The following is a 72,089-nucleotide window of genomic DNA, read 5'->3' as shown; positions in this document are numbered from 1 at the left end:
ATCTCTTTACACATGTTAAGAGAAGGTAATAAATCAATAAAGGTGTTCAACGAGATAAAAAGAAGACCAGGACATCTGCTCTATCCAGGTGGTTGAAATCAGCGTATTTCCTGAGGAAGTCACCCCCAAAGTCTGCTGCTCTAACCATTACATGGGGTTTAATGATAAAAACATGTCTTGCACGGGAGTCCTCTGTCTGATGTGGAGCCCAGCCTGTGCCTCTGCTTCCAGTCATGGGTGTGAGACACTGGGTACTCTGGTAGCCAGCAACGACGGGAAGTGTTAGGATACACAGAATTAGATCTTCCTATGCTGCCACACATAGCCCCGGCCTTAGGACTTTCCTTCCTTTGAGATGATAGAATTTTAAGCCTATGATAACGCCTTGGCCATTTCTATCATGGAACCTAAGCATGCAGAGGCTTCAGAGGATGGGTTGATCCTGTAGCAGCACACCACTGGATGGTCTACTTGTTAACCAGAAGAAATGGAAGGCAAGGGACCTATGGTGGCAGATTACAACGTTGGGAGGAATACCTTCCTCCTATCTAGGAGTCTTCCACCCTTACGCCTCGTTGTAGTTCCCTGCGAACAGGGAACTCAGGTAGAGAAACCTTCTGGTAAGCATCCTAACTGGAGAATCTACTTAGCAAAGATGTGTCCATCAATAAACATTATACAGTATGATAAAAGGACTAAGTTGTCCCCATGTAGACAACTTTCTAGGTCATGAAGTATTTTCATTCAAACGAATTATCTTCGTTATTTTTAAATTATGTATATGGCTGTGTATCTGTGTGTTAGTATGTGCATTTGAGTGCAGGGCCCTCAAAGGCCAGAAGAGGGGATTACATAACCTAGAGCTGGAGTTACAGGTGGCTGCGAGCTATGTAAAGTGAGTTCTGGCATCTTAAACTGGGTCCTCTGCAAGAGCAGGAAGAGCTCTTACCCATGAAGCCACCTCTCCAGACTCTAAGCTTCAACTCTTATACTCTATTTTTAGCAGAGCTGTTTAAAATGTGTTGTTGGTGCTGGAGAGATGGCCCAGTACCTGTCAGGACCTTGGTTCAGCTCCCAGCACCTACACAGACGTCTTTAATTCCAGGGGATCTGATGCTTTCTTCTGAACTCTGCAGGTACAAGGGATGAATGTAACAGACATACACACACAGAAGCAAAATGCTTATAAACTCAAAATAAAGCAAATAAATCCAAAAATGAATTCAAATGCTACCATGTTATTTCATTTGTTAATAGGACCTAGTGGAACACCATCTTTGACCCAAGGCTTGGAGACTGTGTGATGGACAGCTGTATCCTACAAACCCAGTGAACACAGGTTCCCAATGGCTGATGGCTGCAGAGCTGTGGGGATCCTTAGCTCTACCTTGCATTACTTTCCTTTTTCTAGTCAGTTGTCATCACTTGTTGCCCTTGAGTTTTCTCTTCAATGTGCGGGCTCTAACCACTTTGATTTGTTTCCTGGAAAAATGGAAATCCACAATGCTGCCTGTTCTGGGGGGGGGGGTTTGGCCATGCACCCAGAGAACGGTACATAACACCCTCCTGTGCCTAGTGTGGGTGGAGGATGGAGAAGCCACACAGGGCCCTGCCATGAAGAAGCCCACATCTGAGGCTGATGGCTGGGCACAGGCACCCAGGGGTTCACCACTGGAGCAAGATGGAGGTGACGTGTGAGATTTACATGTTCCTGAGGGCGTGTTACTTCTGAAGGCAGGTGGAAGGGTGCGTGGGTCTCTTCTAGCATCTCCTTCCCTTCTCTGTGTCCTGCCTTGGGGCCACCTGTTCCCTGTCTACTACAGTCAAAGGACTGGGGACCAAATCCGTGAATCTGCTGCTCCGTCAGGAACTGCTTGTCTCATAGTAAGGCCCTGAATGTTTCGAATTTAGCAATATACTGTTTTTGAATAGCTAATGCTAACATTTTCCGGGGGTGGGTGAGGGGGTGGATTGAGTGGATATGGTAGGGATCTGACCTTGGGCTTTGCATATGCTAGGCATACGTTCTACTCCTTTAGCCGCCCCCCCCACTTTTAATTTATTTTTTGAGACAGAGCTGTCCCTGAACTTACTCTGTAGTCAAGACTGGGCTTGAATTTCAGATTTTTTTTTCTGCCCCAGCTTCCCAAGTGGCCAAGACTACAGGCCTGCACCATTAAGGCGCTGATAAAATATCAATTTTTTTTTTTGCCTCAGTTGCCCAGACCACTTTGCCTGGAAGGCATCTGTAAGAAGGGACAGCTGTGTCCTAGAGACTCCACGATGACCGAGATGTATAAGCAGGCAAATGTCTACGTGAGCTACTTCAGGAATTAGAACACACAAGCAAATGTAATCGTGGATTCTTGATTCTCCAGTGTTAGGGCAAGAGATTAGTTATTTTGTACATTTTCAGCTTAGAATACAGCTTGGGGCTGTTCCCTTTCTCTTTTCAAGCAGTAGAATACCTTTTATTCTTTGACAGTTTTATCCAAGTAAATAATATATCTTGATCATATCCACCCCAACTCCCCCCCTCTCTCCCCTCAGGCACTCCCAACTTGTTGCCTTCTTTCCTATTTTATTTCTGTAACCCACTGAGTTCAATTAGTGCTGCCTGTTGGAATATTGACTGATCTCATCAGCTTGATCCTGTGCAGGTAACCATGGCGGCTGGGGACTCGTGAGTGCACTAGGCACAACATGTCCAGAATGCGGCATTTCACAGCAGCCCTTCCTATGCTCAGGCTCCTAGATTCTCTCCACCCCTTCCCATGACATTCAACTTCAGTACGCCTCTCTTCCTCCCCTCCTCCCTCCCCTCCCCTCCCTCCTTCCTTTCCTTCTTTTGAGACAGGTCTCACTATATAGCTCTAGCTATCCTGGTACTCACTATGTAGACCAGGCTAGCCTTGAATTTATAGATTAAACACATGCCTCTGCATCCCAAGTGATAGGATTAAAGACGTGTGCCACAAGGCCTGGCAACATTTCCATTTCTGTTCAGAGAGACCTGACTCGCATGACTCGCATTGTATTCTACTGTATGGAATAACATTTACACACATGTATACAATACACTATACATTTATACAGGCATCATATATATTTAGCAAGGACCATCTGAGTTGCCCAAATATGATTTTTTTTTTTATATACAAAGCCTGTGAAGGATCCCCCTGTTGGTCATCATGGTAAGAACTTCCTTTTTGGTGGTGGGGAGGGTCTCTAGTCATAGAAGGCTGGCCAGGGCTGGAGAGATGGCTCAGTGGTTAAGAGCACTTGAGATCTCCTAAAGGGCCTGGTTTTGGTTCCCAGCACCCACAGGCAGCTCACAACTACCTGTAACTCCAGTTCCAGGAGATACAATTCCCTCTTCTGGCCTCTGCAGGCACCCTAACACACATTGTGTACCCAGGTACACACTATCTTGTCTTTGACTTTCTCAGAAACCCAAACCAAAAAAAAAAAAAAAAAAAAAAAAAAAACTTTTTTAAAAAAAGAAGTCTGGCCTCAGCCCTTAGAGAGCCATTAAGGTAGCTGTGCCTGAGAGCATCCCTGTGGGACAGTGTCCGTCTTGGCGGAAGCATCTGAGAGGTGACCAAGAAGAAGGAGCTGGTGTTGCTCTATAGAGAGGAACAGTGGGCCCTGGTGAGCCTCCAGTCCCCGGGGACACCTCCTAGATGGCCCTGGATCACGATCACGGAAAGTATTAAGTATTAAGATCTGAAGTCTGCGTGGGAGTGGGGTGGCTTAGGGCAAACTCTCTTATTGATAAAATTCCGTCCTTGTGAAGTATAGGATGGAATCTGGAATTTTCCCCACCCACACTTACAGGCTGGCGAGGCCTTTCTTTCTGTCTGGCGGCTGTTTGTCATCGGCCATTGACATTTTTGTGATTGTCCAATGAGGTGGAGCCCAGGGGAGTCATGGGCAGAGGAGGCGTGTGGAGCATAACTGTTGGTTCTTTGTCCCCAAGAGTAGGCTCAGGATGTGAGATGAATGCATCATGGAGGTCAGTCAACATGGAGGGCATCTGAAACAGATGAGTTGGGAGGAGTTGGCATAGTCAGGGAAGGCTCCGGGTTTTCTGCATCACACTGGCCTGGCCGAGGTCTAAAATAGCAGGATAGCTAAGCCTTTGAGTAAGTGACAACCTCTGTGTGACCCACCTTCTCATCTATCCAGTAGGGACACAAGCAGGATGCTAAGGAAGGACGTGAACCCTGTACAGTAAGCCATGCAAGACCTCCTTGCATTATTCCTCCTCCTTGCTTACAAAGACGAAGCTCAGATATGTTCAATTGTCTTCTTGTGTGTGAAGAAGAAAAAAGCTTTGTAATTGTGCAGCTGGAGTGTCAGCAAGGAATCCCTGAAAGCCCCTGCAGTCTGTCAGTCGGGTGTGTGCATATGTATGTACGTACATACATACGCACGCAGGAAAAGCTTGAGCGGAGAATGGTTTGGCTCCCTTAATTCTACCACAGGCTTTCTCTAGGTGCCAGTTCTTACTCATCCCTTTTCTATTTCAAATGATTTATTTTAAGGCCAACTATAAAAGCAAGTCAATGCTTAATTGTCTCTCCATAAAATACACAAAGTATTGCACTATCGGGGCTCATTAGCTAAAACAGAACCACCGCTTAGAAATCCATAAGGTGATACCTGTTAATGAGTGATGCAAATGATTCTCCTAACTGCTCAAAGAGTAATAATAGACAGCTCGAACAAACAAGTTTCCAGTCCTCAGGGGGCATGGAGACACTGGATAATAATTAGACGGAGGGGCAGAGCAACCGTTTGTATTTGTGTGGGTCTGTGCTTCCCTTTGTATCCAGGTCTATAGAAATAGGGAAAACTTCTTCCTCTTATTTTGGGGACGGATCCTTCCCTGCCTGGTGGAAGTAATCTCTGGGTGATCCCAAGAGTCCAGGTTCTGTCCCCCTACACAGATAGCATTCGGGCAGACTGATGGTGCTGTCAACAGCTCCCCTGAGAACAGGGCTTAGATTCATTATTTTTATCCATTGCATAGCTCTGGCAGAGCAGAGATTAGGTGCTGTGTGTGAGAGGTGTTTTCTGTCACTGCTGTGTAAAACCCACCCTGATTCTTGGAATGGCACTTCTTTGAAGAATTAAATATGGGATGACTGCTGGGCAGAGCAATTCATTCCTGGAAATGCATCCCCCTGACCACTGAAACAAACTTGAAGTAGAGACTTGAGCAGACACCCATGCACTCCTGCTTAAAGCAGGGCCATGCGCACTAGCTAACAGGTAAAGACAGCCCGGATGTCCAGTGAATGGACAAAGAAAACGCGCTACGTTAAACAAAGAGTGGGAGGAGTATCACCTGAAAGCAATAGTTAGCCTGAAAGAAAGAAAGGTCAGACACACGCAATGTAGATGAAGCTTGCCAGCACTATGACAAATGCACTGTGGTTACATGTGAGGGCTTACGTGATCCAAGAGATTTAAAAGAAAAAAAAAAATGTCAAGAAGGACATTCCTTCCTTCCTCCCATGTTTCAGAGGAAAGAAATCAAACGTATCCATATAGATGTTTGTATACAGGAGGAAGAAAATATGAGGGTGGAAAAAAATGTTCTTTTTCAGAGATGCTGAGACGTGGGAGGGTGAATGAAAATTGTGTGTCTATGCATGCGTTCACGTGTGTGCGTGTGCACCTCTGTGTGTGTGTGTGTGTGTGTGTGTGTGTGTATCTGTGTGCAGGTATGTGTATATAGGCCTCAAGTATCTTACCCTGGAATTCACTAAATAGAGAGGCTGGGTGATCAGAGAGTTTGAGGATCTTCATGTCTGCCTCACCAGAGCTGGACTTAACAACTGTGCACCAGCACCCTCAGATCTGGGGAATTCATTCTCCTATTCTTCAAACGAACTTAAAATAATAGCACATACTACCCTATCGTTTCTTTAACCGCCTGTATTATTTAATTAAGTTCTTCCTCTGGGCCATGGTGGAAGGTTGGGTGACAGATAGGGGACATTTACCCCCTTTTAAGGCTGACAGAATGGAGGCTCAGCAAGATGAAGTCGATTGCCCTGCCCCTAGGGATCCCTGGTGGCAGGATGGAAACTCAGTGGGTGGTCATTTCCTCCAGTATGTATGTGCATCCTCAAATCCACAATCACAAACACTGAGTACCCGTTTCACACAAGGTTTCACCGAATTCTCACCATGGTCCTCTGAAGTAGGTACCACCCTGGTTTTTACAGAGGTGGGGCATGGATGCTCAGAGGGCTGAAGTGATGGATCAGAATCCTGCAGCCAAAAAATAAATAAATAAACAAACAAACAAAAAGAGCAGAGTTAGGATTTCAAATCAGGTCCCCTTGAGACCTTGTGCTGTATGCTCTCAGTCCAGGTCTAGGTGGGGGACATCCAGAGTAGAGCAAGAGACAAATAATGCTGAGATGTGCCAAAACTACGAATAGAAAATCTGGAGACTACTGGGGGAAGGGCCGTAGAGATGCCATCACCAGGACCGGATGATGCTGCTGTCATCGGAGTGTGGGTTTGTGCTGAGCTCTGGGAAACTCTTTGTAGAGGTGGGCTTGGGAGGGGACCCCCCCCCCTACACCAGGTTTGATTGTGATCTCAGAAACTTGGGTTCGAGACCCTCACCAGCATTTAAAGGATTTATCTGCAGCTCCCAGGCTCCTCTCTCAGAGGAGTGACTGTGGCCAGACTGCTCGTGTTCATAGTTTTGGCAAGGCAGCTCGATCATGAGTTGGATATAAAAATATTCAGGGGAAGACAGTGACTCATAAGTCAGAGAGGAATACACTCATTGTAATGTGGTTTTAGCACAAAATTCAGAGTGGCTGCTCTGACCCTCAGAGGAAAAGGCAGAGGGAGGAAGGGAAGATTGGTTCATTTAAATGACTTGTAGAAATCATTTGGATTCTTGTGTGGATTAAAATACATATGATGTCAGATTCCTAGGGAGCCCGTGTACGTGTACGTGTGTGTGTGTGTGTGTGTGTGTGTGTGTGTGTGTCTGTGTGTGTCTTTGTGTGTCTTTGTGTGTGTCTGTATGTAGGCTAGATGTCAACATCATGTATCTTTCTCAAGTATTCTCCACTTTAAATTTTGAGACAGTCTCTCATTAAACCTGGCACTGACTGGTCAGCGAGCCCTCATGTCTCTGCCTCTCCATAGCAGGGGTATATTTGGCTTTATTTTATTTTATGATTTTATTTTCTATGCACGTTTGGGCTCAAACATAGGTACTCACCCTTGCATGGCTAGCACTTTACCATCAGAGGAATCTCCCGAGGCCATGGCTCTTAGTCCATGCTGGTTGGAGCTGAAGGCAGTTGGTGCCCACCGCCCACATGCCGATCGCAGCATCTGAGGCCAGGGAAGTCCTGTGGGTACTGACTCCTAACCCAGTGATCTTCACTACAAATTCACTGTCCTCAACTCCCTGTTGTGATCATAACCCCCACAATCTTCTCCTGCATTACCCAAGCTGTTTCCATTATAGATGTGCTCCTCACCCCAGGTCTATGTCCCTTAAACACCCTTACTATAACTCATAGTAAGAAGAATAGTTTACAGTATGACCCAGAAGACATGCATCTATCTACCCATAACCCCAAACTCACACGCTTGCATCATAATTTGCATGTTGTGCACACAGGCATTCACCCAAGCACAAACACATATATGTTGGCTCAGTAGCGTCCAGGAAACAGGAAGGAAGCAGAATTCTTAGAAATGGCCCGGTATAGGGCTTTCACACAAGGGCCACACAGAGCCAACCGAGCCGGGTGAAGGAGACAGGCAGCAGTTGTGTAGACACTCACGGTCTCACAGTAGTGGTCTTACCATGGTCTTACCGTAGCATAGACGAGATTACAAAGGTTGGAACCCTGATGGGGCCTCTCGGAAGGAACTGCGTGTGGTCTTACGGGTGTAGTCTGTGCCAGAGCTGTTGTCCTCTGGCCAGGAGAAAAAGAAGAAAGTGGCCTCATTATTTCAAACAGGGTTCCCCCCATGGAATCAAACACAGCCAGAAAAAGTAGTCAGTGAGACACCGCTCCGAGGGAGCCAGTCTGTAGCACTCAGAGTAGCCTAGGAGTGGTGGGAACAGGTGGCGATGGGTGTGGGCTAAGCGATCTGACAGTCAGTGGTACAAGTACCTCAGACACTGTTCACCCACGTGCTGGAAGGCTTACAGCACATAGGCTGGGAGCGGTGGATAAAGGCGCACTTTGCTCTGGAATTGTGACTACCATCACAAAGTAGGGCTAGTGAATGATGGTTGGGCTGGATGAGCAGACTGGGATGACACATAAAAGCCAACCTGCCAGCTATTCCCCTCATCTCTGTGCACACTTGCAAGACTGAAAACAAAGAGTCCTAAAGTAATACTTACCCTTGCTTCTTACGTTGATCTAGTTCATTTCCACCCAACTCCACCTCCTCTCATCTCACTCCACTCACCTGGAGAGCCAGGTAGGGAAACCATTCTCCATTACACATCCAGAGGGGAAAGATGGAGTGGTCATCGTGTTTGCCAGGAGTAGACACACAGGGAGAGGGGAGCCGCAAGTAAGATCTGCGGGGGAGTCCAGTGAGGTCCTGAGGTGGGGACAGCTTCTGCTCTCCACCCCAGTCCTTTGGCATATGCGGCTACATACCCCAAAGCTGAATGACCAATCTCATCGCTCGCTCACTCTGGGGTCCAGGGCCTCCTCACAGTCCCTGCCTTCCATTCGGTTCAGCAGCAGTGGGGTCACAGTGGTAGCTGGAACTGTCACCAGCAGCATGGCAGCAGAGGACAACCTGTTATATCTGCTGCACTTTGCCTGGCAGCCTGGTTTTCAGTTCCACCTTAGGACTGCTCTCCTAGAAAGGCATCCCTGGCCATCCTTGTCTGGTTGGTCTGCCAGTGTGCTCAGGCAGGCTCCCCACAGCTCCGAGCTTCCCTAGCTCAGCTTAGGGGACCATTGGATGGTACAGAGAAGATTGGGGGTGGGGCCTGGCTGGTCCATCTCCCCACCCTGACCCCCGGCGGTGAACTGTGATTGTGGTGTGTGCTGACCCCATTCCTGCTGAATGAGTGGAGCGTGAATGTCTTAGATGCAGCTTTCAAACTTGCTGTACTTTGCAGGCATGTGGCGAGCTTATGACCTTTGGAAAAGGCTACTTAGTTAAATGAAAACCAAATGCAAGCCTGGATCAGATCTTGCGCTGGGCTAGTTTTATGTCATCTTGACAGAAGGTAAAGTCATCTGACAGGAGGGAACTTCAATAAAGAAAATACTCGTAGAGTAAGACTGGGCTGAAGGCAAGCCTTGTAAGTCATTTTATTAATTCGCGATTGATGTCAGAGGGCACAGCCTACTGTGGGTGGGGCCACCCCTGATGGTTGTGGGTTATATAAGGAAGCAGGCTGAGCAAGCCATGGGGAGCAAGCCAGCAAGAAGCACCCCTCCATGGCCTTTGAATCACCTCCTGCCTCCTGGTTCTCCCCCTGTCTGAGATCCTGCCCTGACTTCCTTCCATGATGAATGGTGTTATGCAAATGTAAGCCATACAGGGTTGCTTTTAGTCATGGCGTTCATCACTGCAACAGTAACCTTAACTAAGACAGATTGTTCCCACCCCAACTTGTCATTTTGTATCAGAAAACTGGAAGTCATAGAACTTTTAGGGGAGAAGGAAATCACTGTGACTCCCCAGTTTTTATTCTTTGTGCTCTACTTGTGGATTCTTTCTCCTGCACTGATCAGCAAGGTAATGTACACTTAACTGCAAAAACTCAGACAATGTAGAGACAGAAGGATAAGGAAGAGAGCCAAAACTGCCCGTGCACCTCCTCTTGAGAACCTTTGTCATCAGAGTTGAGTGGGCTTTTGCAGTGTGTGTGTGTGTGTGTGTGTGTGTGTGTGTGTGTGTGTGTGTGTGTCTGTGTCTGTGTCTGTGTCTGTGTGCATGCCACAATGGTCAGAGAGCAACCCCAGGTATTGGCCCTTCACTTCTAGCTCATTTGATATGAAGTGTCTAGCTGTTTCTTGTGGTATACACCAGGTTATCTGGCTTTCAAGCTTCCAGGGGCCCTGTCTGCAGCTCCTCTGTCATCCTAGAAATGTTGAGATTACAGATGTTTGCAACTGCGTCTCCTTTATGTGGATTCTGAGAATTCGTACTTAGGCTTCACTCTTGTGCATCACCAAGTGTTTCAGTCACTGAGCCTTATCCTCCAAGCCCTTACTTCCAGAAGTTTCTCAGTACATGCAAAGTTCTGTGCACAGGTGGCTTCACCTTGCAGTCAACTTCTACTGGGTGTGGAAGTTTTCAGAGTTCCCTTTGAAAACAACACAAGTACTTGTTGTGGGAGCAGTTAAGACCAAGCAACATGGCACTCCAAATCTGAGTGGAGTATGTCTTTTCTTTTTAAGAGAGGCTTGACAATGAGACTTGATGTTTTTTCCTTCACTAAATAGACCAATTAGTGTGTAGACAGTGTATTTGCTCCTCGGCAGGGGCTATAGCTAGCTGGATGGGAAGGAAGGAGGGAACCTGGGTGTTTTTCAAGTGCACGAGAGAAAAAAATCTGCCTTCCCTCTCTGTCTGGGTGTCCTGGGAGCAGAGTTTTCCCTGTGGCCATCAAAGCCCATTCTAAGGGCTGTGGCCCTCCCTCTGCCAGTACACAGATGCGTGTTTTACTCTCTGGCATGACAACGTACCAGGGAAATACAGGCAGAAAGCCCCAGAGAGCTCCATAAAACGACATAAACATGCCTATGTCTAAAAGATGCAAGAGATCACCAAGGCCTGAAGCTCTCTTCTCTGCTGCTCCCTTCTTGGAATGGTGTTTGTTTCCAGGAGCAGCTATTGAATGCAAAAGTGTGCACCACCACACAAAGGCAGCCACGTTTGTGAGCTCAGAGAAAAAGCCCGGTGATGTAACTGGATTGTGTCGACAAATTAACCTAATGAGAATACTTCCCCACTAAGAATTCATTAAGCAAAAAATGTGCAAAGATGGTATTTGCTGCCTGTTAACCCTTAATTGGCTCAACACCAAAAACACTTAATTGTGACGTGTGTCACCAAAATCCCTAATGTAGTTAATCACTGTTAGACTTACAAAATTATACATCTTAAATGATGATCTGTAATTAAAAATTATATGGGATTATCTTTAGCCCATGCTTTCAAGTGAGCAGCTTTGGCACACTTGAGAAAATGGTAGCAAAGTCAGCCATGGAAGGAGGTGGCTTCTGTATGTCACCAAATCTGTGCTTATGGGAAACAAGAAAACAAAAGGGAAGTCCTTCTTCAGTAAGTGCCAAACATTTCAAAGCAGTACTGTAGAAAGTACTGAACCAAACCACCGGAGAGGCCCTGCCGTTTACCTGTCGCGTAACTTGGGGTAGGACACTTCTTCCTAAGACCCATGGTCATGGTTGAATTAGGTTGGATTCAGGGAAGTTTTGCATTTATAAATAAGCATATCCCTATGTTTGTTGGCTCTCTCCAAAGACCGGTTTCTCACTCCATGTGTCCATGTATAAATTCACCACAGACTCCAAAATGTGCTAGGGAGCCTAACTCAAATACTAATGGTAAGAAGAAATGTGGGGGGCAATTAGATTTTTCTACTGTCTCCCAACACACCTGCCTTTGGAAAGACTCATGGGCTTCAGCATCTAATTGCCCCCGTCTTCTGTGTGGTGGTCCCACAGGTGGGGAGGAGACTTCATCCTAACTCACAAGCCCCGTAAGAAGAAAAAAAAATGCTTTCTGTAAGTTAAAAAAAAATTACATCCTGGAGTTGTATGAATCTGCTTTCCTCCTTCCACACCCTGTACAATCCATTTCAGAGTTCAACCCGAATCATAGTAGGACGTGGGGCTCCCTAGTGGCCCTTCATCATGTACACAGTTTTAATGATCTATATTCTGAGGCTTGAACAGTGGTCTCCCCATAGAGACCTGGAAGTCTCTGAGGTATGTGTTCAAAAAAACACAGCTGGTGGCAGTCCTGGAAACCCCATTGGGGTTGAGTGGAGAGCTGGAGGAAGGGGAGGAGATTAGCAGAGGACCACATGGACTGCGGCCCACTGGACCGCAAGAAGCTCGTAGGAAAGGCACATTGAGAAGGGCATGAGGCTATATGGAGTGTGGTGACATGGCAGGAATGATGTTCAACCCAGGTGCTCGTCTCTCACAGTGATTCCAGGATCAAAGAGCACCAGGTTTTCTGAGTAGGGTTGCTCTGATGAGGAGTCAAGGGCATGCCCTTCCCTCAGCAGCTACAGATTCATGCCCGAAGGCCATAGAACCTTCCCCTCCTCCTCTTCCCTCCACTCCTGTCTCACACCAAAGGGGCTCTACAAACACCCATGTGAGATGATAACTGGTGGCTGGTGGTGTCACGGAGGCCCCTTCTCCACGAGGCTCCAGGAATGTGCCCCTCCATTGCTTGGATTTTGCCATGTACTGGACTGTCCTCCTAGTCAGCTGGGTGACTCCACAGCTTGACTCTTGAGCTTACACTGTCCTGGGACTGTCCTATTTCCCTTGTCATTGTGTGGTGAGGGACACCCACCTCTACCATTGTTGTTGGCTCATCAGCTCTTGCTGGTTTCATTGCCTGAGCTTCCAGGCTGCTGGGGCGGGATCGTGATGCCCCCTGAGCCACACGCAGTTTGCCCCTGTGCCAGGAACCTGAGAGGAAGCTTATGTGGGAAAGCCAGAGGAAAAACCACTCTTAAATACCAGTTCAACCTCCTTCTTCCCTCTCTGACGAAAAAGCATAGCCAAGAAGAGGTAACAGCTAAACTCAGAGCTCCCGTTCGTTGTTAACGAAAGAAATGGGGGTGTGCAGAGAACACAAAAACATGACCTGTGACTCCATACATGCACGCTTTGTTAACACGCCGGAGCACTAAAAGACCAAGCTAAGACCCACAGGTCCTTGCCAGCCCTTGTAATCATGAACGTGTATGCATCATGTTTTTCACTTGCCATGTAGTGTTACACAGCATGGCGTTCTCCTCCACATTTCGTTGGTCAGTCCCCCACCGATAAACACACAGTTGCTTCCTCCTTCTCGTGGTCAGACACAAAGCTTGCACACGCTTTTCGGGCACACGCAAGGGAGTTTCCCTTCCAAGAAGGAGCCTTCATCCCGATGGCTTAGAAAGCACTCAAGGCACTTGGGTTTGGGTCAGGGAGCAGCCACCTGGGGAAGGTGAAATAGGGTGGTTGGCTCTCACAGGGAAAATGGGCTCACACAGGGCTAGGGAAAGTGAACTAAGGCTTCAAAGAGATGGGAGATTTGGGACAAAGGGACTCTGGAGTGAGTAGGGGCCACTCCTCTAGGGGATACAAGGAGGTTGGTATCTGTTTCCAGGATTTGGTAGGGTGGCTTGAAGGGTGTAGTTGGGAAGAATCTTCCTTTTCTTTGGCTACCAGTAGCACTCAGGGCGGAGTCAACCCAGCGTTACTAGCTTCATGAGGTTGGAGATGGGTGGGATCACTGGGAAGCTCAAGGCCACCTCCGAGGCTCGCAGAAGTGGTTCATCCCAGCTGCCTCTGGGCGATCCTGGTAGGTCCCACTTGACAACTCCGTACCTCACTGTTTCACAGAGATGGCTGTCACTGATCATACCTTTGCTGTGAGCTTGTCAGAGAAGGCCTTCGACGGACTATTCTGAGGTTGTGGGGTATCCTTCTAGATGAGTGTGGGAACCCAGAGCATGGGCTCTAGAGAGATGAAGAGCGATGGGGACTTGGAAGCCAGGGATGGGTGGATAGCTTTAGCGAATACCCCTTATTGTTTTTTATTATTGTATGATGACCTCACTCCCAATGTTATTCTTGCCATGAGTCAGAAGACATCCAGAAGTAGCTCAAATTTTTCCTCCGCTTCCTTTTGTGCCTCAGGTCTGTCTCTCAGAGTGGGCCTGAGAGCTCATGCCTTCCTCTTGGGGACGAGGGGACAGGTGGGAAGGCTCTAACATCTGCCTGCTGCCTGGGGCCTCTCAGCTCACACTCTGTGGTGGTAGAGGCTCAGTGACTGCTGGATGTGGACTAGGGTGCGGAAGAAGGGAAGCAGGTTGGAAAGGAGACCTAGCTGTACTTTGCTGGCTCCGAGTGCTGCTGAGGAACTCCCTCCACTGAGGAGAGAATGGAAAACACAGACGCCAAGCCCCAGCTCAGCAACTGGATCAAGACTTTGTGCCATGGACGGTGCTCAGCTGCTGGGGTGAGTGACAACAAGTAGCACCTCGGGAGGGCGGAGCAGGTAGGAAGGATAAAAGAGGCAGGGGGGATTCCGGAAGGTTCAGTGACTTTGTTGTGAAGACCCACCTGTGTAGTGGGATATTGTCTCCTTGTGGCACTGACCACGCCCATTGGGGGGTGGAGCCAGGGGCGGAAGTGACCTATGGAAGGAGGTCTGAGGAGGAGCCAAGAAAGCTCTCTTGCTAGCTGGACGTGGAGAGGAGTATCCAGGTGGAACTTGCTTATGTTCATCTGTCTAGGTTGTAAGTTATTTCTCCCTGAATAAACATCTATTCGGCCTATTTGTTTATCCTGATCCTTATTTAACCGCAATACACCTGAGGTCCCGGCCCCCTGCCTCCTCCTTTCCTTCAAGAGCCTGGCTAATGAAGGTGACTTTTGTCAGGTGGGTGAGTAATTAAAAGAGCGGAGCATCTAACCTTTTGAGGCCCTTAGGAATCCCAGGTCAAAAATAACACCCTGGTCCTCAGAGACAGCTAATGCCATGGTAACAGTAGAGAAACCTTCAGAAGGGCACCTGTGCAGTGCCTGGCACAGCCTCGAGCCATACCCAAGACTAGCTGTGTGCCCCAGAGCAAGCACCCAAGCTCTCTGAACCTATTTGTTCCTATGTGAAAGGTATGGGCGATGCTAATCTAGATTTCCAGGGCGTGGAAGGGATAGCCATGGGCACAGTGGACAGGGAACCCACACGACACATACTTTGTAAGGATTGTACTCCAAACAGCCTGGTTGAGACATCATCCAAAATTCTTCCTTCTCTAGGTCTGGAGTGTTGGCTCAGCGCTTAAGAGCACGTGTCGTCACTCTTGTAGAGGATCCAGGTTTGAGTCCCAGCAACAACACCGAGGCTCACAACTACCTGTGTCTTCCGACCTTAGTGGGCACCAGGTGTGTATGTGGCGGCAAAACACACATACACATAAAATAGTAAAACAATCTTTAAAAACGTTCTTTCTCGGTGACTCCCCGCAGCCCCACCCGAGGCTCCATTTTCTCTGCGCCACTAACCTCGTAGAGGGCAGGCGTTTACAGTTCGGTAGGACTGTCCATGCTTGGGACCACCCTTTCTTGAAGGGCATCTGGACTCACGGCGGGCGTTTCCTTCCCTTTCCCATCCTTTCAGAATCACTGAAGGTGGGTATCTTTCTAGAACTACGCATGTGAGTCACGAGTTTCCCTAACCACTTTTCCTCCTATATACTAAGAACCAAGCAATGCTCCCCGTCTAACAGTTGACAGAATTTACACAGTGGCTTGGTGGAAAGCATTGCCACGGCAGCGAGCCCCAACAGTTAGTATATGACTCTGAATACAGTGCCTTTGGGTACAGACCTTCCTGCTATGTGGGGTGGTGTTGAGGGTTTCCCTCCCTTGGGGGAGAGGGTGAGGTCAGTGAGCAGCAGAGCCTGCTGTGGACTCCTTTATTAAGAAAGTTAGACCCGCCTTCCCACCGCCTCCCAAGGTCCCATTGGCTCAGGCGGCTGGCCCTGCTGCCTTGTCCTTTACTCATTGGTCCCTCCTTGGCCCAGGGAGGAAGTGCTTGCTGTAAATGTGTGTGCTCATGCAGGCTGGCCTGGGCACCCGTGGCTTGGGTAGGCTGGCCGCAGTTTCTCCTACAGGGTGGGACTTCCCGGCATACATGAGATGAGCCAATGGCCAATATTCAGTTGAGAGTGCTGAGGACCAGGCTGTGTGGTCTGCGGATGGAGAATGTCATGGTCAGGGGACAAGGGAGCCAGTTCCTCACAGTCGGTGGAAACTGTCTGTGAAATGGGCTGGGTGCTAGGAGCTGGCGTGCTCTACTTGGTTGGGGAGAGGAGGACAGCAAGCGCTGTTTCTACTCCTTTTGAAGTGTGGACATTTGCATCTACTCAAGGGCCAGAAGCAGTTCCTGGGACTTCAGAAATGTGTGGGACTTTAATTAATCAATTATTTTTTTTGTGTGTGGAAAACTTTACTTTTTTGCCCATGCACATGGATTTGTATGTCTCGCTGGATTTAAAGTCGTACGGTAATGTGGATGAGCAGAGGGGGCAGGCACCTGTCTTAACAATGCGGATAGAGGTAGTGGGTATGATGTCACAGTGTAAGGGGCAAAGTGGAACGCACTGCCCAAGTCACGGATTTCCAGTGCTCCCAGAGGCAGCTATAGCCCTCCAACTTCCCTTCCTCCCCCCCTTCCTCTTTCCCCTTCTTCCTCCTACTCTTTTCCTTCTTTCTTTTTTCCCCCTCTTCCTCCCCCTTAAAAAAAATAGCACAGAGTTCATTTTATCCGTTATCCTCCAGTGCCTTGGAATGAAACCTGGGAAGGAGCTACTTCCCACTGCCCACGTGAGTAACGCAGTAGATATGAAGAGTGTGCAGGGCAGTCTCCCGTTGTGGGGATTTGGCCATTTGGTCTGATGGCCAGTGGAATGGGATGGGTTGGCTAAGTGGGCGTGGCCTACTCTGAGGATGTGTGACCCTTTCAGAAGTGAGGAAGGAGGGTTGTGCACTCTCTTGGATGTGGAAGGATTCCTGATGCCACGGCTCGGTGACCTGGGGCTTTCCTCGTCCTCCCTCAGGATCAGGTACTAGCCATCACTGCTGTCCCACATTTGGCACCGTTATGTAATCGGAGGTTCCTGTCACACTTACCAGTTCCCTCAATAACCACTCGGAGCCTTAAAATTACTTATAAATGCTTGAATGACGGCTCAGGCTGATTATTAACTACCTCTTACATTTAAATTAACACACACACACACACACACACACACACACACACATATATGCTTTGTCAGGATGGCGTCTCCCAGCCTCTCCCCTTCTTCCCTGTATCTCTGTTTGGACTTCCCACCTGGCTTGCCATAGGCCAAAGCAGCTTAAATTATCAACCAAATCACAGCAACACATATTCACAGCATACAGAAAGGCATCCCAGAGCAGTCTCCCTAATAGGCATGAGTAAACCTGACAGAGGAGATGAGAACTGTAGCTGGAAGTTTCCCTCACACCCACCAGTTCCAGAATAACCACTCAGAGGCTTATAGTAATTGTAAATATTTGGCTAATGGCTCAGGCTTTTACCAATTGGCTCTTACAACATAAATGAACCCATTTCTATTAATCTGTGTACCTCCATGACGCCCATGGCTCTCTGGTGAGTGCTGGTGTTTCCCTGACTCTGCCTTCTTTCTCCCTGTACATCTGTTTGGATTTCCCAGCTGGCTCTACTCTGCCTGACCGTTGGCCAAATCAGCTCTGTATTAACGAATGATAAGAAAGCATATTCACACCATACAGAGGAGCAGCCTGCATCAGAGAACATCCAGACGCTTAACACAGCTGCTAGTGCTTGGGCCTTCCACACCCTATCAGAGTCCCAGCAACAGAAAGAGAGCCCCAGGTGCAAAGCACAGTCTCCAAATCACTGGAGAGGAAATTGGAACTGTCAGGCTCAGGGTCTTAAACTGGGGGAATCTGGAAGGACATGGAGCCCTTCTTTCTCTCTGCAGGAAGGACAGACTGCCTTGCCGGAATTACTGAGCAGAGCAGCCTTTTTGCCACCCGCTAGAAAAGACAGTCGAGGGGGGAACCCCAAGTTACGGCATCATCCGCATCATTTTATTTACTCAGCTTTTATGACTACCATTTTGTTTTTTATATCTATTCAACAATATTTTTCTATCATTTCTTATATTGCTCTCATTCATATGGTCCTCTTTTCCCCATTTCTACCTCATTTTACTGTTTAATTATTAATGCCCTTAGCTCAGAAAACCCACAAGCCACATTTTTACCCCCAATAAATGTCCCACTACCACCATCTCTAACCCTACTGATGAAGTGGGGGGAGTACTTAAGTGTCCTCTACTGCCATTAAAACCAGGGCATCTGTCATATCTTGTTATGGCAGTTGGCTGCCCCTTTAACGGTACTGGGAAACATAAATACAACATTAAGACGACTTGCCAGGAAGACTCATAAAGAAAAAAAAAAAAAAAGAGGAAAAATGGGGGGAAAACTAGAGGATACAACACTTCCAGAAGACATGCAAAACACAACAGAGAAACACAAATACCATGACCAAAAATAAAAATAAAAAAAAATTCCAGAAGGACACTCCACTGTTGCAGAACATTATTTGAAGGTGTATTACTTTTGTTTATGCTCTGGAACATTTGTTTAATGATGCAAAGATGTGTTTGATGAAATAAAATTCACTTGCAGTCTGACAGGAAGCTGTAGGGAGGAGCCAGGTGGAGAAGGTTTATAAGGAGGGGTAAGGAGGGCAGAGCTGGAAGGTAGAGTATAAAGAGGAGGGAAATAAGGAAGAAGGAAATAAGGAGCGAGGCGAGGAGGAGCAGCCATACAGACAGCCAGACATGGAGTAAGGAGGACAGGAAAGGTATACAGGAGTAAAGGAAGATAAAAATCCCCAAGGCCAAAGATAGATGGGGTAATTCAGGTTAAGAAAAGTTGGCAAGCTAAGGCTGGGCACTCTTAACTAAGAACAAGCCTCTGTTTTTATTTGGGTGCTGAGTGGTGGGCATTGTGTAACACTCCACAAGCTCCCTCACATTGAAAACTAAAGGTAATGAGCTGAGATGCTGAGAAAATATTTCAGAGTCCTACTTTTAAAAATGAGTCAACAAATTGTGGGTCAGAGTTTATGTGGCTGGCCTGGGGTCCCAATCCGGCTACTGGAAGTCTTGCCTGGTTACAGGAGATGGCCAGTTCAGGCTCCTTTTCTCCCATTGCTAGAAGTCTTAGCTAGGGGTCACCCTTATAGATTACTGGGAGTTTCCATTGCTCTAGGTTTCCAGTTCATCCCAGAGATGCCCCTGATTCCCTCTGTCTTTCCCAGTACTCTCTCCTCCATCCTCCCCACACCTGATCTCCCGTTTCTATCCCCAGGTGTCTGGTGCAGCAGTTGAAGGGAGGGTGGGCACCAGGACACCAGGGCAACTATGGGATGCTGGAGACTTAGTGATGCTGAGGCCACTTGCTGGCTGTAGATGGGGCAGCTATGAATGCATAAGCTAGGCTGGAAAGAGAGCATTATTTAGCAGTAGGCTGTGTGTGTGTGTGTGTGTGTGTGTGTGTGTGTGTGTGTGTGTGTGTGTGTGTGTGTTTCTGCTTGTATCTTAGGAAATGTAGCAAGTCTACTCTTCTCTTTGGGGAATAAATTACTGTGGCTTTATAGCCCTTACAGGAGTTTCTGGAAACTCCAACTGGATGAATCCCAAAACTAAAATTCTTTTCTGAGCTTCCAACTCCTCCAGATCCCCAATGGGGAGGGGAAAGGGGTCAGCTTCCTTGCCTCTGACAGACTCTCTTCCACCTTCCAGATGGAGCAATCTTAGTATGATCTAGGTATTTTTTCCCTTAATTTTTCTTCTGCACATGACTCCAAGAGCATGGCTTAGCTGTTCCTTCCAGCATCTTCACTACCAAGGTGGAGGGGCTGCTTAGCAGTCATGATACACCCTTGGGCAAGATCCTCGTCCAATCAGAAAAGAGTTGGGACTGATGGAAGCTGCTTTGTTATCGAGTCTCAGGACTCTGTCCATTTCCCTCTGCTAATGTTTGCGCTCCAACATTTGGATGCGTCCACACTACCATCCATACCCGTGGCTTAGGAAGCATTACTGATGTTATTCTGCTTATGAATTGAATGGCTCCCACCTTCCTTGCCTTAGAAAATGTCCTCTGGTGCCAAATGTCTGTCATCTTGGCTCGGCAGTTTCCCTGTGTGTTGTTTATGGCGGATGAGCTGAGATTTATGCCTTCGGAATCTGAGGCATTAACTGTTGTAAATCAGCCTTTGGTGCCCAGAGGTAACAATTACCACTCTCATTAATAGATTTCCCCAGCCTCACTCATAAACCAACCATGGGACATCTCTGGGGACAGGGCAGGGAAGTGTATCCAGGATCGGGAACAGCCAGGAAACCAGGGTGGGTGTGGGGAGCTCGTGCCCTCTCTCCCTAGAGCCTTCCCAGAAGACTTGAAAGCTGCTTCCATGCCTCTACCCCTCAGGGCCATGTCTCCTTGCATGAAGAAGGTGCGAAGGCCAAGAAGAACTCTAGGAGCTCTAAGCAGTGGACTGACTCTGGGCGGAGAAAGGTGGCCTCTTGGGGACATCAGGACTGAGCCAGGTTTTGTGGTAATGGGGGTCTTTAGAATACTTGAAGATATCAGGGTCTTAGGGGCTTCCAAAGGGTCATTCAGCAAGTTGATGGTTGAGATGGAGGACAACAACAGGTTGCCAGACTGTCCCACATCGCTGGTGTCTTTGGGTACATGGTTTCTCTTTGGTTGGGAAATAGCTGAATTTCTAACCCAGACGGTTCTCTAGAGGGTACAGGATTGCAGTTCTGGGGCTACATGGCAGCTGGGTATGGTAGATTATCAGGTCCTATTGTTCTCTCCTCCTTCTGCACCTGACTGCAGTGTGGTGGTGCACAGCTGGCTCTCTCTGTTCTTGGTCCCTCTGAGGGATTATTTTGAGGTGGGGTCCTGTACAGCTCCCGGAACATTAGTTTGTGAAAAGAATCTTTATGATTTGTGTAGAGTTCAGTCTCATCTTCAGGCTTAACTTCATTAGCTAAGAGGCATGCAGGCCTTGGCTATCACAGGGTTTCTCTGTCCTTGTCCGATGACGAAGACACTTGAGTCCCCATGTGACGCGTGGGTGTGTGGGTGGGTGATTCTCCTTACTTCTGCTGTGTGTGCCCAGCAGAGTTCAGCTCAAAGGTAGTGATCTAGCAAATAGTAAATAGTAACTGAAATCCCTTCATCGATTTGGCACAAGATGGGGTGGGGTGCCCTACCCTCCTGGTTCTGTTTAATTCATACCCTCAGTTCTCTCAGATGAGACTAACCAAAGGCCGCCTGACCCTCTAGGGAGAACTTGGCTCACAGAGGCCACTCAGGATGCACGGCAGTGGGCAGGTGGCCAGGTTCCATGGACTCTGAGGCTGCCTTCCCCAATCTTCCTTAGTTTCCAGTGCACAGTATTGGGCCAGGCTTTAGAAGTTAGCATTTGTTTTCCTTTTTATGTGTGTGATAAGATGTACACAAAGTCATTATCCAAACCATTCTTTTTTAAAATAAATTTTTATTTAAATTAAAAACTATCTTATTTTATATACTAATCCCAGTTCCTTCTCCCTCCCATCCTCCCATGCCCCCCACTAAACCCCCATTCCCCGCCCCCGTCCACTCCCCAGGGAGGGTGAGGCCTCCCACAAGGGATCATCAAAGTCTGACACATCATTTGGGTCAGGACCCAGGCCCTCCCCATGTGTGTATCTAGGCTGAGAGAGTATCCCTGCACAGGGAATGGTCTCCCAACGTCCATTCACACACTCAGGACAAATACTGGTTCTACTACCAGAGGCCCCATAGACTGCCCAGGCCTCCTAACTGACGCCCACATTCAGGAGGCTTGGTTTGTTCCTATGCTGGTTCCCCAGCTGTCATACTGGAGTCCGTGAACTTCCACTTGCTCAGGTCAGCTGATTCAAACCATTCTTAAATATACAATTAAGTGATTAAGTGACATTAGATGCTTTCACATCGGTATAACCACCAGCGTGATTATCTCATTTTCCCAAAGAGAAGTTCTACACATTAGTTTCTGTTATGTCTGTAATTTTCTCCATCTAGTCTCATGATGTGAGTAGAATATGTCAGGCATATTCATTCAACATAAAGTCCTTCACGGTTCATCCATGTAGCTTATGTCTGAATGTTTTCATTTAAAAGGTTGAATAGTATTGCACAATGGGTCTGGCCACTGTGGAATCTCCCACTAAGTTAGGGTGCCAGAGACCAAGGCTGAACAGAGAATCAGACCACTGAAGCTAGCATAGGTGTCTCTGAGTGGATCAGCAATGCTTCCACTTTCCCCAGTCCAGTATGCATGCACACACATAATACCCACATACATATACATACATACATACATAATATACACATATCTGTACATATATACATACACACAAATACACACATACCTACACATACATATACACATACAAATACACACATAAAACACACTCATACATACAACATATACATATCTACACATGCAAATACACACATAATACACACACAACATATACACATACACACAAATATACATATACCTACACATACATACATATACACATACAAATACACACCTACAACATATATACATGTACACATATCTACACACATAAATACATATACACATACAAACACACACAAAAGACACACATTCACACATATATACACACATAAATACATATACACATACAAACACACACAAAAGACACACATTCACACATATATACACACATGCACACACAACGTGTATATATAATTTGCCAGCTGCTTTTAAGTTGCAGAGTTTTGTAGTTGTAAGAGTGGATGAGAAGAAGCCTGAGATTTTAACACTCTGGCCCTTTATAGAAATAGTCTTTGTGTATTGTATATAATAGGCTATGGAGTTAACAGCCACAGCTCACATGCTCGCTTGGTTATTATTTAAGTGGCCTTGGGCAAGCGGTATCACGTTTTTATCCTCCTACCTATATAATCCTGTTTATATCACAAGGGATGGTGCGGCTAACGTCCATAGCCAGCAGGGAATGCACACAGCACCGGTAGACCCACATTTTGGTCAGGCGGTGGCTTTAATGTCCAGCTTGTTTCCCCTCCAGTAGGTTCTTGTTGGTATTGAGTGGTCTTGGCAAAGCTTTTATTAGTTTAAGCGTTTAAGCTTCAGCTTCTCTGTCTGTTACCAGTTTTCATGTCCATTTCTGTGTAGGTGGGGCAGAGGGCAACCTTGGGTGTTGTTTTCAGGTAGTTCCCCCCTCCCCTCTTTTTTTTTGGAGACAGGATATTTCATTGCCAGGTAACTCAATAAAGAGGCTAGCCTGGCTGTACAGTGAGCCCCAGATACCTGCCTGACTCAGCTTCCTTAGCACCAGGATTGTAAGACTGTACCACTATGCCTCTCCTCCTCCTCTTCCTTGTCTTTCCTTCCTTCTCCTCCTTCTTCATTGGTTCTGGGGTAGTAGCTCATGAACACACGCTTTCAAGTTAGCATCTATTTTACCAACTAAACTATCTCTCCAGCCCAGGAGGGAATGTTATTTATGAAGGCCATGGCACTGCCTTTAAGATAAGGCAAAGGCTCATAGGAAGTCCACAGGAAATGGAAGTTGCAGGGTTTTGTTCTCAGCTTCCTGTCTGTCATCGTTTGCTATGGCTCCCAAGCATCTCGCAGAATCGAGAGCAAATCAGCACCCGGCTCCATCCGCACCCGCCCTGCAGCAACCCCCAGAAGGGGTAGGCTTTAAAAAGTCTCCTTTCCCATATCTTGGCACCCAGCCTAAACCCTCTGCTAGCTGAAAGGGTGCCAACCTGCCCCGCACGTTTGAATTTGCAAATTGTCTCCTGTTTACTATCAGAGGATCTGCAAAGCTGAAGCTCCTTGTAGGCTTTCTTGCTGTTGTAATGAGTCCTGTCGGGAAGTGGGCGGGCCTTCACAAACCTCAGCCTGTAAGTTAACAGGCTGCTTCATCTGTAGGTGAACGAGTCATAGAAGGGTTATTCAAAGCTTTTTTCCCCTGGACTGAAGTTGAGCATTTGCTGGTTTGGAGGTGGGGACTGGAAACGGCTGAGCCTTTTTGAGAGTGGAAGCCATTGCTTGTTAGGGGACTCTGTCGTATGGCTCAGCTGTGATGACAATCCACCCGAGATACGTAGTATTACAAAAAAAAAAAAAAGTGTGGCGTGAGTCCAGCAGTGGAAATGCAGACGCCCGCATGTATTTATATTCTCGGGGCCTGGGCCATGTGTGCAGTGACACAGCGTGCTAGGAAGTCAAGGAGCTGAAAATAACATATGTCTGTCTCAAGTGCCAGAGGAAATTGTGGTGCTGGTGAGGAGGAGCACAGTGCAGACTCTGCAGACTCTGAAAGGGGAAAGAAACACCTCCTGTGTCGCTGTGGTGTTTATCTCCGGGCCTAGTTTCTCCTCACACATAGCGGGAGCAGCCGCAAAACCAACAGGAAAACAAACTCAGAACCCGGCCCAGGGTCTGCCTCCTGAGCAGGTTGGCTTTACCGAGCTCTGCCTTGGAAATGGGGGTCCTCACAGTATGAATTTTGACCCTGCCACTGGCTCTGGTTGTGGTTTGCTAAGACCCTGGAAGGCTCGTCCATGACTACGAATCTGTGGATGATGCTGAAACTGGGCAGAGAGGCGCTAGCAGGAAAAAAAAAAATGTCTCCTTCATCACAAAACTTCCTGGACTTAAATATGACTCAGGGAGAGGAGGACTGGAGAGATGGCCTGGTAAGTACAGAGCAGGCAGACCCTTGGGGCTGCCAGCCAGCCTACTTGACAAGCTCCAGGCTAGGGAGAGACCCTGTCTCAAAATACAAAACACATAGATGGAATGATAGCACTTGAGGGATGACAGCCAAGGGTGTCCCTTGGCCTCTGTGCATGTGTTCTTGCCTGTACATTAATGTGTCTGTTGCGTACTTTTGGTCATGGTACACACACACACACACACACACACACACACACACACACACACACTTCCAAGAAAACCCCCCACATCAAGTAAGTTGTAGTCTTTTGGGAACCAGAGAGCTATCTAGATCTTTTCTGGATTCAGAGACATGAGGGCTCACTGCCTTCCTCTGTATTCCCAAAGATGGCAACTGTCTCCAAACCCTTAATTCTGAGAGTTTCTGTAAACAGATGCCACAAAGTTAAAGAAGGAATAATTGTTCAAAAGCACTTTTTCTTTTTTAATTCCCCACAAAAAAGGAAATTATTTGGCTTCCTTGATCAGGCCATTTTGACTTGATCAGACACAGCCCACGCTGTAGAACACTTTAGGTTTTTATAGGTAGAACTGAGCAGGAAGAATGGGACTTCTATGCTTTCCTCTGATCCTAGGGTCCATCTCTCTCTCAGAACACCATTGACAATGCAGAGCCCTTTCTCAGACACCGTAGTGGCCTGGAAACATCCTGTTGGACCCTCAGCAGGAGCTGCCGGATTTTTATCACGTGCCTGTGTTGGCTTACATTTAACGACATCTCACTTTCTTGTTTCTCCTGTAGAGTGGACATATTACCTCCGCCTGCTAGGGCCTCCCCCCTCCCTGTACCTCCAGTGCTCCAGTGGGCCACACAGGTCTTTCCTTCTTGCTGCTCACCATTTTATCCCAGCTCACAACTCCAGCAGGCATTCCCTGGGAACCTGCCACCCAAACCTGCCAGGGAGGCAAGCAGGATATCAAGGCAGATAGGAGAGTTTAGAGCTTCACCCTCCCTCCTGGCCTCCAAACCCAGGCCCCAGTCTCACCCCCAACCTTGCAGCAGACTGCCTGTTACATCCTCTGCTCCTGCTCTGCCCCATCCCACGAGGACGAAGCCGATCTTGGTGGGACACCCTGCTTTCCTCTCTCCTGTGGAACCCTCAGCTCACTCCTCTTGGTCCAGCCCCATTCCTAAGAGTCTGCTCCTAATATCTAGAAACACATTTTACTGGGAGTCCCCAGTGGCCATACCTAGCAGGATCTCAGAAGAATTACCTACCAGACAACGCTCAGACACCACACTCTCCCAGGAACCAGAGAGGGCAACAGAAACCAAGGAACAAAACACCCACTCAACAAAGACAGGACCAGATTTTAGCACCTAGAATTATAATCATCTCAAACCCAGGACCTAGGTGGCAGCATAAAAACACCATCAGTAACAGCCATTAGAGCCCAGCTGTTCTACTACAGGAGGCCCAGAGAATTCCAACATAGCTGTAGCACAATACGAAGACCTTAAAATAGCCTTTATGAGTGTTTGCTTCAGCAGCACATATACTAAAGTTGGAATGATACAGAGATTAGCATGGCCTCTGTGCAAGGATAAAACACAAATTTGTTAAGCACTCGTATTTTAAAACCCTTATCCAAAGTAGCTAAATGGCCCAGAGAGAGAGACGAGAGAGAGAGAGAAGAGAGAGAGAGAGAGAATATCTAAGTCAACAAAATGTGGTTACAACAGACTCTGAGGAAATCAGAGAATCATTAAAAAAAAAAAAAAAAAAAAAAAAAACCTGACTCTACAAAATTAGAAACCTAACATAAAGGAACAAATTTCTTGATAGATACCACTTGCCTAAGTTAAATCAAGATCAGATAAACAATTTAAATAGACACTGACCCCTAAGGAAATAGAAGCAGCCATTAAAAGTCTCCCAAGCAAAAAAAGCCCAGGGCTAGACAGTTTTAGTGCAGAATTCTACCAGCTCAATAAAGAGCTAATGCCAATGCTCTTCAAATTATTCCACAACATAGAAACAGAAGGATCATTGCCAAATTCTTTCTATGAGGCCACAGTCACCCCGATACCCAAACCACACAAATATTCAACAAAGAGAATCACTCATGAACATAGATGCAGAAATATTCAATAAAGTACTGGCAAACTCAATCCAAGGATATATTAAAAACATCGTCCATCATGACCAAGTAGGTCTTATCCCAGAGATGTAAGGATGGTTTAACATATGAAAATTTGTCAGTGTAACTCACCATATAAACAAACCGGGAAAAAAAAAAAAACCCACATGATCATCTTGGATGCTGAAAAAAACCATTGACAAAATCCAACAGACCTTCATGATAAAATACTTAGAGAGATGATGCATACAAAGGTCATATCTATACATAATAAAAGTAATATACAACAAGCTAATTGCCAACATTAAATTAAATGGAGAGAAACTCAAAAGCAATTCCACTTTAAAATCAGGGATAAGACAAGGCTGTCCACTCTACATCTATTCAATATAGTACTTGAAGTTTTAGCTAAAACAATATAACAACTAAAGGAAATCAAGAGGATACAATTTGGAAGGGAGGAAGTCAAAGATTCATTATTCACAAATGATATGGTAGTATACATAAGTGACCCCAAAAACTCTATTGGGGAACTCCTACAGCTGATAAATAGCTTTAGTGAAGTGGCCAGATACAGGATTAACTGAAGACAAACAAACAAACAAACAAACAAACAAAACAAAAAAACAAAACAAAACAAAAACAAAAAAACGGGCTGGGAAAGAAATCAGAGAATCAACACCTTTTACAATAACCTCAAATAATATAAAATATTTTGGGGTAACTCTAACCAAGCAAGTGAAAGACCTGTATGACAAGAATTTCAAGTCTTTGAAAAAATAAATTGAAGAAATCAGAAGATGGAATGATCTCCCATGCTCATTGGATCAGTAGAATTAACATAGTAAAAATGGCCACCTTCTGAAAAGCAATCTACAGATTCAACACAATCTCTATTAAAATCCCAAGACAATTCTTTGTGTTAACCTTGAAAGAACAATACTCAACTTCATATGGAAAAACAAACAAAAATTTTCAGGATAGCTAAAACAATCTGGTACAATAAAAGAACCTCTACTATATAGCTATAGTAATAAAAACAACATGGTTTTGGAACAAAATTAGACAGGTAGATCAATGGGATTGAATCAAAGAGCCAGATGCCAGATGTGAATTCACACACCTATGGACACCTGGTTTTCAACACAGAAGACAAAATTATACAATGGAAGAAATAAAGCATATTCAACAAACGGTGCTGGTCTAACTGGATATTGGGGTGTAGAACAATGCAAATTCATCCATATTTATCACCCTGTACAAAACACAAAAAATGGAACAAAGACCTCAACATAAATCCAGATACACTGCCCCGACAGAAGAGAAAGTAGGGGGAAAAAAAATCTCAAAACACATTGGCACAGAAGACAACTTCCTGAAGAGAATACCAAAAGCATAGGCACTAAGATCAACAATTAATAAATGGAGCCTCATGAAACTGCAAAGTTTCTGTAAGGCAATGGACACTATAAACAGAGGGCTGATATAAAAAGAACTCAAGAAACCAAATAATCCAAGTAAAAATGGGGAAAAATAGATATAGATTTAAATAGAGAATTCTCAAGAGAAGAATCTTGAATGGCAGAGAAACACTTAGATGTTCAACAACCTTAGCTCTCAGGGAAATACAAATCAGAACAACCCTGAGATTCCATCTTACACCCTTCAGAATGGCTAACATAAAAAACACAAGCAATAGCTCACACTGGAGAGGTTGTGGAGCAAGGGGCACACTCCTCCACTGCTGGTGGGAGTGCAAAATTGTACACCTACTTTGGAAGTCAGTGTAGTAGTTTCTTTGAAAACTAGGAATCGATCTACCACAAGACCCAGATATGGTCTTTGGAATATACCTAAAGGATGCTCAATCATACCACAAGGACATTCGCTCAACTATGTTCATAGCACCTTTATTTGTAATAGCAAGAACCTGAAAATTACATAGATGTCCCTTAACTGAGGAATGAATAAGGAAAATGTGGTACATTTGCACAATGGAGTATTATTCAGCTGTTAAAAACAAGGACACCAGGAAATTTAAAGGCAAATGGGTAGAAATAGAAAAAAAAATCCTGAATGAGATAACACAGACTCAGAAAGACAAACGTGGTATGTTCTCACTCATAAGTGGATATTATCTGTAAAATAAAGGATAACAATGCTATAATCCAGAGACCCAGAGAGACTAGGTCACAAGGAGAGATCTCCCTGGGAAGGGGAAGAGATTTTGTGAGTGGACTGAGGGTGGGTGGGGATGTGAATGTTCGTGATCAGGTTGGGAGGATGGAGGGGGAGAGTTCGAGAGGGACTGCTGGTTGGCATTTTGAGGGTCAGGTAGAAGTCTGGTTCCGGGGAACTTCCCAGGAGTCAACAGAGAGTACTCAGCTCAGACTCTTAGCAATAGCAGATACATAGCCTGAATCGGCCATCTCCTGGGACTAGATTGGTGCCTGCCCCAATTGCCATCAGAAAGGTGGAGGGAGACACAGATCCACAGCCAAACATTAGGTGAAGCTTGGGAATCCTGCAGAGGAGGAGAAGAAAGGAGGGTAGGAGCCAGCCGTGTCAAGGACACCACAGAAAGGCTCACACATTCAACTAACCTGGATTCAGAGGGGCTCACAGAGACTGAACAGACAGCCAGGGAGCCTGCATGGAACTGGCCTAGACACTCTGCATACATGTTACCGTTGTGTAGCTCGGTCCTCTTGTGGGACTCCTAACAGTGGAAGTAGGGGTTGTTTCTGACTTACGTACAGGCTTTTGGGACCCTACTCTTCACACTTGCTCAGCCTTGCTTAATACTTGGGGAGGTGCTCAGTCTGCCTCCATTCCTCTTAGTGCCTCATGAAGCCAAGGCTGGCCCCAAAAGTATGTTGTAGCTGAGGATGAATTTGAACTTTTGATCTTCTTGCCTCCATTTCCTGGGTGCTGGGAGTATAGGTGTGCACCTTTATGAGTGCTAGGCAAAGATTTTTCCACCTGAGGTGCATCCCCAGCCCTGAGGAATCCTTCATGTCAATGAGCTACAATGACTCAGTCTTTCGTTTTATGATTGTTGTGTTTTATACTCCGTTTTTATATCCTTAAAAATGCTTGCCTACGTCAAGGTCAAGGAAATATTCTGTTACTTTCTAGAACGCTCATGGCTCATGGTTCACACTTACTTCTTTAGTGCTCATGGGGTTGACTTTTATGAGTGGTTTGAGGATTGGCCTTTCCTCCTCTTCCAACTTCCCACAGGAAATTCTAATACTAAATGTTTACTAAAGGTTTTACTCCAACCTGTGCTCTTGTTATCTTCTCCTACTTTCCTGATGGAACCGAGGTCTCGGGTGTTTTCAGTGCCCCAAAATGGGAGTTTGAACCTGGCTGGGGGGGGGTGTCCCATGTTGTAAGCATGACTAGCCAATGTAGGGAAGTCGAGTATGAGGGAAAGAACCACCATGGCTTCCGGAGTACAGCCATCTGAGTTCTAACTTCGGGCTCCTGCAAGCAAAATGATACCAGACGTCCTACTCATGTCTGACATTTGACACAATATTTACTTGGAAGATTCTTAGAGAGACTGTGCTTTTTGGAGATGAAAACTATACTGTGGGGACAAGGATTGAAGTGCATCAGCTTAGCCCATTCCTGGACCACCAGAGCTTGGAGCTGGCCTCTTAGCTTGCTTGCTAGAGGGGTGGTGTGTGTCTAGGTGTTAAGTTTTATAATTGACTGTCCTCCCTTTCTGGGAATTACTTTGGGAATTTATTCCTCCTCAAGGCGTGGTTGCTGCCCAGAGCTGGCTAATTAATCAACAACCATGTCTGGTCTCAGCTTGTGAAAATCATGCCAGACCCTTCCACAGGCCATCTTCCACAGGATATCGAGGAACTACACAGGGGCAGGAAGGTGACCTTAGGAGTGTTCGCAGCTAGGGACAGAGTGTGGGAAACTTCTTTTATCATTAATTCACCAACTGGAGCTGTTAGAGTAACAAAAGTTTCACTCAAAAAGTATATGTTATTTTTAACAGAAATCTTAGATAAACAGGAAGGAGGAAAGGAGAGAGAGACAGACAGAGAGAGAGAGAGAGAGAGAGAGAGAGAGAGAGAGAGAGAGAGAGAGATCTATATCCTTTAATCCACAGATAATCATTTTAAACATTTTTAGAGTAATTATTTTAAACAGCATTTTTTGTTGGCCTTCTCCCTTGTGATGGGAGATGTCATTCTGTGTAAGTTTCTCATACTGGTTAATGAATAAAGCACTGTTGGCCAATAGGAAAGGAAGATAGGTGGGACTAGGAGACGAGGAGGAAAGAGGAAGTAGGGAGGAGGAGTCAGCATGGAGAGTCTGGAGAGAACAGAACCGCCATTCCTCCGCTACCATGTGGAAATACATAGGAATGGGTTAATACTTAAGACAGAGCTAGCCGATAAGAAACAAGTACCTGGCCAACAGCGTAATATCAAATCCAGAGTCTCTGTGCGTTGTTTGGGGATGGCGCGGCGGCGGCGGGCCAGCGGCAGCAGGAAAAAGCCCACTCCTTATACCCTTGGGCATATATCCTCTCTGTGTATGATTCATGTGCATACACACGTTTCCCTAAAGTTTATATGCACATATGCACACAGTGACTCTTCAGTGTCTGGACTTCCCTATTTCCCTGTGTACTGCGGGCATTATTCCTGTCACTTCAGGTATTTTCTACTTTAGGATCTGTGTAATGAACCACTAGAGTCTGCTTGGCACAGGGATTATCCTTGCTCACGGAACACATTTCTGATTATTTCCCGAAAGAAGCTTTTGAAGTGAACACGCTCCAGCAGATTTTCAAAGACCATGAAGCCTTTCACCCTATCTCCAACATTTAACAATACATACAAATACACTTCCATACTGGCTAGTGTTGTGCCAGCTTGACACAGACTAGGGTCATCGAGGGAGAGGCAACCTCAGCTGAGAAAATGCCTCTGTCACTCTGGCATATAGGCATGCATGGGAGCGGAGCACGCTTTTGATGATGATTGATGTGGGTGGGTCCAGCCCACTGTGGGTGGAGCCACTCTGGGCAGATAGTCCTGGGAGGCATAAGAAGGGTAGGTGAATATGAGCCTGGAGAGCACGTCAGGAAGTCGGGTTCCTCCAAAGCTCCCGCCTCCAGCTTTGAGCTTTGCCTTAACTTTCCTCCATGGGTGGTTCCTTATAGCTTGAGTTTCTTTCCTGCCTAGTCCCACAGCCATTTTAGCCCCAAGTAAACACACAAGGATTTATATTATTAAACAGTGGTTGATGGCTAGGATTTCTTATTGGCTAGCTCTGTCTTAAATATTAACCCATTTCTATCAACCTAAGTGTTTCCACGTGGTCTTATCTTACCGGAGAGAGGGTCTAAACCTCTTGTCCTCTCACGACCTACATCTTGTTTCCTCTCTACTACATCTCCCAGAATCCTCCTTGTCTCCTAGCCCTGCCTATCTTGCCTTCCTATTTGCCAACAGTGCCTTTTTTTCATTAACCAATAAGAGAAACGTATTTACAGAATGACATTTCCCACCAACTTGGTAACAAGATAATTTGTGTGTTGAGATTGGAGCTAAATTAAGAGTAAACAGGAGCTGAGTGAGGATTTGGCGGGATGCAGAGCCAAGTGTTTGCAGCGGTTGCGTCCCTTTATCCTGTCTCCCCTGCTCTGCCGTTTCACGAGTGTTGGAAGGGTGGCAGCTGGTGACAGTAAGTGGAGACACTGTTATTCATGACGGACTGGGGGACAAATCAGAGTCCAGCGGATCCTGGTACATTCCCAAAGGACTTCAGGACACAGAGTGCATTTGTCTGATTGCCTCCCTCAATCCCATCCTTACCTTCTGTAAAGTCTGAGCAATGACCTTGTGTCTGTGGTTCTGAGAAGCCAAGTGACTTTTCTGCTTTCTTTCCTTTTTTGTTACTTTTCCTTTCCCTTTTGTTTTGAGTTAGCGCCTCCTGTGTGTACTCCAGCTGACAATGAAATTGCATTGTGGTCAAGGATGGCCTTGAACTCATGAGCCTCTGGCCTTTACTTTCTGAGTGCCAGGATTGTAGTCATGTGCCATCACACACAGTTTGTGTGGTGATAGAAATCCAATTTAGGAATTCACACATGCTTAAGCAAAGACCCTGGCCATTGAACTATTTCACAAGCCCCTCAGGTGACATTTGCAATGACTCCGTAGATGTAGGATGGCAGAGCAGTGACTCAACGTAGGTTTCAATGCTCAATGGCAAATGTGGTGATTTTCACCCTTTTTTTCCCCTGCTCATTCACAACCAAGCTAGAAGCCCTTGAGGAGTTGTTGCATGCCGAGAACTTGCTGGGGGGAAGGTACCAGTAGGGGCAGATCCCTCTTACAGTGGAGAACTTTACCACTAGGGCATTCACCTATGCTAGAAGGGAGCAGAATGTATTCAAGGTCCAAGGTCATGGGACACAGTCATAGGCTTGATTTAGGGGGACCATAGCTATGAGGGGTGTGGCTCACATGTGGCTGAGAAGTCCTTAGCCAAAAGAACAGCTGGGCAGTAGCAGGAGCCAAGAACACAAAGTTCTCATTAGCTTGGCCTGCTGGCCGTAGGAAGAGCAGGGCCCCAGAATCCATGAGCTAGGTTCTAGAGCCTCCATGGCTGAGTTCCCGACTCAGGAAACACCGATCTTGAGCTGCAGTTGAACCGAGGCTCAAGCTTAGGGTTGGGACTTTCAAGGTTGCAGGGGACAAGGACGGCCTTCTGCACCCCTCCTAATGGCCAATGTTTGAAGCACTTTGCTCTCTCTTCCTAAGTCTTACTTTGAAGGCCAGGCTCAAGCTTAGGGTTGGGACTTTCAAGGTTGCAGGGGACAAGGACGGCCTTCTGCACCCCTCCGAATGGCCAATGTTTGAAGCACTTTGCTCTCTCTTTCTAATTCTTACTTTGAAGGCCTCTTGTGCCAACAAAAATGATCTTAAGGATCTTGAATGTTTTGCTCTAAGGCCATTTTCATCCTGCAGGACGGGACTCTCCTTTCCCAACAACATTAACACCTTGAGGTCTCCTGCCCTCTAGGTGCCTTCACTGCATAACCCTCACACCACCTGCCTCAGTTTCCTGTAAGATTCTTGCCTTTATTCTGCTACTTTGATGCCCTGCCTCCCATGTGCACCCTTCCCTTGGCCTCAGTGAGGTCCTGTGGTGCTCATGGCGTGCGATGCTCCATGCCCTGACCCTGTGTCCTCAGCCCCCTCTTTCTCCTAGCCTGCCACTCTCTCTCTGTGTAGTGTCTGAGCAGCACTCTCTTCCTTGTACTCAAGTCTGTGCTCTAGCTGCTCCCTATGTCTAGAATGTTCCTTCTGCTTGTTGTCCGTGTGATGCTGCGGGGTGCGCTCTTGTTAGATCACACATCCTTGTAGGTGTGTTACTCTGATCACCCATTGCCTCTCTGGCCCATCATTTCTATGGCTTGGGGACCATGTTAGCGGCTTGTCTTCATTCCAAATCCCAGACATAATTGTCTCTGGCAGGTTCAGGCCCTGCTGCGGCAAACACCTGTGGAAAACACAAAATGTGTTTTTGGCTGTAGCTGGCCCCGGGCCCGACGCAGGAGTAGGTTCTCTCTCCTTGTGCTCTGCACACATCTAGATCCTCCATTTTGGTCACCAGGACACCCTGAGAGAAGTTTTATGATTATATTATGTTTAAAGGTTAGGATTATATAGTCTGCCCAGACAGACATTTCTATAAAGCTCACTTAAAGGTCTGGCCACTCTCCTTAGAACTTGCTTGAGCAGGTCTGGCTTTCCTTTTAGAAAAGGATCATACTAGTTCTTTTCCAGGTAGAGTTTAAACTATAGATTTTTGTTTTTTTCAGCTTTTCTGGCTTTTCTTAAAATTTACAAAGTACAGATCTAGTTTTCCTGTAATGGGTTTGGCTCTATATACATATCAGCATTATTTGAGTTTTCTGTTAAGATTTACAAAACACATTGGCATGCCCATTTTGAACTGTTGTCAATATGTATTTGTGTGGAATGCTTTTTAATAACACTTAAGGTTAATTCTCTTTGCTTCTCTGGTTGTTTCTAGAACATCTGAAGGGTATTTCAGGCTTTATTGTGCAGGGATAGGCTGGCATCCCTCTCTATTGGAGTGGGAAAGAATATCTTCTGACGTGAGAGTGTGGATAGTCCTTGTCCACTCCCAAGCCCTACTTTCCTCTCTGAATGAGAGATGATCTGTTTGTTCCACAAGTCAAAATGGCTTACTTCCCTGGTCAGGGTCCTAAGCCCATAGTGAGGTCGGGACCCAAGCCTGCCAGCTTCACTCTGAAGCCTATACTCTTTCATCAGGCTGCTCTCCTTCCCTGCAACTATCCTAGGGGATGACAATTTCACAGAAACTTTGGTGCAGTTGTCCCATCAATCACCACGAGAGAGACAATGGAAACCAGATGAATCCCTGGTTTATGATTACTATTGGTGTAGTCAAAGCCTCCCCAGGAGCAGAAGACTGCCTCCTATACCCAGTTCTCAGGCAACCTTGGTCATAACCTGATGCAGGAAATTCCCTTTCCTGCCCCCCCCCAGTTTTTCCCCCCCAATAGGATTTACTCATTCAGCAAATGTTGATCAGGTTCCCACTGTGTATCAGATAGGGCTGGAGGTGCTGGAGATAGTTATGGCACATGTAATCTTCCTGCCCACATTGGTTACTTTTCTCATGCTTGTGACAGAACCGTGACAAAAGCAGGAAGGAGGAAGGAAGGGTTTGTTCCGATGCATATGACAGCCCGCCGCAGCAGGAAAGACATGCCCACAGTTGCATCTGCTGCTAGAGACAGAGACGGAGAACGGTGTCCAGCTTGGTTTCTCCCTTTCCCTTTGGTTTCCAGTCTGGGACCCCACACAGCGTCCTGGCCACCAATGCTCAGGGTGAATCTTTCATTTGTAGCTAAACCTCTCTGAAAACCCCCATGAAGACTCAGCTGCAAGTGTGTCTCCTAGGTAATTTCAAATCTAGGCAGCTTGACAATGACAAGTAACCATGACCTCACTCCAGTGTCTGTCCTCAGAGCTCAGGGGTTACTTGGATAGGGGCAGAGGCTGGAGAAGGGGAGAAAGAGGAGGAATGTGGTGGGGATGCAGGAAGAGATTAAGGACGGTCCTTGCTTGTAAGTACTTTGGCCTGGGCTGCCTTTGTGGTTTGACTGGGAAGCAAACACCCTTAGGCTGTTGGGAGTGTGACGCGACTGGCCATGTCCCCATTGGGATTCTTGAGTGCCAATCTTCCTTCCACTCCCCAGTCAGGCCCTCCTCCCAGGCCTCCTTAAGTGACTTCTGGTGATGGGGGTAACAGAGAACAAGGGACTAAATAGCAGGTGCATCTCCTTGGATTGCTACGGAGGGTGCTGGAAGTATTGTGCTGACCAAGACCTCTGAGATACGATCCTTGCTTCCTTATTCCTGCTTCAAGGGTAGAGAAGTGGACCTGATTGCTCACACTCCAACTGTACACCAACTGAAGCTGCATCTAAAGTGCATAGCTCTTGGTCCCCTTGGCCTGTTGAAGGAGCAGTCAGTTTAGCTGATAGAAAGTAGACAGTCCAGCAAGTAGAAGGTTGCCTGAGGCACTATAGGTATGTTCCAAAAAGGTTAAAAACCAATCAGATGTGATAGTTGTTGTTTTTAGGTCCCAGGGTCTTTGAACATTTTGTGTCCTGTTTGGAGCAGCACTCCTTAGATCACTGAAGAGTTGGCACCCCATCTTTTAATTCTTGTCTCTGCTCTTCCCCAGACACTTCCTCTCTCAATTACCACCCATCCCGTAGACATCTCCGTTTTATTATCTCATTTGTTTCCTTCACAGCGCATGCTACAGTCATAAGTTGGCTTCAATGTTTGCGTTGCTTGCAGGCAATGCCTAGAAGGTCTGACTCATAGTTGCATCTTGGTAACTACGCTTTCAAATGAACTGTCAGCATGCTTGCATCTCATAGCATCTGCAGAGCACGCACCTTGATGTACACTGTGATCCCCTTTGGAGTCTTGACGGATCCTGAGAAGCTTTGTGTGTAGTGGCTAGATATTTGCTAGTTAGAGAAGTCTTAAGTCTTCTGCCCATGGGGTGTTGTTGTCCCATCAGGGGAAGGAAAGACAACGCCCATATTGATGACAGTGCTTGAGCTCTGGACTTACTTGTACGTCTTGGGTATGTTTCTGATATAAAGTAGAGATCCCTCTGCCATCCCAAGTGTAGGTACTAAGTGGACAACAGCCTGGCGAATGTTCTTCCGGATAAATTTCATGCCATCTTTTCTTGTGCAAGGAGGCTTATTCCATCCCTTCAAAGTATCGGTAGGGTCTCCTGCTTCTATTTTTCAGAACTATATTTAGTTCGCTTTGAAGATGAATAAAACTGAGATGGTACACACCCCTCCCCTGCTCTGCAGTGTCCAGAAATTCCTTTGCTATTAATACTCCACAGAAACAGATTTCTTTGATTTTTTTTTCAGTTTAGAAGATCAAAAGCTGCCAAAAATTGTTTCAAAAGAAAAATAAATCTCAGAGAAGTTGAATTTGGGATTGCAAGAGAGCTTGCTTGCCTGTGTCCACTACTCAGGGAGTCATGCAAGAGGTGCTTCCTTTGCAGAGCTGCCCTCTTCTCGCTGATTGCTTCACACCACGCCTGAGCCCTCACTTCGCTTCCAACATCTGCTTTGTCTCACCAAGTCCCATGATAGTGGCCCCCCCAAATTAAAGTTTTACAAACCGAGCAGGCAGGATTATTTTGCAATGAGTGTTTAAACTAAATGACTGTCAGTTCCTGTTTAAATCTGCTTCGATCTGGGAGGTGAGTTCTTAGATTGAAAGACTTTGAATAAAGGACTCATTTCTCTGGCATCTGAACTCTGTCCTTCTGTGTGTCATTGTTTCTCTCTCACTTACACACACACACACACACACACACACACACACACACAGAGAGAGAGAGAGAGAGAGAGAGAGAGAGAGAGAGAGGCACTGGGTACATTTTGCTTAAGTTATCTGATTTGGGGATACAGAGTCCTTCATATTCATCCACTTATACTGATATCTATGAGATCTGTAGTGATGACTCTTCCTCTCTTCTTAATTCCTAATTAGTTTCGGTGGTTTCTATTTTTTTTCTTGCTTGGTCAAGATCTTTGCAAAGAATCAGCTTTTAGTTTGCCTATTTTTTTTTTTCCAATTTCAACTATTTTAGCTGCCACATTTATTAGTTCTTCCTTTCTGTTTACTTTGAGTTTGTTGTGGTTTTTGTTTGTTTTTTACTTTACTCACTTGAGTAAAACTTAGTTTACACACCTGAGACTTTTTCCAAATATAAAGTCACTCCCAAACTCTTCATTGGCTATGTCCCACAATATTTCGATATTCATCTCCATTTCTTTAGCATTTCATTTTTAGCTTCCACTGTGATCTCTTCCCTCTCTGGATTGTTTTGATGTGTTTCAAAAATTACTAACTGGCTGTTTTCAGAACATTGTGTCTTTCTGTATAACATTTTAAAATGAAAAATTCAACCAATTACAATGAATTTCTAATGTTTGCTAACACCTAGTACGTAGTCAAATTTGCCCATTTATTAACACATCTTTTCATTTGTTCTGTTCATGATAAGACTTAGACAACACAGTTATTTTTTTTCCCATTCACTGACACAAGAATTCAAATGTAGAGGCTGACTGGATTGTTTAGTGAGAGGGAGGTAGGGAGAGAGAGAGAGAGAGAGAGAGAGAGAGAGAGAGAGAGAGAGAGAGCACTTTCTGGGCATACATGAGGACCTACGGTGCAAAAAGCTCAAACAAGGTAGCGAGTGCCTGTTACCTAAACATTAGGGTACAGAGATGGGACATGTGGTAGTTTGAATGTAATTAGTACCCATAAGCTCATAGGGAGTGGCACTATGAGGAGGTGTGGCCTTGTTGGAGGAAGTGTGTCACTGTGGGGATGGACTTTGGGGTTCCTTATGCTCAAGCTATGGTCAGTGCAGTTCACTTCCTGTTGCCTATAGTTCAAGACATAGTAACTCTCAACTCCTTCTCCAACACATGTGTACCTGCATGCCAACATGTCCTGATGGTGATGAACCAAATCTCTGAAACTGCAAGCCACCCAACTAAACATTTTCCTTTCTAAAAGTTACTGTGGTCATGGGGTCTCTTCACAGCAACAGAAACTCTCACTAAGACAGGCAGATCTTAGGAGCTTTCAGGCCAGGCTAGCAGAAATAGCACATTGGCTACTGATTTTATGGGGTGAGAACCATATCAGGTCAGCCATGATCTGAAAACTTAAGTGTGGTTTGAATGATTGTAGATTGGGTAATGTTGATGGTTTAGAATAGCCTGTGAATGTTTTTAAGTTGAATATGCTTTTAAAACATTGTGTTCTTTGGCACACGAGGTTGCTCAAAGGTGCTTGCTTGCCACCAAGTTTGATGACCTGAGTTCAGTTTCCAGGACTCACCTGGTAAAATGAAAAAACTAACTCCTGCAAATTGCTTTCTGACTTCCATATACATGCTGTAGCACACATGCATCCCTTGCTACCCACACACACACAGAAAAAAAATTGTGTAGTACATATCAAACTTTTCAGTTATGTTAATTTGAACACAGTCTTTACATATCCTTATGATTTTATGGCTACTGTTTATTAATTTCTGACAGTAGTACCGATGTAAAATTCTAGATGTACTTATTTCTTTTTTCACTTATTCCTGGGGAATTAGTGAGTATACTGATATTTATGATAATGGTATTTATTCTAATCTAATTTTATGATGCTAATATAGGGTCTTTGATTTATTTTGCTAGCATTTCCTGATGTGTTTTCCCATCCTTGCTCTTTTACCTCTTGAAAAGTGAGTTTCTTGTAAACAGCATATAGTTGGGCTTTGCTTTTGTAAACAAAGTCTTCTTTGTAAACAAAGTCTTTTAACTTTCATATTTAGATGATTTGCATTTACTGCAATTGCTTGCAAAGTTGAAGTGAAATCTATCATCTTGTTGCTGCTACTGTTTTCTGTCCCCTCATACCCCTTTCCTCTGTTACTAGCTCATCTTGGGTTACTACATCAATCTTAAATGAATTCATATTTCCCATTGATTTATTACTTCAGCTGAAATTAGTATTTACCATAATACAATATAGCATATAATAATGTATATAAAATGTATAAAATCTTCAGATTTTATCTGAGTAGGATAAATAATCAGAAGTGTGACTGTAGATATTTACTGTGTAAGGGATTTTATTGATCCCACCCTGACTTTCAGGACTCCTCTGATAATAACCCACACTCTATCATAGATGACAGTGTTTGTGGATTGCAGCTTGCGGACTTTTGTAGCTACTTATCACAGACCTGGACCGGGCACTTGCTTGGGGTGTGTGGTATTCATGAAGGGAGGCCCTGGTTTATATCTGTGATCAGCTCTAACTGCATAAAGCCCTTGTCAAAAAGGCAGGCCTGGGCTAGGCTGGGGTCAACACTGGTGAGCTCCACCCAGGCTGTTCTGGGGGGGCAATCCTCTAACAGCTGATAAAGATACTTCAGGAGCATTATTGACATTTCCTAAGCACAGACCAATGACACTCACACTACATGACAGAACAAATAGAACATGATAGAGATGAATTTCTGATAAAGGCTATTTTTAAAACCTTTTTCTATTTATTTATTTATTCTTATTTTACATATGGACCCCAGTTCCCTCTCCCTCCCTTCCCTCCCTCCCTCCCATGCCTCCCAACCACCCTCCCATTCCATCCCCCCCCTCCACAGGGAGGGTGGTGCCTTCCAGGAGGGGTCAACAAAATCTGGCAAGTCATTTGGAGTAGGGACTAGGCCCTCCCTCCTGCGATAAAGGCAACTTCTAATTATGGTGCTGGCAAATAAACAGCTAACAATCTTTGAATTTCTTTTTCTTTCTTTTCTTTTCTTTTCTATATACTGAAGGGAATGCTGTGGCTGGTACTTTTATTTCCAAATTAAAGTGTTTAGTGCTTTACAAGGCAGTTGCTGTTTAAACTGCCAATAATACTTAACATGAATTTACTCACCCTTCCCCAGCCTCACGCTGAATAATTTGTAATACTAAACCCGTTCACTACTCCAAAATGCCAGATAAACTTTTACAAACTTTTCTCTTTTGCTCTTAATCTGGTCATGCAGGATAATATTGCCATTTGAAGGCTCTTTAAACTACTTTGGGAATGCATTCCTGAGGGTGTCACCCATAGATGACAAGAAGTATGGTAGCATCTGCCATGTGGTAAGCACAGGAGTCCATTGGTATGAATTGTCCCCTTTCTGTCATTGCTAGGACAATGAGAAGCCACGTCCTGCCTGGTTGTCTTGGAACTCACCCCCCCCCCCCTGTCCTGCAGCCGTGCTGACTTCCATTAGTTCTGAGGCCATGCCCACTTGTCTCTGCCAGCACCCTTGGCAACAGTTGCGTCTGGGACATCACTTCTCTTGTGACTTAGGGAGGAGGGGTTCTTCACGGCCCCTCTTCTCCTTTAAAGCATTAGCACCAGTGTGATTACAAGAGGTTCCATCATCCTTGGGTAAGGTAACCACAACTGGAAAGGCCACAGGTCACAGTCACTGAATCTGTCATCTAGTATCTCTCGAAAAATAGGATTTACAAAAGTTCAGTTTACACTGGATTTTCAAAACCAAGACTAAGAAGCATTAAGGGACTATGGCGGTAGTTCTTCAGGTAAAGCATGAGGACTGAGTTCAGATCTCTAGAACCAACGTAAAAGCCAGATGTGGCTGCATACACTATAATCATAGAGATTTAGGGGCCCTTGGAGGCAGGAGGATCCCTGGGGTAGCTTAGCTGGAGGTTCAGTGAGCGCATCTGTTTCAAAGGGATAAAACAGTGTTGAGCAGGACCTGCATGTCTTCCTTTGTCCCCATGTGCACGCACGCACGCACACACACACACACACACACACACACACTCTCTTACATGCACACATACACACACATGCATATATACTCATATACACATATACACATTCACACAGATACACACAGATGCACACTCACACACACATGCACACAACACACACACACTCACACTTGCACATATACAACATACACATACACACATATATACACAACAGACATGCATACACATAACACATACATACACATATATACACATACAACACGCATGTGTGCACACACATGCACACACACACACTCAGACACACACATGCACACATACTCATGCACACATATACACACGCATATGCACACACAACACACACAGTCACACTTACACATACACACACACACAGACATACAACAGACATGCACACATAAAACACACTCACACATATACACACACGTATAACATGCATGCACGCACACACATGCACACATGCTCACACACATGCACATGTACACACAACACACACAAGCACACACAACACACACACTTACACATGCACACACACCACACACACACATACATGCTATATACCCACACACCAAATGTAACCATCACACTTATACTCTCTGACACAAAAAATATATTAACATATAAAATTTATTTTTATCTTCTTATTGCAGATTTTAGATTCCAATTTCAAGCATGCGTTGTACTTTGGGGTGATGTAGGGGAATCCAGTGCTGATAATTTAGGGAATATAATTTTTCACAACAAAATCCAGTGGTGGCATAACATGACTTTCTGCATCTCATTTATGTGTTGTCTTCACTACAGAAACAGAAAGCTGTTTATTTAAAGAAGAGCCCAGGTCTTTGTGAGATTTTTTGCAAGAGCAGTTCTTTAGTACCCAACAGTGCAGGCTTTCTGCCTGACTGTCAGCTCATCCTCCCTGGTGAAGCTCTGTCTGTCTGTTGTTACCTGGTCATTCATAATCTCATCTGTTTCTGGACTGACTGGGGTCTTAAGTTGCTCTCTAATTCTCTCGCCAGACTCGTAAAAGCCCACAGTCTTGCTAAAATATTCAATTCTTAGCATTTGTACCACACCACAGATAACCAAAGAATCGAAGAGAAACTGTCAATGTGATGACAGCTCTTTGGGTTCTGGTAGATAGTGACATTATGTTTGAGTGGAAACTGATCTTACAAGTAGCTATCTCTCTGAATATTTTTGAAAGCATTATGATAATTTTTATTTCCCTATGAAGCCCAGTGACTGTGGACAATTGGTACACAAGAACACAAGGCGTCCATCCCCATGTGTAAATGCTTGTGTGTGTGTTTAATAGGTCATTTTTATTAGATGTCACTCCAGAAGACTGGAAGATCTGAACCTCTGGACCATAGCCAGGACTTGATGAAGGTGATTGTAGGATAAGCAAATCCACTAGGGACCGTTGAGGACAGAGGGTCCTTGGCAGAGCAGCCTCAGCACAGGAGACCAGTCTGGTGTTGATGCTTGGACTCCTTGAGGACATCATGCTGGTTCATTGACATTCCTTTCTGCCACCCACTGGTGTCTGATGAGAAGAATACACCAGCCAGGTGTGGCGGCTCACATCTGTAATTCCAGCAAGCGTTTTACTGTGATGACTTATATTGCCAAGTTGACAGGTTCCAGAATCACCCTGGAGACAGCTCTGGATTGACTGTGGTGGGAGATGCACCCTAAATGTTATACCGAATGAAGAGGCAACAGCAAGCTGAGCCCCAGCGTTTGTAGCCCTTTGCTTCTTGTTGGATGCGTGGTGACCAGATGCCTCGAGTTCCCGTGGCCATGCATCTCTGCCATGACATACTGTACCCTTGTGAAGTGAGCCCTTTCTCCCTCGAGTTTTGATTAGGAATTTGGTCATAGAAGTTGTAAAAGTAACTAATGCATGCATTGAGCCATTTTCTTAGCCCCCATGTTTGATTTGAGATAAAACAGTATCTTCTACCCAACAGTCCCCAGACAAGAATAAAACAAACATTTAAGTAACAGCTTGGAGACACAGTAGGTGGACTCTGTGGCCTGCTGTCCTCTCAGGCAGTTACCCACGCCCACAGAACTCAGTTCATGCAATGACTTTCTGAACAAGTGCCTCTCTGAGGCAGCATTAGCAGTGCTAGCTGCTGGGGCTTTCTTAGCTCCAACCCTGAGTTAGGAAGACAACCACTCTGGCACACGGTGGTTCACTCTTCAACCCCTCTGGCCCCAGGTGTAGCAACAACCCAGTTTCAAGAGTTCTACTCAGAGCACATTTGCATTTTGATGCCCGTTACAGTCTAGTTCAATCATAAGATATAATAACAAACTCCCAAAGCAAGAAAAAAAATCCCCAAACAAACAAATGAAAACAACACCAACAAAAAAGTTTCTCAATTTTTTTCCTGCTTGGGACACACCAAGTGCTTTCTGTGTTGATACCCTGGAGATGCAGCCCAGCTCTTCTCTGGCATCCTCTGAAAACTTGGCTTGCAGCAAAAAGCTCGGTCTGCATTTACGTGCTGATGGTCATCTTCTTTCTTCCCATGCCAGGATTGGTCACAGCTCCTTAGCACTTGGCTCCTTCCAGCTTCAGATTTTAGCACAGAATCCTGCCAGACTGTCAGAAAGATCCTGAGTCTATGCAGTTGGTCTGCATGTCTGGCAGCTGATTCCAGAGCCTGGCCCGTGGCAGGAGAGCTTGTGATCTCAGAATTGTTTCTGTGGGCTCTGATTACCCTTCTGCATTCATGGGTGTTTGTTCATGAAGAGGTGACTCAGTAAATTGCCTGCTTTAAACATGGGGACCTAACCCCGGTACCCAGCCTTAATCATGGGCATATGTTACCCTGTTGCTGTGTGACAGAGACAGGCAGATCTCTGGTGCTGGCTGATCAGCTAATCTAGCCAACAGGTAACTTCTGGGCTCAGTAAGAGACCCTTTATCAACAGATAAGGTAGAAAGCTAATCAAGAAAATCATAGACATCATTGTTTCTGGCCTCAGTATGCAGATCCAGGCAGCATATATCACATACACATTCTATACACATCTATTATTATCTATCATCATCTTAACTATCATCTATCATCTATTTATCTATCTTTCCATCATCCATGTACCATTTATCATCCATCTTCATCTGTCTATCATCTGTCTTGTATTATTTATTTATCCTCATCTATCATCTATCAATCATCTATCTATCTAGCTACCTATCTATCTCTATCGATCATCATTTGTCTGTCTACCACCTGTCATCCAACTGTCTATCATCTGTCTGTTGTTATCTATCTTTCTTTCTATCATCTATCTAGGAATCTATCTAAAATAGCTCACAGAATGAGATAGAACTGTTATAGAAGGAACTTTAATCAACATTCAGTTGACTCAATTCATTTTATAGAGGAAGAAACCAGATACCAGATAAACATGTGACTTGCCAAAGACTATAGTGGGTCCAGGGCAGGGTCCCCATCTCTTGACTTATGCAGAGATAGCATGATGGTTAACTTTGGCTGCATGGTGAAGCACCCTCAACTTAGTTCTCTGCCTTTGATCTAGAATTCTACTTATATGCCCATAATTTATAAGTTTGTAATTTTCACTGTCCCAGAGTTCCTGTGTGTTCCATTTGTCAAATTAAAAGAATATTATTTTCTTTAAGTGAATGACCCAATTCCCCTACCTCATCTTCAGGCCCTGATATTCTGTCTTCTTTGTGATCCATTTTTTTTTGTTGAGACTATCCATTGATTTTTTTTTTTAGAGTTATTGAATTTTTCATTTCCAGCTTCATTTCAGTTTGAGTTTTAATGGAATCTTCTGCCTCTTTATTCACTTCAATGTTCATATCTTAAGTTACTCTCGTTATTTCAATCAGTCATTGTTGGTGTTTTCTGGGACTTCAATCAGGATTTTATTTCTGACCTCTGTAAGTTCATTCAGGAGATTATTCATGTTCTCTTTGAATTCCTCAAACTCTTTGAACTTGTTTATAATTGTTCTTTTGAATTCTGTGTCTCAAATTTTGTGTAAGTTTTTCTTGTGGGGACTGTTGCTGTGGGGTCTTTGAGCTGACACAGTCTTGATTTTTCATGTCCCTCTCTTCTTGTGATGGGACATGGACCCCTGAAGTTAGGTTGTTGATCGTATCTTCTCATGTGAGTTTTTAGTAGGCAAGGACAGAGTCCTGAGCTGAGCTGTTTGGCAGATTCCTGAGGAGATGGAGCTAAGGGCAATGGGTCCCTTACCAGGATCATGCAGGTAGCTAGTTGCTTAAGTGGCTTGGCGGAACCCATAAGTTACAGAACTGAAAGAAGCCGTTCTGTTGCCGGGGTCAGTCATGTTGGCTGGGTGCCTAGGAAGAGTCCTCGATTGAAGAGGGTATATGTCCAGAGTGAGAACAGAGAGGACCTCTAATGGGATTAGAGGCACAAGGTGTGCACTGAGTACCACTGTTAAAACCATCAGTATGGGAGTCTCCTAGAGAAAATAAAATATAGAACTCTATTTGGCAAACCCCAGAAACAGCAGGTGGGGTGTTGAGCAGTCTAGAAAGGAGGAAGGGGAGGGACAGACATGGTGGTACAGTTAGCATGGGGTCCTGGGAAGGGCTGGATAGATATTAGGTGGCCCAGCAACATAGTTGGAACCTGTGCATTCAGGCAGGGTGTTGGCCTCTCCCTTCCTTTCCAATTGTTCATGTCAAGTATTCTGTCCCAGCAACGAGGAAGCTAGTCAACATATCAAAAATGGATTGGTTGCTTCCACAGACTACATTTTAAAAACCTAGGTTTAGTAAGTATATTTACCTATAACAACACCTACCCTTTTCCAGGTGACTCTGTCTATGAGGTTTTGCAGATTAATAGTGCTATGTACCACCATCAAGATTCAGTCTTCTCACAGTGATGATCAATACTAATTATCTACTTGAAAAGTTCTGTAAATGCACCTCTGGAAATGAGTGGGGTAGAGCTCCTAGGCTGGTTCAGCTGGGGTGGGAAAACCTGCTCTAAACTTGGTTGGTGCCGTCCTATTGGCTGGGATCCGGGACCAAATGAAAATGAGATAGGGGGCATTCATTTCTCTGCTTTCTGACCGTGGATACAATGTGGCCATTTGCCCCACACTCCTGACAACCCCACCCCTGTGCCTTCCTCTGCTGTGAAGAACTGTGCCCACAATTCCTTAAGTTGTGTGTCAGGCATTTAGTTACAACAAGTAAAATACCTGGTATATCCATCATCCCAGAAAAGCCCTGCCCTTTACCTTTGGAGTCTGCGCTTCCCCAACCCTCCACCTCTGACAATGGTTGATCTGTTTCCAATCCCTGAAGTGTTGCATTCCAGTAGTCACTAAATACAATCATGGACAATGTGACCTTTCACATCAAGCCTCTTCCACTTAGCACGATGCTTTGTTATGTGTTGTTCTATTAATCAGTAGTGTGTGCACAGATGTGAGAGTCACCTCCACTTTGGGATGGATGTGAAGGAAGCTTTTGTGAGCGTCTACTCAGTGGCTTGCTTTGAGTGTTGTATCGTGAGCTTTCTGTCCTGGCTGGTCCCATGACCCTTGAGTCCCAAATAAACACACGGATGCTGTATTAGTTATAAAGCTTTTGACCAATGACTAGGGCTTCTTATTTGCTAGCTCTGTCATAATTATTAACCAATTTCTATTAATCTAAGTATTTCTACCTGGTCTTATCTTACCGGAGAAATCCTGGAACATCCTATCTTCCTGGTTCAGAATTCAGCACTGAATATCTTTCCTTTGGGTTGTATTTCCTTCCCAGAAACATTACCAGAAAAAGTCAACAAGATGATTCCTAATGATGCCCATACAGTAGAGCCTAGCATAGTCATCAGAGAGGATTAATCTAGCAACTGACGGGAGCAGATGCAGACACCCACAGCCAAACATTAGGCAGAACTCAGGGAGTCCTGTAGAAGAGGGGAAGGAAGGATTATAGGAGCCAGAGGGGTCAAGGACACCACCAGAGAATGAACCAGCTAAACAGGGCTCGTATGGGTGCATGGAGATTGACCTGAGTGAACTGAGCCAGGGAGCCTATCTGGGTCTCACCTAGGTCCTTGGTATGGCTTGCTGTTCTTGTGACACTACTAATAATGGGAGTAGGAGTGTCCCTAACTCTTTTGCCTACTTTTGGGACCCTTTATCTCCTGCTGGGTTCCTCCATCCAGCCTTAATACGAGGGGATGTGCCTAGTCTTAAACATGATATGCCATGTTTGGTTGATAAGCCTGAGAGGCCTACCGTGTTTTGAAGGGAAAAGAGGAATGGAGACCTGGGGCAAAGGAGAGGTTGCCGGGAGGAACAGGAGGGGAGGAGGGAAGGAAAGCTTGGTCAGGATGTAATTTATGAAAGAAGAATAAATAAATAAAAATTATCCATGCAAATAATGTAAGATTTACAGTGCAAAATTGATAAACTTTTAAACAATACTTTTTCATATATATATATATATAAAACCATTCAACAGAAACTGTATGTGGTGGACAAAGCCTAAAATGGTGGCTTCCTAGCTCCCAAAAGTGTTGATGATTTGGTCTGAGCCAGGAGCAGGACAGGATGGAGCAGCCTCAAGGACAGGGGCTGCATCCCTGTGAAAGCTGAGGCCAGTTGAATGGTTTGTTTGTCTCCCTCCAGGTCAGGCTCCCTGAGAGCTGGAGTCCCACCCATGACTCAAGCTCCATCTCAGCCATGCCAAGATTCTGCCAGCCTCCTGTAGCAACCAGGTGGCAGCCACGTGATTGTTCTATATGGGTAAGTGCAGTGATGACCGGGCTCAAGTTCAGGCTCAAAGGTTTGTCCTTCCTTTCTCACTTGGGTCTGTTCTTCTGACCCCTTCTGAGTAAGTCACATGTCTGTGCTTCAGCAAGGTACCACCGCTAAGGCTCATGTGTCCACACTTCTGATAGGCCACCCTAATCAACCAGTCTGCAATCCCCAGAAGTCTATCTGGGATGTATCCTCTATCTGTGGTGTTCAATCAATGTCTATAGGGCATGGTACCCTTATTATTCCCAGAGGACATTCACAGCCTACCCAGAGACCTGTCTACTGAAGATAGAGTTTCTTTCCCACCTGGTCCTGCTGCTGATTAGCCCCAAATAAGTACACTGAGACATATTAATTATTAAACTGTTTGGCCAATGGCTTAGGCTTCTTATGGGATAGCTCTCTCTTAATTATTTGTATTAATCTAAGTATTTCCACATGGTCTCATCTTACTGGAGAAGGGTCTGGACCTGTTATTTTTTCCTCTACTACATGGCATCTCTGGTGACCTCTTTCTGCTCCCCTCTCCCCAGAATTCTCATCTCCTAGCCCTGCCTATACTTCCTGCCTGTCTACTGGCCAATCAGTGTTTGATTCTTCAACAAATAAGAGAAACACATATATAGAAGGACATCCCCCATCAGTCTATACACCTGTAGGAAGGAAGGTGTGGCCAGCTGACCTTGGACTCTTGAAGGGCTACCCTTGGCAGAGAGGGAGAACTCACTGGCACCAAATTCTAGAATTGCTTTTGTTTTGAGTTCCACTGTGCATTGGCAAGTCAAATCCCTTCAGTAGGACTCATTTTTCCTATGGTGAAGAATGAGCTACATCTCTACTTTTCACAGTGGGGGTCATTGAATTAGTGACTCAAATAAAATATGGGTTCAGTTTTATTTTACTCTTCGTGTGTGGTGCGCATGCACATGCATGTTCTGAGACAAGGTCTCATGTCTCTCGGGCTGGCCTTATACTTGTTATATGGTAAACTCCAGATCCTCTTGACTTTTCCTCCCCAGTGCTGGGGTTACAGGCCTGTGCCACCCAGCTTGGCTGTTTTACCATTGTCTGAGGAGATGAATGTAACTACTTTATCTAGTCTGGTAGTCACCTAGCTGGGGACGTCTATAAGTACCCGAAGGCCTTTTGTTTTGCTGCTGGGGACCAAACCCGGGGGCTCGGCACATGCTAGGTGACACTCTGAACTTCTGAAAAGTTTTGGTACTTCATGAGCGTGTCAGTCAGAATTGCACACTTGGATTCTCGTGGGCAAGTGTGAGAAAGCACGGATGTACCCACGGGAAGACCATGGCATCATGGCTTTCTGTGAAAGATTTTGTGCCAATCAGACGGGAGAACTAGGTGGGAGAGTTGAGTCATTGGCCGCGCTCTAAATGTCATTTCACTAAGGGCTAATGAATCTACACTTTAGCAGAACTGCCAGGTGTCTGTTCCTCTATGCGTGCCCTCTCCGCACATGTGAGTGTCGGTTGGTTCCAACAGCACCTTTGATCTTCTTAGGGACGAGAGCTGAAAGCTTGAGATGCTTGCTACTAATCATATCTCTGCAACTTATTTAAATATCATTGCAATAAAAATAACCCAGAGGGACGCCAGGGCCCTGTGGACATTAGACACTGTGTCTCCTCTCCAGAAATGGTGTCACACTACCTGAGACTCACTTATCTAGAACAGGCTTCCAACCATCTGAAAATGGCTGGGAGTGAACCTCTAGGATTCACAATTTAGAGATTCTCTGTTGGAAGGACTCGGCTCTGAAAAGCAACTGTGAAGAGTACACAGCCAAGTCTGTGCCCTAATAAAACTTTATTTACAAAACCAAATTCAACAAAAGGTTTCTGATTCTTGTCTGAAAGATCCTGGGGCATCCTTCCTAGACTTGGGACTGTGTCAACAGAGTTTTCTCTTCTGTCTGGTTCTACAGCCATTCAGTCCCAAGTAAATACACAGAGGCATATATTAATTATAAACTGTTTGGCTGATGGCTCAGGCTTCTTATTGGCTAGCGCTCCCTTAATTATTAACCCATTTCTAAGTATTTCCACATGATCTCCACTGGAGAATGAAAGGCATCCTACCTTCCTGTAGCTACATGGTGACCTCTCTCTGCCTCCTCTCCCCAGAATTCTCTTGGTCCATTGGTTCTGCTGCTACTGGACTATACGTCCTGCCTGGCTACTGGACAATCAGTGTTTTACTCATTAGCCAATAAGAGAAACATATATGCAGGACACCCCCCCCATCAGGACTGTTCTAGAACCGGGGATTCAACCCAGGGTCTCAGGCACGCAAGGCAAGCAAGCACGTTGCCAGGGAGGTAAACCCCCAAGTTATGCTTTATTTTCTATTTGTGGGCAGGTTCTCATTAAAGTACCCAGGGAGGTCTTGAACTTGTGATCACGTTCTCAGTCTCCCTGAGTGTCCAGCTGGCCTTGGGAGCATTCTCAGTGAGTTATAGACCTTGTCTTTTGGCTTCTCAGAGCCCTCTGTCTCTCTGCTGCCTAAGCTCCCAGAGACACTCACGGGAGGATGGCTAAATGGATGACTGGCAGCCATAGTGAGGAGGGACTTTCTGTCAGGTCCCGGCTTCGGACACTGGGCTTGCGCCTCCTCAACCCCGGACTCATCTGGACTTCCTTGGTGTCTTTCCCGTTGACTGTGTGCTCTACAGAAGTCATCCCTGCCCCCCCCCCCCCAGCTCACACCTTGCTCACATTTGGAGGCTGTTAGAGGAATCAGCCTGCAGCCCGGCCTGGCCGAGCTGGCCCTTTTATCTTTCTTTATAAATCACCCCCTCCCTCCTCCCAATCCTGCCTGTCCAGCTTCTCTGAACCACCTCCAATTTGTCTGTAGCTGAGTGGTGCAGGGTCTTGCCCACGAGGCCAGGTGTGGCTGTTCTGAGGCTTGAGTGGAGAGAGGGGCCTTTTCCCATCTGCAGCCAGGCACATCCACGCCTTTGCTGGGCTCTGCTGGCTGTAGCCCAACTAGTTTCCTTATTGAACAGTCACTCAACATTTATTTCCTGAGCTTCGTGCTCAAGTGCCAGCTGGGAACGCCACGGCTGTGCCAGGGCCCGAGCACCGGAACATGTGCAGCCTCCTTATGCGTTTTGCAAGCCCCACAGAAGAAACCAATGAGGTCTGCGATGGGCAGCTGTGGGGTGGGCACAGCAGGGAGAGCAGGGCCTCTGAAAAGTGACTTCCATGCCTGGGCCTGAAAGACAAACAGAGCCAGCTGTGGATATAGCAGAGAAGAAGAACGTGCAGAGAAACAGCACGTGCAAATGTCCTGTGGTCTCACTGTGCTTGACTTGCAAGGGCTGGGAGATCTGATTTTAGGGACTGAGGACAAAAGTACTCACTCACAGACGTGATGAGCATCATGACTGTCCTAATAGCACCCACCCAAGGGCAAGGAGTATGCGCTCAATGCTTCCTTAACTTGAGTCATGTGCATGGGCGACCTTTCACCGATAAAGAAATGGGTTTGGGGAGGTTCAGTAATTTGTTTGTCACACAGCTTTAAGGAGGGAGAGCTGTGAGCCTAATCTAAGTTAGACTCAGTGCCCCCAGTGTGAGGCGGTTAGTGAGAGAAATTTTATGAAAAGATTTATTTCATTTGGAATTATGTGTATGTGAGCACCTCCAGCATGAGTATAATCATGTGAATGTAGGAGCCCAGGGATGCCTGGGGCACCAGTGTTAGAGGCTGCTGTGAACACCCCAAAGGGAATGCTGGGAACCAGCTGCCTCACGCTCCACCAATCAGGGACCAGAGAAGATGGTACTGGTACTCAGCTGCCTTCTCCTTTTTAATTAACTGGGCACCTCAGCCCACGGATGGTGTCACCCACACTCAGGACAGGTCAACCCTGCTCTGTTAACTTTTCTAGAAACATCCTCACAGACATGCCTGGAGATGTATTTCTGTGGTGGTTCCATATCCTGCCAAGCTGACAACCATTATGTCAACTGTTGACAGGGGGCATAAAGATTGGGTCAGCTGTTTGGCTCTAACATCTGGGGCAGGAGTTGCCTGTCCCCAGATCAAGTGTGGATGTCAGGAACAGGTTGGGGATGAGGAATCCATGGGCACTCAGGGGCCATGTCCTGGGCAGATACTGTGGAGGACAGAGCTAGGGACATGGGAGGGAAGCATGGTTGGCGTATCTCTGGTGTGATTGTCCCTCATCTCGGTAGTGTGAGTGCAGTGACAATCTTCCCACTTCACTTTCCTATCCATACCAGAGAGGGCCCTTGTGAGGCACATTTGTCTATGGAGAAACTAAGACTCAGAGAAATATAGCTACGTACTCTAGCGCTTATGCTCAGTGCATTGTAGATCAGGAAGCAATATCTATGTATGTATGTACTTACGTATCTATGTATGTACTTCCATATCCATGTATCTTTGTGCCTATCAATCATCTATCCATCATATATGTATACATACATGTATGTATATATGTATACACACATATATACATATTAGACATATATATGCATATACATACATACATACATACATACATATATAAGACAAGGTCTGAAATATCCCAGGATGGCCTCAAATTGAATATTGATCAGACCTTGATCCCCTAATCCTCCCGCCTCTGCCTCCATATTAAAGGCCTATGTCACCTCATCAGGTTCTCTGACATCATTTTAGAACGCTATTCTGTCTACAGATGTTGCTCTCCAGCTGTGGAAAGTAGCCCAGAGGGGAGAACTTAGGTGTTGTGTTGGTCTTGCTGGGGTGTATGGATTCTCCTCGCTTGGGCTTCAGGCCCAGCAGAGATGCTCAGGAGCCCAGGGGCATGGAAGGGCCAGGAGCTGAGTTGCAAATGTGGGCAGCCTGGCCTCTGTCAGCACACACAGATGCATTAGGTAGGAAAAACTCCCTGGGGTCCCTCCCTGTCATCTCCTGGCCACTGCAGCTCAGAGGTGCAGGAGCGAAGGGCACGCTTCACAGGTCCTTCAGTGAAGGTGTGTAGGATTTGGGCCTCAGCTGGGTAGAGAAGGAGATGACGTGGAGGTCAGAGTGGAAGAAAGGTGAACCCAGGCAGAGAAGTGTGAAGTCTTGGCTGCCCTTTCCCAGTGTTCCCAGAGAGATGTGGAGGGGCACACGGGGTCCTTCTAACCTCCTGCTGTCCCGGACATCTGAGAAAGACTCTGTTGGTACTTGGGACTTGGCAGCCATCTTGGGCCATGTCTGCCATGGCTATGCCTCTGAGTTCGCATCCCATGGAAAACAGAGGATCTCTGAGAGGCCCACAAAGTACCCCAACTCTTTGTCCACCATCCTCATGATGAACTCACAAGTGTGGCTAGCCAGAGGCCCCCAGGGGCTCCAGAAATCCTGGTGGGTTGTGCAGTCTATGCAACTACCCAGATTGGGGCGACCCCAGAGGGCAATTCCAAGAGCTCAAGGTTGGAACGAAAGTAATTTCCTCAGGTTGGAGAAGGGGAAAGGGAAGCATGATAGATTCTTCCAGACTTTCAACAGGTAGCCACTTGCTTCAGGCCACCTAGATCATTTAGAGCCCAGCTAGGTGACACCCTCCACCTAAAAGAGGCCTTGCCATACTAGGTCCCTTGAATCTGGTGTTGAGCTCCTTTTCTGCCTGGGTAGGCCCCAAGCTGATTCCCTTGTGACTATTTCCCATGATGCCACATTCTTTCACATCTTCAGGGCTTTGCCTCTTTGTCAAGCAGCTGCCATTCTCCATACCCCAGCTGCGTTCTGCCTGTGGGAAATCTGGCCAGGCTCCTGTCCGACCACGTACAACCCATTCTCCGTTGTCCTGTGTCCCTATATCAACACTTACACTTCCTTATGTCAGGGTCCACGTCTTCCCTTGCATGAGAACCACCTTTAAGTCACAGATCATCTCAAACGCTGCTTGACACACAGTGGGTCTTCAGCACTATTTGTTGATTGAGTGAATGTAAGGAAGACTTTGATTGTGAGCTACACAGTTAGTTGACTGACTGACTTTCCCTCTCAAGGTTTTTTCCTAGTCACTATATCAGACCCATCTCCCATCCCCCATCCCCCATCCCCATCCCTCATCCTCCATCCCTCATCCTCCATCCCTCATCCCCATCCCTCATCCCCATCCCTCATCCCCATCCCCCACCCTCATCCCCCATCCCCATCCCTCATCCCCATCCCTCATCCCCCATCCCCATCCCCATCCCCCACCCTCATCCCCCATCCCCATCCCTCATCCCCATCCCTCATCCCCCATCCCCATCCCCCACCCTCATCCCCCATCCCCATCCTCATCCCCCATCCCCATCTCCCACCCTCATCCTCATCCCCCATCCCCATCCCTCATCTTCCATCCTCATCCCTCATCCCCCATCCTTATCCCCCATCCCCATCCTCATCCCCCATCCCCATGTTCCTCTGAGCTTGAGACCTCCACATGATTGCTTCACTCCCAAGCTTTCATTTGGGCTTCTCAAGTACATCTCTGTGAAAACTCAACCTGGTACCTAGGAGTACAGGGCCACAGTGATCTTGCTCAGCATGGCATCCGGGGGAAAATAGTGGGCATACTGCTCAGAGCCCTGAGGTCAGACAGCCAGAGCCAGGTCTGGGTTTCTGAGCTCTCCTAGCCCTCATGCTCATTAGTTCTATGGTCTCAGAGAAGTAGCCATCTCTCTCTGGACTCTCCCTCCTGCCAGTGGGGAGTGATTTTGTGCGAAGCTGCGAATGAGGATGAGGTCCTGAACCCCATGTATAGCCAGCTAGCTGGCTTCTAGGACCTACCATGCTTGTGCCTGTGGTCCCAGAAACAACTTTCCGGTCAGGCCAGTTGTCCCCCAGAAGCTCCACCCACCTGTTTGAGGGACAGGAGTCAGGCCCTCTGGATTACAAAGCTCAGGATGTATCTCTTCTTGTTGCATCACCAGGAATGGAATTTCAGTGTCTTGCAGGATGCTTAAGAGGGATGGGTCTCCCCAAACAGGCCTCACTCCTCTTCAAAGAGCTGCACACCCGCTATGTGCTCTCAGCAGGCCACACGCAGACAGAGTGCCTAGGCACATCCCTGCAAACCAGACCAAGGCCAGCCTGCCTGTGTCTGTCTGCTCACACCTCCTCTCCCCACTGAAAGAATGCCGGGTTGTGAGAGTCCTCATTTACATTTCATTAGGAGGTGTTGGATTGAGTGTTAAAGAACAGTTCTGTTCTGTCCCTGAATCCTGAGTTTGGGGCAGCACTCAGAGATTCCCTCAAGGCACCTACCTCTCTTTCCCATACACCCCAAACTACCAGAATGATATGCCTAATATTCTGCCCATTTCCCCTATGGGTCTGAAAAGTGGGCGGTGCTACCTCTGTTTTTACGTAAGAGAGACACAGGACCCAGGGAGGTGAAGTGACTGCTCTAGGGTCACTCAATTTAGGGCATGGCAGAGCTGGGTTGTAAGCCTAAGCTAGCTTGCTCCTGAGCTCCCTTACCTCCAAGCTGATGACTACTCACCTGGAGAAGGAGATTCAGGCGTGAAAGCTCCTGGCACCAGGGGATCTATCTCAGCGTAGAACAATGAAATGAGAGAGGGGTTGAAGCCCAAGAGGAAGGAGATTTAGGGGGCTTTGAATGTATGATTGGGAGAAGTTGCTACAAGTCCCCACAGCTTTGGTCCACTTCTTAATGTCCCAGAGATCCTGATCTCTGGGGCTCCGTGCTCCTGGAGAATGACCCAGGACCCCTTAGCAATGCCTCTGTTCATTATGAAGTGACTCATCGTGCCACATTCTCAGGGCAGCCACACCTTCCTTCTGCTCTCATCTGAGAACCTAGGAAGATGCCGTCACCTTTGCATAGGACCTTGGAGACCCACATGAAGTTTTCACTAGGGAGCATGCCACCCTGAGACCACTTCTGCCTGGCTTTCACAGGATTTGGCATATCGGGAGTTCAGACACAGCCGTGGCTCATGTCAAAGACAGGGAACAGGGGGCTCAGAGGAGAGGACAAATCCTGTTTGTTTGCTCACAGATCTAGAAAGCCAGTTCTAAGGGGAGAGTGAGGCTCATCTCCCTGCCCATCTGGGAAAGCTCTGGATAATTCAGGCTCAAAGTGATCAGTGTTTTACCACGTATGCACATGTAGAGTGCTTTTCAGCATTTTTTCATCACATTTTTAAAGCTCGGATTGATGAAGGCAAGGTAAGAGCCAGACCCCGGGGTGGAAGAGGCAAAGGTTTAATAATGAGTTCGAAGTTTACAAAACACAGAAGCCAATATGGCTTCAATACGTGATGTGACCCTATGTAAGCCTGGAAACGACTCTTCAGAACTCATTCTGGCCTGACTTCAGAGTGGAGTGGATGCTGGGACACCACAGATTGACTTTGAGAAGTGGGTTGGTATTGCAGGAATTTTTTAATTTCCTGTAACTCAGGAGAGCAGTTTTCTCCCAGGGTGCTTTCGAGTTACTCTACTGTGCGCTGGCCGCCGCGTTGCTGCTTCAGGGACGGCCCAGAGAAAAGGAAAACACCAGCCAGGAAGAACATTAATGGGATTCCCCTGGAAAACGACACCATCAAGAGTTTAGAAAAATATTTCTAGGGAAATGAGGGACCCGCTATTCAAAAAGACAGAAACCTGTGACCCGACCGACAGCCTCTGTGCTTTAAAAAGAGGAATAAAAATGGCGTCACTTACACTTTCCAACTGAAAGGAATTTGGGAAGAGCAGATTATTATTAATTATTTTAATAGCTTCTTAATTAGACCTTCAGACAAGTTTTTTTTTTTTTAAATCCCTAAAGGTGTCTAATTTGCATGACATGTTTTTACTTTTCTGTGCATTTCATTAACAGCCCCTTTTAAAAAAGAAAAAAACCCAAAAATCAACACTCCCCGATACCCCAAAACAAAACAAGCTAACAGGAAAGAAATAATTTTACAAGGTGGATTTGGAAGTGAACTCAAACCGCCGCTCTCCAGAAGTTTGGGTTTCTCTCCCCACCTGAGTCGCCCCAGGGTGCTCATGGGAGCTCCCTCCGAGTCACCGTGACCCCCTGGAGAGCATGGCTGGCTCCAAAGGGGCAGGGGCTGAGGGGGCGGGCTGCGCCTTCTGCCCACAGTCAATCTGCAAAGATAATGGACTTCGGACGCATCAGTGGGCACATGGCCGGTCAGGAGGAGCTGACCCGGGGACACTGAGAGACCGGTATGCGGATGTCTCTCACAATGTGTGAAGCCAGGCAGAAAAGTGGCACATTTGGAGAACAGAGGACAGCGCTGAAATCAGCCACCTCACCCCACCCCACCCCACACACCTCCCCTTCTCCAGCTCCTGGCGGATGGATGTATGGCTGGGAAGCTGGGGGTGACTCTTAGCAGCCCAGGGCATGGTGCCAAGGCGTGGGCTCAGAACCCCGAAAGTGCTGGGCAGGAGGGAAGGGCTGACTGCTGCTTTTCCTTGTCGCCCTTCTCCTCCCTCCCCCACTTCCCATCTTTGTGACCAAGGGCAATCTCAGCCTCATCTAGTGTCTACCAAGTCCAGGTCAAAGGCCTTGGCTATATCACCTCCTCTAACGTTCTCTACCCTACCGGCAAAATGGTCTCCATTATTTTCCTCACGTGGCAGAGAGCAGCTGATTAATAGCTAACTTTTAATGAGCAGTTACTACGCAGCAGACCTTAGAATCTGCTAGAACCAAGTCAGTTAATTATCACAACACCCACCCATTCTGCAAGAGCTTCTCGCCCGCAGTGGATTTTCCAGTGAGGAAGAGGAGGCCCAGGGAAGCTAAGTGACTCACCCGGGTCACACAGCTAAGCGCAGGCAGGCCTTGAACCCAGGCTGAACCTTAACTATTGTCATCTCTGAATTACCAGTGTTCTTCCAGGAAGCCTTCTCTGATTTTCCAAAAATCTACACTTCTTAACCTTTCCTAAGCCAGGTTTTATTGCCTGTGCTGTCCTTTGAAATTTGATTCCCTCCTTCCTGCCACACGCTTCTCAGACTGTATTCTCGGCACGCTTTAGCTCAGTGCCTGCATGCCATAGGCACTCAAGACCCGCACCAAACAAGTGTCTGATACAAAACAACTTTAGCCGTGAACTGGGACGCTTGATGAAGTACATTGTACATTACTTGGGGGCTGAGGGTCCAGCATCTCTTGTTAGATTTCAAGGGGATTTGTCTTCCTGAGTTGTTTTTTTTTTTTTTTCTTGCCTACTAATGGAAATTTCTCTGCAAAGTCACACTAATTAGCACTCAAAGGCTGTGGCAGCAAAATCTTCCCAAAATAGCCCCAAGTATGTCTGCAGGAGGGAAGCAGGGCAGAGCCAGGGACAAGGTATGCGGATTTGACAGGCAGAGAAAGCTCCACCTGTCCTGGAACATGGGTGCCACATTGGCAGCCACGGGGTGGAATAGTCGCATGTTTAACCTGAAGGTGGCAAGGATCAGGCACGTGGAAGCCGTGTGTCACGTTATCCTTTCAACAGAGGGTTCCAGCACAGAGGGCTTGCCCAGAGCAGCAAGCATGGCTGGCTGGCACTTTTAATCACAGGACCCAACAGTTAAGCAAACTTCTTTCGGGTAAGTATGGGGGCTCAGCAAACTTGGGGCAGGGGTGGAATGTAGTACAAGTCTCTCTCTCTCTCTCTCTCTCTCTCTCTCTCTCTCTCTCTCTCTCTCGCCTTTCTCTGAAGCCTTGATATTCAGGAGCCCGTCCCCCTCACTCTCCTAAAAACCTCAAAATCAGATGGCTGCTTTTTATCGTAAATGGCTCATTCATCATGACAGGTGAAGAATGACGATTACATCCTCGATTAAATCTCTTGAGTGTCCATCAAGAGACTGAAGTTGAGTAGAAGAGACAGCTCAGTTGGTAGAGCATTCCCAGAACACCTTTGAGAACCTGGGGTTGGGTCCCCAGCATCCAGGAAGAGCTGGCTGCTGTACCAAGGAGAGAGGAGCATCTCTGGAAGCTTGCAGGCCAGCTGTCTGGAATAACCACAGAGCCTGCCTCAAACCAGGTGGAAGGTGAGGGTAGCACCTGAGATTGTACACACACATACACACACACACACACTCTTACACACACCCTCACACACATACTCTCTCTCACACACTCACACACTCACACACACACACTCACACACATACACTCACATACTCTCACACACTCACACACACTCACAACACTCTCACAAACACTCACACACATACACTCACACACTCTCACACACTCACACACACTCACACACACTCACACACATACACTCACACACTCACACACACTCACACACATACACTCACACACACTCACACACATACACTCACACACACTCACTCACTCACACACACACACTCACACTCTCTCTCACACACACACACACACACACACACACACACTAATTAAACCAAACGCTGTTGAGTGGCAGGCAGGCAGTGGGACATCCATTAACAGCATACTCCTCCCCCTTGTTCACATCCACTCGGTTTCTAAATATGAAAAAGAACACGCTTTCGTTATTTTACAATATGAGGCTTTGGGGTTGTTAGTCATAGCCTCTTGACTTGGCCAGTGCTGACTGACACATTTGCTCGTTTTGAAATTCACTGCTTTCTGTCCCCTGTTGGACGTCTGTGGCCGATCCTTCTTCCTTCCCCTCATTTAACCTTTTAATATTACTATCCACACTGAGACATAGCCCAGATTCTCTGTAGAACGCATCTCTAACCGATGTTCTGCTGTGCCACGTTAATATGTATTTGCTTGCTCTCCGTCTCTCATCTCTCAGTATAATTTCCATGAGGTCAGAGGCCTTGCTGTGGCCACTACTACATACGTAGCGCTTAGTATCAGCATGGGCAATTGTTTTAGGGAGGGAGTGATCTTGGAGATACAGCAGACAGGTGAAGTGAGCTTGTCCCCTTTTCCTCTTGCTAGGCAATCTCTAGACCCTCATTTTAGTTCCCAGTCCAATCAACAGGGTTCTTTGTGAATTGTGATATCCAAATGACATAGTTCACAAATTACGTTTAGCATAAGACCCTCAGGATCCAGGGACTGAGCATGGCACCCAGGGAGTTCTTGCTGGGTAAGAGATCTACTACTGAATGACAGACCCAGCCTTGGCATTAGGACCACATGTGGAGCTGGTACAGTCTTATGAAGGGAACCCAAGGGATAGAGATCTCAGCTACCAGTGGAAAACCCCAGAACCTGTCTCTGGAGAAATGGTGGCTTTGTGAACACTCTCCCCATCTCCTGCCTATCAGGTCTACGGCACCTCCCCTACCTCTATTAACTGCCAAGTGGGGAGGGGGGTCCCATGGAGCGGTTACTCTCACCCCAAATTTCCTCAAGTGATATTCCATGGCCCGAGATCCCAGGCACCTGACTCAGCTCATACATCCTTCTTGGATACAGCCTGTTGGCTTTGGTGCATCATGGAACCCCTGAGGCTTTCCTCCTAGACAAACTATCATGGCTAAGGTAGAAATACCGATGTTCTGTGATGTGGTGGTTCTCAACCAAAGACAATTTCTCCCCAGGGGCCACTTGGCAATACCTAGGACATTTCAGTTGCCACAACTGGGGAATAGGAATGGTGTTCTTATCTAGAAGGAAAGGGCCAACGATGCTATAAGCACCTAGGCCTATAGCTGCACTACAAGGCGTGATCTGGCCCTACGTGTCAACAGCGACAAAATATGAGGGAAATTTTACCGAAGAAATTTCTGAGATCCGAAGGGAGTTGGTTGCAAGGTCTGGTGGCAGCCATGATCCTCTATGCCACAAAGTGATAATGACAATATCATCATTATCACACAGGCCAAGGACTTTCACAAGCACTGTGGCTGCGTGGGTTATGCTTGTGTGTGCAAGTCTGTGTGATGCCGGTGCACATGTGCCACAGATGCGGAAGTCAGTAGATGACCTAACGGATCCTTGTACTCTTCGAGATGAGGAACTTTGTTGTTCTGACGGTGTTTCCTTAGCTACCCTGGGAGCGCTGGGGATTCACTACCTCTGCCTCCCAGTTAGTTCTCTTTAGCAGGTCCCCCTTGGAATGTGAGTTTTACACGTTGGAACTCAAGGCCTGACCCTTGCTTGGGCAAGAGCACTTTTATCCACTAAGCCATCCCCCAAGCCTGAATTGATTCGGCGGAGGAGGCAGGTGTGGTCATCCCAGCTTACAGATGTGCTCATGGCCCCTAGTGTGGCGTGACCTGTGCAAAGTTGTTCACACAGGAAGCTAGCAGCGGCAAGTTTAGATGGCAGAGTAGCTGTCTTCCATTCCTCCCCCCCCCTCATACTCTAGCTTTTTCCCTTGGGAGAACTGACCCTGAAGTTGCCTGGTGTCTGGGGGAAGAAGAAACCCAGGACTATTTAAGGGAAATGACATCCCAGCTCACCCAAATAAATTACTCAGTAAATTCCACTTGGCTGAGCCTCACCGATCAAAGTGAAAGATCATCAGGAAAACCAGTCCTGGGCCTTGGGAACCACCTCAGGGTGGGTGTGAAATTTTAGCCCAGGGCATTTTGCCCGGCAACCACACAGCAGTAAGATGGGGCTGCCAGGAGCTAGGATGGTAGGAGAGGACTGGAGTAAGCTAGGGAGAGGTAGTGCCTGCTTCCCTTTGGAGTGAAGAGAAAATGCTGAGTTTCTAATGAAGGAGCCGACAGCCTTCTGGGTTCTGTTGTGGGTCACCTGTGGGCAGTAGGCAGGGCAAGGCTAGCCAGGGTTGCTCATCCATGACACCCTGATCATCCCACTCCAGCCTGATGCTTGCCAGACGGTTCTCACTGGGGGGCATTTTGGCTGTCATGATCAGCATCCTTCCATTCTTCGGACTGTGGGCAATGAGCTCATCATTGTCTACTGTGAATCTAGGGGATGGGACAGAGCACATGTGCCCAAAGATCAAAGATCTCCTCCTCCGTAAAAATGCCAGAGGAGGGGGCAGACACGTGACCAAGTGTGACACGTGCCACAAAGGCCTGGTAGACATCAGATGTCTTCTAGGCCAGGGCATCAGCTTTCCTGGAGACACGGCATGGGATGACTTTTGCAAATGGGGAGCTTTTCCTGTCTTAGAATTTCATTCCAACCTGTCGTGAAGTCTTTCAAAAAACAGATTGGAGCTTGGGTGTGGACTATCCCAGGGCAGGACGAGGCCAACCCTTCGCAGCAGCTAGGGTGACTATGGCCTTCTCATTCCACCCACCAGCTTTGCAAAGAAACAGTCCTGTTACTCTCCAGGCATCCAGAAGGCCAGGGTCAGTGGCGACTTCACGGAACTCTGGAGCAGCTTGGGGGGGGGTAGGTGGAACTAAGGTTTCTCAAAAGAGATAGTGGCTGTCTACTCTGATTCTCTTTTCCTTTGTCTGTAGTAGAAGTTGGATTACCAGCGTTAGTGCCACTCCTTGAGCCTACACCCTCATGCCACATGGCTTGGTCACCTATTTCCTGATTCATCTCAAAAGCTCTCCCTCTGCATAGGGATGCCTTCCAAGTCCGTGTGGCCCTGGCTCGGGCCTCTTCCTGTGTTCTACTGCCTAATGCTTTCTCTTACACATCTGGGGGCTTTTCAATAGCAGGGCTCTTTTAGTTGTGTGTTGAATTTCCAGTGATGTCCTACGTATAGCTGATGCCAAGTAACTGTTTGTTAGGTGAACTAATAAGCAATGATGTCTCGGTGAGTTTGTTCCTTTTCTTTATAGGAGTCCTATTGCCTGTAAATCCCCTAAAATGTGCCTTATCACAGCCCAACCCTTCAGGTGAGGAAATCAAGGCTCAGTGATACAGAAGGGCTGAGGATGGGACTTCCCCTAGCTCAAGGGTCTTTCCTTGAACTATCTGTTGGAGTCTCCTAACAGCCATGAGGAACTATCAGTGAGGGATTCAATTGTTTATGTGTGAGTGGTGAACCCTGAGTCAATATGGTTGAAATCCCCCACCCCTCTGGTCAATTTCAATGTGCAACCTGCATGGAGAATGCAGATTAAGCTACAGATGGATGATAGGAGGGTTGGACTACACTTGAGTTTACCCACAATCTACAAGAGCCCCCAAAGAGAGGCTAACATCACTGAAGGCCACACAGCAAGGTGGGGCATAGCCTGTAGCCCCAGCCAGTCCCCTCAGTACGCCCAGTTGCTTCTTGCCTGCACAGGCAGAGCCATTCCTTGAATTTCTCAAGCTCCTGCAGCCCAGCTGAGGGCACCTTGCAGGCAGTGTAGGAAGCAGTCATACCCGCACAACTTATTTGAGGCAGACAGACATACCATTTCCCCTTATCTCTGGGGTCCTCTTCATGGGAGGCCAACCTCACTTATGTCTCTCAAGGTGTTGAGACATTTGGGGGACAAGAAGCTGTCTCCAGACCTGGGACCTGCTCAGAGGCCACCTCTAGGATGCCAGCGTTTTGGGGGCCTGGTATAGAAAAGGCAGACAGGGCCTCTTGCAGGCGACCCATGGCCTCCACAGTCTGCCCGTCATGCCCATTCCCGGGAAGACTGGGACACTCCACCCAGTGTGGCTTGTGATGGATGTGGTGAGGTGACCAAATGCCCCTCATTAATCACTGGCTCCATCTGGATCCCCACTTGATGATTTTCAGCTGACTTGAAAAAGACCCAATTAGATCAAAACATTTTGACAATTTATCTTATGGCACGAGGGCTTGGTAGAGGCTGTGATTTCATCATCTGGGAAGGAAGGGGGAGAGGTTAGTGAGACATGGGGTCCTACTGGAGGTGCCCCATGAAACCAGGGTGCACTCTTGACACTGTCCATATCAATACCTGGCCCAGGGACCAGGAGGGTGAGGCCCAGGGCAGAGGGTCTGGGTGGGGCAAAAAGATGAACAGTAAAAGAGGATCAAGCAGACGTAGGAATGGAGATGTGACTAAGGCCACTCCTGTTCCAACCAGTTCTTAAGACAAGGGGATGGCTCATCTGGGGAGCAGAAACTCTCCTTTTTAGGTGCTCCTGCCCCTGGCCACCCACCATGAGATGGGCTACTCCTAGTAATTACTGTTTTCTTGCTAGGTGGGAACCACACCTCCCCTTGGTGGTGCATCTGTGATAAGAAGCCATTAGATTTTAGCTTTTGTTGACTTATTTTTCTTTTGTGAAATAGTATCTCACATAGTCCGGGCTAGCCTAGACTTTGCAGGTTGTAGCCCCCCCGAGGATGACATTGAATTTTCAATGCTTTTGCCTTCACCTTCCAAGTACTGGGATTGCAAGCAGGCATCCCCACAGAGTTTGTGTGATCCAGGGGATGGAAACCAGAACTCTGTGAATGCTAGGAAAGCACCAGACCAACGAAGATTTGTCCTTAGACCCTTGATCTTTGTTCTTATGCACAGTAGCGTCCATTACTCCCCTTCACTCACCACTGTGGCTGCCCGCTCAGTAGCCCCAGGAGAGAGGTCCGGCAGACACCTTACCTCAGCCCCCAGAGCTCTGCTCCTGCTGTCCATACTTCCTACAGATGCTGCAACACTGAGTATCATATTGTTCCTCTTCCAACTTCCTTCCCCCAGCCCCTAATGCTGGCAACAGGCTAGGACAGCAATCATTGTTTTCTGTCCGGAACTTCCATTATCTCTACTACATTGAGGAGGGGTGGGTGCCCAGCCCGTTCTGAGCACCCCTGAGTTCACTCGGAAGCAAGCAACAGTGTTCTCTGTGAGGGCTGACGTGAAACCCTCCAAAGAAGACTTGCCCCAGTACATTAGTTGCTTTCCTCATAGCTGCAACAAAGTATACAAGAAAGGCAACTCAATGAAATAAGGGTTTATTTAGGGCCATGGTTTGGGATAATAGTCTTTTATTGTGGGGAAGGAGTGGTCTTAGGCCCACGAGGCATCCATCAGGTTACATCCAGTCTGAGGTCAGTGTTTGAGTTATCTCTCTGTGGCTCTGATGAAAACCCATGAGCAATGAAACTTACAAAAGAAAGTATTAAATTTAGTGCATAGTTTCAGAGGGTCAGAGTCCATGATGGCAGAGCGAAGGAATCAAGAGTTCACGTCTTCATCCACAGATACGAAGCAGAGAGAGCTAACTGAGGACGACACGGACTTTTGAAACCTCAAAGCTCACCGCAGTCACACGCTTTTACCAACAAGTCCACATATCCTAATCCTTCCCACGTAGGTCTACCAACCAGTGACCAAGTATTCAAAGACACGGGCCTGCAGGGGCCATTGCCACTCAGACAATCACAGCCGGGAAGCTCACTTTCTCCTTTTTATCCCCCTGGGACCTCAGACAGTGATATGGAGCTGCCCACATTCAGGACGCGTCTGTCTTCCTCAGATAAACCTTTCTGGAAATACTCTCACAAATACACCCAGGGGTGTGTCTCCTAGGAGAACTTAAATCCAGTCAAGCTGAAAACAAAGATTAGCAATCCTGCCCAGAGAGCCTCTCCCTCTTGCAGAATCATCACTGGTTACCGTACCTCATGCCATACCTGCAGATAGATAGTCCATCGCGTATACAGGCATCTTCCTCACTGCCTGTTTGGAATGTATAGGCATGTGTGCCCACCCCACTAACTCACTCTCAAGTGCTTCCCTCACACACAAATCCTCCACTTTGTTCAGAGACATCCATGCTACAGCCACATAGGTCACCATAGTCCATGGACCTCAGTTATGGTGAGTGAATACAAACACACACACACACACACACACACACCACACCACACACACACCACACCCCCCATACACATACACACACAAACACACCACACACCTCCACACACATACACCACACACACACCACACACACACATACACCCCCCACACATACACATACACACACAAACACACCACACCCCCCACACACATACACATACACACACAAACACACCACACTCCCCACACACATACACATACACACACAAACACACACCACACACCACCACACAATACACCACACCCCCCACACATACACATACACACACAAACACACCACACACCTCCACACACATACACCACACACACACACACACACCACATACACACACACACATACACACCACACCACACACATACATACCACACACACACACACCACACACATACACACCACACACATACACCACATACACATACACACACATACACACCACACACACACACACCACACAAATACACCACACACATACACATACACCACATACACACACACTCCACACACACACACACACCCACACACACTCCACACACTCTCTTATGCACAGACTCACTCACATGGAATAGTAGGCCACCCTACACATACATTTGGACAAATGTGTGCACTCTTGTGCATGCATGGACCTGTGTTTTTCCCATAGCTAAGGCTAGGGACAGAGCCTGGCAGATGACTAGGTGCAGCTGTCATCCTGGGAGAGCCATGCTTTGAGAGCATGATACCAAAATCTGCCCTCAGCAGCCCTGAACCCCTAACAGGCCAGCCAGAGCAGCCTCAGTGACTCTCACTTCCATACGTTGGCTGTCTTGCTAGAGTTCTGCAAGTTCTTTCTCTCCTGCCTCCTCCTAGCTGGTTCTGCCACCCTCGCTGGAATCCAGTTCCTCTTTATGGTTTTATGTTCATCCTCAACCAGGATCTAGGGTCCTTCTACAGCTATCCTTCAGGAGCCGTGGCTGGTCCCAATCACTCCAGGAGGCTTGAATAAGTCTCCCATATGTAGGAATTCACCTACCTCTCTACTCCTAGTTTGGAGAAAATGAAGGGGAACATTTCTGTTTGGCTCACCCCGGGTCAGATTCCATCCACAGGACCATCGCTGATCCTAGGTGATGCTCTGCTATGCTCAGTTCAGTCTTGGAAAAGATCCACTATTACGGCTTGAGTAGCATTTTTTTTTTTTTTTTTTTTTTTTTTTTACCTTCAACACCGTTAGAAGACCTCTGGGAACAAAACCACAGGGACCCGTACAAAGAGTGTCTGTTGCTAGTGACAACCTACGGACTCATCCCTGGAACAGATACATGTTCGAGATCCAGGATCCTGGCCTCAGGTCCTAGAAGAGTATCTTGCCATTCCGAGAGCTTGGTGGGCATTTGGGAGAATATTCCACAGGAGCTAAGGGAAGCTGTGCTTACAAGTGTGGGCCCTGCACTTTCATTTTTGTGGGTGTAAGGACTCAGGCATCATGCTGGCCCGCCCCTGTCACCTGGCAGGATGCACTCAGGCAGCGCCCTGGTCGGCCCAGGGGTCCATGGTTGCATAGTCTGCACATAGGTGCAAAGGATCCTTTGAAAGACAGACCCTGCCCAATTACGCTCTCTTTCCCTCTGGGTTTCCTGCTGGTCCCCTGGGGCAGACAGGACTTTTCCTGACTTTTTCTTCTCTTCTGTAGTCCCTGTCTCTCACTGTTTCTCTGTGTCTCTTTCTGTCATTTTATCATAACAATAGGAGCTTGCTCTTCATTGCAGGCATGAGAGATGGTTGACTTAGGGGTCTTGTGTGAGCTAGATCAAAGAACCTATGTAAACCCAGTTCCGTGTAGGTGCCACACCCACAACCCCTCCTCTGCCTTCTTAAGTTTTGTTTTTTGCACACACATTGGCTGGAAACAATGCAGATCCTGGCCCTTCTCCTTTGAGAGATGGTCCAATTAAAATCTCTTTAGCAATAATATCATCCTGTGTTCTCTGCCTTTCGGGACCCGCACAGGGAAACTGTGCTGGGGGAGTGAATCCTGGGAAGGTGGGAGCTGTAAGTCTTTGAACATGAGCTGCTCCAGCTGTCAACTAAGTTTCTCCAAAGGATTTTAATGGTACTTCTGAGGCACGAGAAGATCGCTAACTAAACAGATAAACAACAGTATCAAAAACCACTGCCCGATCACCATCTTCTATTACGAGGACATATGGTAAGGAGAGCAGCACATTGGCCTCCTCATCTCTCTTTACACGCCACTGAGGGTGTTCACTGGTTCCATGATACTTCAGTTGGGTAGGCAAGGGCTCCAAACTCAGAGAGGCTGAGGGTCTCTTCCGAGGACACACAGCTAGCTTAGAATTCTAACCGAGGCTTCGGTGATTCTCCTAAAATCGGGGTTATTGACCACTGCACCAATGTTTCAAAAAGCCCCCAGACTGCAAATAATCTAAATTCCATCAACAGGGAAGAAGAGATAAAGGATGAAATCCAAGCTGTGGGAATCAGAGAGTTGCTTAAAATGATGTATGCTTGTGTGGCTTGATTTGTAATGACGTCTTAAACTGAGAGGAAAGGCAAGCTGCAGAAGAAGAATTCAGCAGTTTCACTTATTCTCAAACCACAAAGCACTACCCAGAGCTCCATGCATTCACACACACACACACACACACACACACACACACACACACACACGTACAAATGCATGCATGAAAGGACATGCCAGACACTGCCACCTGGGGGGGGGAGCGAGCTTGGGTGAGGGTCAAGGGCTGTGAGACCCCAGACGGGTCATTTATTCTCTGTTTCCACATCTGTAGAGTGAGAACCATCTCCACCATCGCAACACCACACATGCCAGAGATCATGCAAGGGTCCCAACCATAGCCCTATTGCTATTTCATGCTGGGTTCTACTCACCAGCTGTCAGCAGTGGCATGCATCATCCCAGTCATGGCAACAGTAATAAAAGTATCCCTTAGGGAGACTACCCGCCAGGTGAGAACCTCATGAATTAGGGTAACTTAGCTCCTTTAGAATACCTAGGACACTCCTGATACCCAAAGCAACTCAGGCAACAGAGTTCTCTTCCATCCAGCAATGGCAGAAACAAGGGTGGTGAATTTTCATCTAGCCAAGCACGGGTGTTCTGGCTCCCGCAGGAACAGAATCTGGGGATGGACGTCAGGGTGTCTGGGATCTGCCTCTGTCCCTGCCTCCAAAAACGCTGGGGCCTTTGGGTACTGGCTGACACTTAGAGTTCCACTGCCCTTCTCTATGCAACGTAGAGGCCCCAGCCAAGGAGGTATGCAGGGAACCCTTGTTTGTCTCTCAAAGCCAGCAGCCTCTGTCACCTCTCTTAGGCAGCTGCCCCAGGACTGGGTTTCAGCTCAGCCTGGCTGAAGAATCCTCCTCAGATGTACCCCTCCCTCCTTCCACAACTGGGGAGCAGATGCAGCCTGGTGACTGCTGCCCAGACACAGGTGGTACCACCTGTCACAAGTGCCTTGATTCTTGATCGTCCTACAATCACTTTTGGCCCTCCAAACAATTTGCTGGGTGAAGGGAGAGGAGGAAGAGAGGGAGGGGGAGGTGGGGGGTGGGGGTGCGGGGTTAAGAGTGGCTTTGAAGTTTGCAACCATCTTATAGAAACCATCTTCAGTCATTCACCATTTGGGTGATGTCAGGAGAACACATTACCATCTGAGATCAAATGCAACAGCAAGAATCACTTGTTGTGCACCAGGCTTGTAGTCATATATCAAGGATTCCAGGCACATGCAATTCGTAACTTTCCCCGAAACAGATTGATATTTTCCTCTTCCCACTTTGTGGGAGGAGACATCTGACTCTGCTTCAAGAGCAGTTTGGGAGGCGGCAGGGAAATTACAGCAGGGCCTAGCGTCTTTTTTCCGTCACGCAACTGGTGCCCAGTTCTGTTTCATGCCTCTTTGTGTCCTGGGCAGCTCATAATGCAAAACAAACCTGTCAGGATCTCTAGAGTTTGGCCCAAGCAAAGTACAGAGCCACGGACATCGGACGTTGCGGTTTATTTTTCCTGTTATACATTCTTGAAGTTTTGTTTGAGCCTTCTGTGTCTTCCCAGTGTAGGCAGAATTAAGGCCCAGAAAAGCCTGTAAAACTGGACAATGCTTGGTGAGATGGCTCAGTTGTGATAAAGAGCTGGCCTTGCAAATGTGGAGGCCTGAGTTTGAGTCCTAGAACAAATGAAAACGTGTAGTGACAGGAAGATGGAGACAGGCTGACCCCAGGGCCAGATAGCCCGGCTTACTTAGTGAGCTCTGGACCAGTGAGAGGGCCTGTCACAGAAAACAAGTTGCTACTGGTGAGTTTGCTCCAGGAGTGAAGGTGCTTCCTACAAAGCCTGAGAGCCCGAGTGTAACCCATGGGAAACACATGGTAGACATCGAGAAATGACTCTCACAAATGCATCCTTGGACATCTGTGGTTATGTGTGCACACACAGGACTGTGATTTTTTTTTTCTGGAGACCTCCAAGGGGTAGAGCAGGAGAGCCTTTATAAGTCACCACGGGCAGCCTTTTTCTGTTTTTGTTTTTAACCCCACAGAAAAGGAAGTGAAGATCAGGCAAGGAGAATAGGCTCCAGGTACCATGAAGTATGACCTTGAGCAATTGCTTCACTTTCCATGGCGGTGTGAATTATAGGCTGGTGATCCTTTGCTCTAGGTCTAAAATCCACATATGAGTGAGTACATACCATGTTACTCTTTTTGTGACTGGGTTACCTCATTCAGGATGGTTTCTTCAAGTGCCATCCACTTGCCTGCGAATTTCAAGATACCATTATTTTTTTCTGCAGAGTAGTATTCCATTTAGAACCCAGATGCAGATGGAGAGGACAAGACCAGGAGGCAGAAACACATAGAGACAGCTTACCTGAACAAGGAGGAGCTAACGGGCCCCCAGACTGATAGCTGGGAAGCCAGCATGGGACTGACTCAGACCCCCCTGAATATGGGTCTCAGCCAGAAGGCCTGAGCAGTCTAAGGGACCTCAGACAGTGGAGCCAGGATGTATCCCTGGTGCACAAAAGGACCTTGTGAACACATCCCCCATGGAGGGATAACTGCCTTAACCTAGAGACAGGAAGAAGCCCTAGTCCCTACTTCACATGACCTGTCAGATCTACATGACCCCAACTGGATGGCATTGCCCTACATATGGAATTGGGGTGGGGGGATGGGAGGGGAGGGTGGTTAGGGTGCATGTGAGGGGGCAGAGAGGGCAAAAGTGAGGGAGGGTGGGAGGAAGAGGGGACTGGGATCGACATGTAAAAAAAAAAAATAAACAACCCACTTTGAACCTTTCAGTCCATGCCTGGCTGGCTTCACTGCTTGTGGGCCAGTGGTGAGACAGAACAGCAAGGTAAAAGAGTGTTTGTGGGGGGCAGAGCTTCATATCCCATGGCAGCTGGGAGGGAGGGTGGGGGAGGGAGGGAGGGGAAGGGAGGGGGAGGGAGGAGGAGGGAGGAGGAAGGAGAAGGGAGGGAGGGAAGAACAGAAGGGGAAAGGAATGTGGGAGGAGGGAAGGACAGATAGACACTGTGCTTGAAGGAAGGTAGGGGCGACATCATTTTCACAGGTCCCCTAGTGACCTCTACCTCCAATCACAGCACATCTAAGTCTCCACCGCCTTCCAGCATCACTATCGTCATTTTGTGACCTTGTCAGTAGATCAACCAACTTACGAAGTCAGAGAGCATCACGATCCAGCCACCCCCAGAGAACCCTATTAGATGGCAACCAAGCCTTCAATACAGGGCCGTTTCAGAGGACGCTTCCTAGCCCAGCCACAACTGTCCTTTCTGTCATGCC

General features: G+C 46.8%; 1 non-coding gene across 1 annotated transcript; it reads left to right on the top strand.

Moving 5' to 3' along the window:
* Positions 1 to 26,148: 26,148 nt before the first annotated feature.
* On the top strand, positions 26,149 to 26,252 carry LOC127233584 (U6 spliceosomal RNA). Its single transcript, XR_007835484.1, has one exon. It is a non-coding gene; the product is annotated as a U6 spliceosomal RNA (small nuclear RNA).
* The last annotated feature ends 45,837 nt before the right edge of the window (positions 26,253 to 72,089 follow it).

This window comes from Phodopus roborovskii, unplaced genomic scaffold, assembly GCF_943737965.1.
Source record: "Phodopus roborovskii unplaced genomic scaffold, PHOROB, whole genome shotgun sequence".
NCBI classification, from domain to species: domain Eukaryota; kingdom Metazoa; phylum Chordata; class Mammalia; order Rodentia; family Cricetidae; genus Phodopus; species Phodopus roborovskii.
Note: the sequence above shows the minus strand (reverse complement) of the source record. Positions and strands in the feature narration are given on the sequence as shown.